The sequence below is a fragment of the Chelonoidis abingdonii genome, chromosome 24 (assembly GCF_003597395.2).
Source record: "Chelonoidis abingdonii isolate Lonesome George chromosome 24, CheloAbing_2.0, whole genome shotgun sequence".
In the NCBI taxonomy this organism is placed as follows: domain Eukaryota; kingdom Metazoa; phylum Chordata; order Testudines; family Testudinidae; genus Chelonoidis; species Chelonoidis abingdonii.
This window is the reverse complement of record NC_133792.1, coordinates 17,380,139-17,439,401: the sequence shown is the minus strand read 5'-3', so window position 1 is coordinate 17,439,401 and position 59,263 is coordinate 17,380,139. Positions and strand designations below refer to the sequence as shown.

General features: G+C 49.1%; 2 protein-coding genes across 7 annotated transcripts; one reads left to right on the top strand and one right to left on the bottom strand.

Annotated features, from left to right (window-relative positions):
• Positions 1-27,866: 27,866 nt before the first annotated feature.
• On the top strand, positions 27,867-40,194 carry SLC2A6 (solute carrier family 2 member 6). The gene is made up of 10 exons (XM_032767479.2): positions 27,867-28,187; positions 30,120-30,282; positions 30,929-31,135; positions 32,023-32,122; positions 32,968-33,179; positions 33,583-33,735; positions 35,400-35,508; positions 35,782-35,964; positions 36,419-36,564; positions 38,028-40,194. Exons 1-10 carry the CDS (start codon positions 28,081-28,083, stop codon positions 38,190-38,192), a joined length of 1,545 nt encoding a protein of 514 aa, XP_032623370.1. The 5' UTR covers positions 27,867-28,080; the 3' UTR covers positions 38,193-40,194.
• CACFD1 (calcium channel flower domain containing 1) lies at positions 33,130-58,412 on the bottom strand. Of its 6 annotated transcripts, none has more exons than XR_004371903.1 (6): positions 58,038-58,399; positions 51,443-51,515; positions 50,295-50,420; positions 47,911-48,018; positions 45,448-46,115; positions 33,130-33,213 (listed from the first exon to the last, which is right to left on the bottom strand). XR_004371903.1 is itself a non-coding variant. In XM_032767481.2 (5 exons), exons 1-5 carry the CDS (start codon positions 58,159-58,161, stop codon positions 46,022-46,024), a joined length of 525 nt encoding a protein of 174 aa, XP_032623372.1. In that variant the 5' UTR covers positions 58,162-58,412; the 3' UTR covers positions 40,283-46,021. The 6 variants fall into 6 exon arrangements, 1 of the variants encoding a protein (XP_032623372.1); XR_004371906.1 differs by having other exon boundaries at positions 45,801-46,115; XR_004371907.1 differs by lacking the exon at positions 33,130-33,213 and adding an exon at positions 38,050-38,129 and having other exon boundaries at positions 45,801-46,115.
• Positions 58,413-59,263: the final 851 nt, after the last annotated feature.

Here is a 59,263-nt window from a genome sequence, read left to right as displayed (position 1 = left end):
CCTTCTGTTGTTCTTTTGTCCTTTTCTTTTTAGGATGGATGCTTTTTACTTTGTTTCACTGTTGTCTAGGTCTTCAGCCGTTGGTAGTTGAACTTCACCTCATCAGGACAGGCTGGGGCTGGAGGTTGATTTTATCATCCATACATTGACGGTACATTGACGGTACTTCTAGTGTGAATTTTCCAACTTCCTGGTCTCTGCCTTGTCTCACCTGATTGTGAGTAAAGGCGAAGGACAATCACACACCCCAGGAGGGAAGCCTAATGAGTATTAGGTCGCTGCAAGAGATAAGCACAGTGGGGACCAGAAATTAGGACAAGCAGCTATGCTGCTGATTAGGGGAGAGTGAAGTGCACAGGCAATTGAATCAAAGTCTATTCAATTACTACATTTTATTCCCCAGCTGGTATGTGCACAGAAGGAGCAACAATCTGAAAGCTACTCAGAGAGGAAAGCCACCGCTGTTCCAGGCTGATCCATTATCATTGCTAATTAGCATAAGACCGGACAGAAGGGAAGCAAATTAAAGCAAGCCAAACAAAATGATTGGGGCATGACATCAGCCCTTGAAGTCAGATGCACTGTCATCGTTCACGGCAGAGCCGGTCTCCTCATTTCATCACACTGGCCAGGGGAGATGGTGAGGAGGAGACAGTTGGGTTGGGTTGTTTTTATGAAGGGGGAAAAAAAATAGATAAACACATTGTGTGAGTGAATTTAGTGCCTGTGAATGTGAGGGGCTGATAGGCCTGGCCAAAGCTAGGCCGACACACAGCTCTGCCACTGTCCAGACCTCCAGCACTGCCTGCTGTCCCAACCCTGCACCTCCACGCAGCACAGCTAATGCACCTGCAGTCCCCCTGCTCGGCCAGTCCTGCATTCCACAGACCAGCCAGGGCATGTTCTAAAGAGAAATGCCCGTCTTGGCTAGTTAGCTGGTGGTTTTCTAGCAGGAAGGAAGAGAACTGGGAACAAGGAACAAACTCAGAAACAGGCTTTGAATGCAGATCTTGCAGGCTCCCCTGTTCTACTCACCCATCAGAAAGGGAGCATTGATGTATGCTCCCTAGCTGGAAATAGTCAAAGAGCTCCAGAAAGCTGAGAGATTATGTATTGCTCAAGGCTTGTCTACTAAGTGGTCTCCAGGAAAGTGAATTCAAATTAATTGGACGTGTGAATCTGAAGTGAATTAATTAAACCACATTCAACCCCTGTGTGAACACCCTCATTTAGAATTAAAGTGGGCTAAATTCAGTTTAGCTTAATTCAATTTCAAAGTGAATTAGGCTATACTGAACTAAGACCACTTTAATTCTGAACAGCAGCATCTACAGTTTAACTACACCACTTCAAATTCACACCTTTAATTAATTTGGATTAGTTTTCCTGGATGTCCCCCTGTGACAAACCTTAAGGGAATGTGCAGTGTAATGAAGAGGCATTTGAGGAGAGTGCTCCTGTTTGGGATAACGAAGGTTGTACTATATAGAGCATTTAAAAACATTTTCAAAGTGCTTTGCAAACCTTGGCTCATATCCCCTGCCTGCATTCAGCAGGCATTCCATAAACTCCATTACACTCCATTGACTTCAGCAAAGATTCACAGTTGCAAATGAGCGATTAATCTGACCCAATAGCTAATTAGTCCCGACTTTACCCTGTGAATTATTATCAGTTCTGCTTTACAGATTGGAAACCAGAGCTTGAGCATTGTAAAGAGGTGTAGGTTAGGGCAGTGGTTCTCAACCAGGGGTACGCATACCCCTGCGGGTACACAGTTGTCTTCCAGGGGGTACATCAACTCATCCAGAGATTGGTCTTATTTTACAACAGGTTACATGAAAAGCACTAATGAAGTCAGTACAAACTAAAATTTCATCCAGACAATGACTTGTTATTACTGCTCTATATGTTGTACACTGAAATATTAGTGAATATTTGTATCCCAATTGATCTATTTTATAAGTTTATGATAAAACTGCAAAAGCAAGCAATTTGTCAGTAACAGTGCACTGTGACATTTTTAAATGTTTATGTCTGATTTTGTAAGCAAGTGGTTTTTAACTGAGGTGAAACTTGGGGATACACAAGACAAATCAGACTCCTGAAAGGGGTACAGTAGTCTGGAAAGGTTGAGAACCACTGGGTTAGGGGACCTGTCTAAAAATCACGAGTCGATCGGAGAGCCGATTAGAATTCAAGAGATGCTGAGTCATATCCCACCCCCATTTAGCTGCCTTTCTTAAGCACACAGGTTTAAAGCAGGCTTCTGCCAGCTGGCTAGGTTCTGCCATTTGAACCCTTAGACCCTGGCTGCACACAAATCTTGCATTGGTTGAACTACAATTGGTTCTTAAATGAATTTCATTACACTGGTGCAATGTTGAGACCTCTGGTTTACACCTGCCTTAGATTAACAGCTTCATTCCAGAACTGGCTTTAAAACCAACTGTAGTTAAGCTAGAGCAATCTGTGTGTGTAGACTGGCTCTTAGAATAAACAGCTGGACCCGGCCCACGCCACAAAGCTCTGGATCTGAATTTTCCCCAGTGCTGCAGGCTGGAGTTTAATTGGATCCCATCTGTAGTGAACAACCACCTAGCCATCCCAAGCATGGGCAACTGAACTGCTGTATGCATCATCCTCTGTGTCTACAGCTCCATGCCCACCTCTCGGTAATGGTCTGGAGCCTAAATAGGCGGATGGCACAGTTAATTCAAACACATCGCCGCTCCTTCCTTCCCCCAGCCTACCTCCCCAGTCTGATTCTCGTTCCATACTCCAGCGCCCTGTCCGCACGATGCTAATCGAGACAGGGGAAGAGCTCTGCGACTCGGACTTAACTCAAGCCTTTTGTTGGGCCATGCTTGCTTTTGCTCTTGACAGCAGTGGCCTGGGTTGGCCTCGCAGCTGGTTAAAGCCATCAGCTTCCAGCAGCAAAAAGGCAGAAGAGAAATAGATTCCGCACTGCTGTTGACTGGCACCACAGGAGTTTAATCACTTCCCCAGCACTCCACGCTGGAGCCTTGTATTTTCTTTCTGGAGGAGAGAGGAATGTCTGCCGAGACCTCTAGCATTCGTTTGCCAGGTGGAGAATGCTCAGACGAGGGACCGGGTGCTTATCCAAGAAGGCAGGTGCTGTTACTGCCAATGGGTGAGCCCCCTGTGGGTGTTGAACCCAGGCTTCCAATTGGGCACTAACTCACTGCCTATTGGTCATTTATATTGCAGTAGCATTTACAGAACTTGGTCAGGACTGACACCAGCTGGGGCCAGGTGCTGGAGAAACACAGAGTAAGACAGAGTCCACATCCTGAAGTGTTTACAAGCTAAAGGTAGGGCTATGTTACGGACCTTCCAGTGGCATGGCAGTACCACTGCAGCTGTGCCACTGGGAGGTCTCTGGAATAGGAAGGGACTGTCAGCTTGGGACACCTCGGTCCGCAACATTGACTTCCCTCACTGCTCCCACGCTGGTAGACGGCCCATGATACTGTTGGCAGGGAAATTGGTGGGAAACAAATGACTATACACCTATCCCCTGCGAACCTGCCCACACGAAGGAAGCAACTTTTACAGCAGAAGAAAATAACCCCCTGTTACAACCAACACACAGAAAGCAGAGATGGGCCAGGACTGCAGGGTGCAGATCCAGATACAAATCAGAACAGGCCCAGAGCTTGCTGAAGAGTTCCGTGTTCCAGTTCAGACCCATCACGTCCGAACTTCCATGGATTCTGTCTCTGAAAGCGTCACTACCTAAGGTACTGATCTGGCCCCCTATTACTGTAATATCCGATCACATCTCGACAACCCTATGAGGCAGGGCAGTGCTCTTAGCCCCACTTTATACTTGGGGAATATGAGAGATGAAGAGATTAAGTGACAGGCCCAAGGTCACAGAGGATGTCTGTGGTGGAGCAAGGAATTGAACTAGGGGCTCCCAAGCCCTAAAATCACGGGCAGATAAGAGACTGCTATGCTTAGGGGTTTGATGCTCCACAGCCCGCAGGCTGGGCTCTGTCTGAAGGAGCTGCAGCCACTCAGCCAGCTCACTCTTCGCTCTGGAGGAAATATTATCCATGTGCTCTTCTTGGACCAGAGCCATCAGACTCCTGTCCAAAGCGATACGTGTTAGACACTATAAATTAGCTGGTACGTGGCCCAGGATCCAGGCATGATCCCCCTAGGTTTGGATGAATCAGATGGGAAAACAGGCTAACATTCTTGTACTGTCAGGGCCTGGTGGCTGGGGTCGGTCAGGAGGAGCATTTTGCAGACACTGACCGTGCTGAGCTCCAAGTTTGCGCTCACTGAATGGCTTCTAGCTATGTTAGAAGGGGGAAGGAAAGAAAGTCTCCCCATCTCCTTAAATAAAAGGATTTGCTTTAAGTAGAAGAGGAGCATGCTTTTAGGATCCAGTGGTCCTAGATTCAGGAACCACAGATGACCCGACTGAGGCCTTGTTAAAAGCAGGCAGCCTGCCTGGTTAGTGAGAGTCACAGCACATTAGCCTGGGTTACGCTTACACTGGGTAATCCACGTTGGGGGGAAACATTCACAGACAGCCAAATTTTGCACATCTTGGGGATCAAACACAGAACCAAACCCAGCCCGACATCTGCTCGCCACAGTAACTGCACACAGAACAGCACCATGTCCCGTGCAGTCCTCCTGGTCACTGCTTTTGCTGGTATAGGCCCAGCGTCTCTCAAGAACAGCTATACTGAGTCAGACCAAAGGTCCATCTAGTCCAGTATCCTGTCTTCCAACAGTGACCAATGCCAGGTCTCTGTCGAAGAAATCACTTCTCACTCCAGGACGGTCAAGAGTGCAGTCATTTGCTCTGCTCCTTTGACACAATATTATTCATTACAAAGACAAAGCTCATTGTTGAAGGCAGCACAGCATTCTCAGGAAGCTGGTCAGAGCCAGTAGAGCTCAGTATTATGGGAACTCTTTCAAAGTATTGTCCAAAGGACAGGTTCATACCTCTGACCTGACCTTCACTAGGAAAAGTACATATAAAATAAAGAGAGAGAGAGAGAGAGACAGAGACAGAGAGAGAGATTCCTCCCACCCACCCGTTGGGAGAGGAATGGAGAAGGAACCACATGAGAAGCCAATGTCATTGCTTTACTTTTTCTCAGAAGACGCTCAGATACCACGGTGATGGTTGCAGTACAAGAACCTGGATAGAAAAGAACAGGATCTTTAATGGTCCCATGGAACCTGCGTTCTAAAGTTCCACTAGGACTGTGCGTCATCCATGGGATGGGATAGCATGGGTAATTCCCTACCAATGCAATTATGGGTCCATTTCCCCCTGAGAAGTGTCCACAGCTCACAGGAAGGAAAACTTGGACACCTCCTTGGCTGCCAGTAGCATTGGATTAAATACACACAAAACTGACTGCAGTGGAGCAGGATGGCAAGCATGCACAGGATCCCAGTGCTGCCAGCCCCATGTCACACAGATCTAGATGACACTGTAGTTAGAATCCCTGTCCAGCCTGGGGCTCCCACCTGGGCAAGCACTAGTGTAGCTGAAATAGTGGTAGTAACAGTGGGAGATTTTAACAAACTCTGAGCACCGACACAGCCAGCAATTTAAGGTGATCATCACTTCCAAAGGAGTTAGGAAAGGATTTTCTCCCAGTTGTTCTGGAACACTGAGCAGGGAACATCTGTTAAAATAAATTGGGTGTATTCAATAGAATCCAGTTTCTGTCATCCCAAAGAATTCCCAAGACAGCTTTCACATAGGATTGCTATACAGAGTTTCATGCACAATGTAACCATCTGTTCTGTCTGTATGATGTGAAGGAAACAAGAACAAATACAAATTAAGCCTCCATGAGAGAGCACAGTGTGCATGTCTCCTATGCACCATTCTGCATCAACTCTGCCCAAGAAAATGATAGGCAGAATTTTTCATTTCAGAATTGTGGAAATTCACACGATACCTTGCAACTATTACCCAACTAGTAAAATCTGGAAAACAGGGAGTGTGTGCATGGGGGGGATGGACCTACTTTTAATTAAACAGTAAAAGCTGTGAAAGTGAGTTTTCATCCATACTTTTTTAAAATATATCTATAAATAGATCTATCTCTCTATCTATTTATCTATATCTATATCTTCTCCCTCTTTTTCCAGGGGATCACAATGACAAAAATGAACTGGGGGTGGGGAACTTCAAAAATTCAACAAACCAACATTTTTCAGTTTAAAACACCAAAATGAAATATTTGAAGTCAAAACAAAACAAAAGTTTTAATTTTGTTTCAAAATTTCCTGCAGGAATTATACTTCTTTGACCAAACCGTTTTTTTTTTTAATATCAGGATGCACCCTCCCTATGCCAAAAAAAATTCCACAGAGAAAAAAATCCCATTTTGCAACTCTCTAGTGTTAGTAGCTCTTAATATTGGCAGCAGAACTGACCTGAGGAAAGAAAGCAAGATAGTAGTCAGAACGATGTGATTTTTAAACTCCACTCACATCCCTGCTACAACGATAAACCTTCTAGCAGAGCAGTGCAAACACCATCTAGACCAATAATCTTTTTCAGGCACTACAGTACTTTGATCGCATATATGGGGCTTGCTTATTCAGAATGGAGGTTTATTTTTTTTAAGCCTAATTATACCATTTTTTCCAATACATTAAACAACCCTAACTCTCCAACTGAGCCCCATGCCAATTCATCATTCACCACTGCTGCTTTCCACCTATTTGTGAGCAGAATGGGTTTTGCCCTGCATATGTTCCTCAGTCTATTAGGCAGAGTGTTATTCTTTTGTTCTGTGTTTTGATACTCATAAGGCTATTACCATCTATTGCACACACATCCATCATCAGAGCTTCAAACTCCAGAAAGTCCCAAAAATTATTTTCCACTCACCATGCAGCCTGCCAGGCTCTGTTCTTTTACTCTGCGTTGCTTCATCCATCGAAATACATTTCAGCAAGTCCTGAGTTCAAAAAGTAAACAGATGGCTGCTCCAAAGTGTTGCTTCTTTAAAACAGTGGGGGGAAGGAGGGGGACAGGGGACGGAAGAGATCTTTTTGCAAAACAAACCCAAGAAGAGTGCACTGATCACGCATTGGGCTGATTATGAAGAAGTTGGGTTGATGTCCAGTTTGGAGAAAGAGGAGCCAAACAGCTTTACGCAGGGCCACCAATGCCCCAAAAGACCAAGGCAAGCAGCAAATGGAATGCAGGTACTTTACCAGGGTGCAATCCAGTTACACCTGGAACTCTTGCTTGGGCCTCACTCACTCCAGACAGTTTGCCATGCTAATGGAAGCCATGTTGGCTCAGTATGGGTCTTTGTCCCTCTCTCCTGGCTGCTCCACATCAGAGGTTAATGAGTCAACTATAGCAACCAATAAGAGTGGGAGTTTCAAAAGGAGCCTAGAGGAGTTAGACACTCATGCTTTCAGTGTTGAAGGTCCCAGGTTCAAATCCTGCTGTTGGTCTAAGTGGGGTCAATTTCCCTGAGAGCACTGCACTTCCCCACAACACGTTTGTAAAACACATCACAGCCACCCAGCGAAGTGCTCTAAATGCCACGTAACATTTGGATCAGATTGCTTTTAGCATGGGTAAAGACTGGCTGTTTCAGTGTCTAACAGCATGGGCCGCACTTGAACAGTTCAGAGTCATCCCATCCTGCACCAGTGGCCTTTCATGGTCTCCCAGAATCCACTGCTTCTGAGTGTCATGGAAGAGATAGCCAGACTGTTCAGCCATGCTTAATTTGTGCCGGGGCTTGGCAAGGCTTCCCTGACAACCGCTAGGCTTGGCTGTTCATAGCCCCAGTACCTCTGGGCTTGGTGCATCAGTTACGAAAGTAAAAAAAAAAAAATTGCTTGAGCCCCAGCACCTCTTTCATCACAAACTAAGCGCTGCTGCCCTGCATCTCCAATGGTTCACAACAGCATCAATGAGAACTTGAGGCAAAATTGAAAAGGTGCCAAAGAGAAGTCAGCAGGCTAGCATGGACGCAGCAAACTAGTTGCCCTTGGAGCAGCTGCATTTCACCAGATTTCTCTCTAGTGCAAGCGCAGCCCTGGAGAGGCAGTTTGAGCTAGTGGATTGAACATGGGAGAAGGAGACCTGGGACCCAATCCCAGCTGTCAGTGACTTGCTAGGCAATCTTGGGGAATTATTGAACCTCTCTGGCTGTGTTTACACGCAGGACTTTCTTGGTGGAAGTGCTCGCATAGATCCCGGCCCCAAGCACTACCAGGGGAGGTTGCTGGACTGGGAGGGAAAAGACCAACTGTATCCTGACCTATTCAGTGACCTTGGGACCACCCTTCACCTCTCTATTCTATGCCTCTGTTTCTCCTGCCATCCTTTGTCTGCCGTTTCCACTTACAGCATAAACTCTTTGGGGTAGGGACCATCACTAACTACATGCACTGAACGTAATGGGGCCCTGTCATCTCAGCTGAGGCCTACAGGTGCTACCACAATAACAGCAACACTGCCTCATTGTTTAGCCCCGCTCAGAGCAGGTCTAGATGACATGGTGCTTAAAAGGCCACCATTGGCCCAACGCTAGAATCCCCACTGGTTCTATAGGAGAATCTGAGAAAACTCTCAGGTCTTGACTCTGTTTCCTCCACCCTATAAAGCAGGGCTAAAAACCACCCCAGGGGTGTGATGAGAATGAGGCAGTTACTGTTCCTGAAGCACTTTGTTTGTGTAACGCTCCATACAGGCACTAAGTATTATTACATCTTGACCTGGTAATCACCAATTCAGACTTCTAGGAGAAGATTTATGAAAGGATGTGGCCAGATGAGAGAGAGAGAGAGAGAGAGAGAGACAAAGACAAATCGCCTTGAGGATTGACCGATCTCTCCCTTCCCTTACAAAAGGAATAGAAATTAAATTTATGAATTTGGTCATACAGTTGCCAAGTGGCTTTGATGCAGTTTATTTTGTTACATATGTTCGTGATCTCCTGCACAGCTGCCAGAAGAGAACGATCCTATGGCGCTAACTGATGCTTCTCTCAAGCCCGCCTGAGCCCTAAGCTCTCTGTGAAAGTGTATTATCCTTTAAGCAGCCATGCATTTGGTTGCTGCCTTTTGGTAACACTTGCGGGCTTGATCCTTTCCATTGTGGGGAGAGAGGGTGATTGGTAAGGGAAAACCCATGCAAATAGGTTTCCTACCTAACACAAAAGTCCGCTTTCATTTTTCTTGCTGTATATTTCTTAACTGCCTGTAGTCTAATTAAAGATTTATTTCTCTCTCCCCAAACACCCCAGGTGCAATTAACACACACGGTCTTCATTCAGTGGCTCAGCGAGACGCTGCCACTTCCAACAAGCCACGCTGCAGAGAATTTATTTTCCCAGCCAAAGGGGGTTTGCTAGTTGTCCTTAGTCTGCCCCCTCGTGTTCCCAACTGCCTGTTACACCCAGCAGGACATTAAAACCTCTCTGTTGCCCCCTTTAGGCCATTAGTAAGGCTCATCTGAGAGGGAAAGGGACATTTCTACATAAGTCACTGGCCTGCCAACACCAGCTCCATTCACACCAAGTACTTGTGTGGTTTAGGTCATTACAGGCATCAGGAGTTTCTTCCAGACCTGAATTCAGTTCCTATCTAGAACAGAGAGATGCTGTAACCACAGCATTTGGCTCTGAATTTCAAGCACCCCAAGTTTCAGGGACGTTCAGATCCAGAGGGTTGGTTTGGGCTCCATCTCGAATATATTGGGGGTAACGAAGCACACGGAGTGGGTTTGTCAGGTGCCAAACTGCCTGACACTGGACCTTGCCATGGCTAGGCTGCTGTAGGTGTAACTAGAGAAAAGGATACCAAGGCCCATCGTGAGACAGAGGCGGGGTATCAATCCTTTGGCAACCCTGACCCAGGTCAGATGGGTAGCCAGGTCCGTCTCCTCCCAGCTCTCCCGCGTGTCCCACCGTTCAGGACACCCAGGTCTAGAGCCACAAAGGGATTTCAGCATTGCCTTGTGTGGCATCACAACGCCTAACTTTCAGGCACCTTGAAAAGCCAGTAGAACAACACTGAGACCCACAAAGCCTGATACGGGCCTGTAGGTTCCCCGTACCAGGCCCGGGGAGAGGCAGGTGCCTAAGAATGCAATCCACACAGCCAGCATGCAAGACAGGGGGCTACCCCAGGGAGATCGCAACGAGAAGGGTATGCGTTAAACTCACACAAAAGGACCAAAGGTGCAGCTACTCACCTTATAACCTGTGGCTCAGTGTTAGAGCACTCGGCTGGGATCCAGGAGACAGAGGTTCAATTCCTGCCTCTGCCGGAGGGGGAGAAAGGGTCTGAACAGGGGTCTTCCACCTCTCAGGAGCGTGCTCTCGTGGCTGACCTCTGGGATATTCTGATGGGAGAGGACTCCTCAGCCTCTCCTGTGGGAGCTGTTCCATCGCGCTCACTGGGCCCAAGAGCAAGAAGGACTCCGTAGCCCAGTCACTGGAAGTGGGAACCCCAGAGTCTAGACCCCCTGCACCAGTGACTCTAGTTACTTATCCACCTCAGAACAGCTTCCACTGGAGAGGCTGAGCAAGCCCCACATCAGAATATCCCATGGCTCAGTGGTTAGAGCACTTGCCTCTCCAAATCTACCCTCTGACAAAGTGGAGAGAGAGAAAAAGAACCTGGGTCTCCCAGCTGACGTCTCTACCCATTGGGCTAAAAAGCCATAAAGCTGGGTCCCACTACCTCCTCTTCCTCCCCCAGCCAGAGGCCAAATAGGACCCGATCCAGGTAGGCAGCCTCTGAGCTCACCTGCCAGTCCAGGCTCAGCATGCCAGTCAGGCGGGCAAGCGTTTATCTTCCCCTGGTTTGTGGATCACACTGGGACATAGGTGCCCTGATGCCAAGAGCGAGGAAGCAGTGCACATGGCCAGAGGCAGAAACTTAAGTGCCGAGGGAACTTTTACCTACATGTTTAGGCAGCCCCCAAGCATGGGTTTGTGGATCTCAGTGACACTTACAACTGGGAATAGGTGCCTTCCCCCCAGATTTAGGTACCTAAATGTCATGGCCGATCTGGGCCCAGGTTTTTTTTTCCCAAGACTCCTCACCTGGACGTAAATAGGACAAATATTTCCTGCTATACACACAGCACAGAGCACTGGAAGAGGTGGTGCATGGGGACACTTGGAATCGCTTCTGTTTGATTGGCAGATGGGGGGGCAGGGGGAGGACAGCATTTACAGCTGGTGCTGGTCAAAAGTTGGATGAAATTATTTTCCAAATCAAGAACTCAATTTTCAACCAAAAAAGCCAACCAACACTTCCGAGGAATATTTTAGTTGAAATTTTTCAGCCAGCTCTACATCAAAAGTTTGTTAAGACAAAATTTTGATATTTTTTAAATTTAAAAACAAGATTCCAGCAAAAAAAATGTACTGGTTTTCCAGCAAGCTCTGCACACAACCATTTCTAGTGCCAGTCAGCTGTTAGATCCCTGGCTTTGGAGCCCAACATATTACTCAAGGTTTTTAACGGAGCTACTGGAACAAGATGCTTCAAATACCCAGCAGTGCAGAGCTCCTTTCCTGGTTTTTATTTTTGGGGCCTTTTTCAAGATATACTCTATCCAAGCTTCCATTCCATGTTGCGCTGTGACAAAGCAGGTGTGTTAAATAGTTCATGTCATGAGGTACCTAGGGTGTGTTGGACTACTGCCCTCTGCTGAGCAGAATCAGAACTGCTGAAAAGAGTCCCAGGCCTATGCTGCTCACAGCAATCCTGTGAAATCTGTGCTGTTGGAAGAGGAGAGGTTTAATTCTCTTCCTACTGCTGTGGTTTATTTCTAAGCAGTCACACCACTTTGAAAGAAGAGCCCTGCATGGTCACAGAATTAATACAGTCCCTTTGCCATGGGTCATCATTTGGGATAGACCCCAGGACCAACGGCTACAGAACACAGGCCTCTACAGTTTGCACAAAAAGTACCAGTGCCACTAATTGATAGTAGTAGCAGTTTCTCATTCTCTCTGTGGATCAGCACTATATGCATTGGCCAATTAGAAATGGTCACAGGACATAGTGGCACATTCTGCTTCTTCAAAGCCACTCTATAGCTTGATTTGGTTATTCCACCACTCAGTTGCCCTCAAAACACACCACCCTTTCCAGGCTTAACAATCACATCCTTTTCAATAGTCTGTCTGCATCCAGGCTGCCCATCTCCTGAACACTTAGAACAATAGGACTAAAAACCTATCTATTTATGGTATTGCAAATGGTGCTTTTCTCATTTAATTACCTAGTCACCTGATGCTGGAGCAAGTTAATGGAATTGCACCAGGGATGAATTTGCTCCATTGTATGGGTAGCTCTAATGCAAGTTAGCACATGGCACCAGGGAGAGTTCTCATGCTATCAGCAAATTATCTCATTCAGGGTAACAGATGCCAGAACGACTTAGCTGAATGATCAGAACTCTGATAATCATCCACGTTCCCTTTCTAGATTCTCCCCCTCCCCCCCATGCCCCCACATCTGCTCCCACAACCCCATGCACAGGACAGCAGTTTGGGGACTCTGTGGTTTTGATCAATTGAGACTAATTCTAGCTATTATCCATCCCCATCACAGCCCCAACATTCACATTGCATGAACTCCATGGCTCAAGGTGTGAGCTAAAAATGGAATCCAGAGTAGGGGCTCCTCTCATAAATCTAATTTCAGATGCCTGTAGAACTAAGCCATACCTTACCTTAATGGCAGCCTTTCAGCTGTTGGATTACTTACAGCTCTTCTAGTTTAATAGCTTACGGTCCCAATTCATTTCCAGTGAAGCACGACAGATCAAAGATTAATCACCCAAGATGGACCACAGCCAGCCCTGTCTAACCAGGAGCCACGCTTTCCTTTTGTAGCAAGAGAAATTTAAAGGTGCTTAGAGAACACAATCAATCATTACCAAACGCCGGCAAGACTGGACAAAGCAAACGGCTCATTGGCAGCTAGTAGACCTTAGCATTAATTGCTTAAGAGTTTGCAGAACTGCTGCAGAGAGATGGACGGCAAGGATAGCATGACAGATTGATTGCTCCGACTTATCACCTTTGCAAAGAAAGCTGCACCCATAGCTTTGGCAGCGCAGCATCCTGAACACTCCCTGTGGAAAGAGGCAGGGTGTGCGTGACAAGGGCTGGATGAAGTAAAAACTCGCCCAAACCTCAAACCAAATCCTTAAGGTTTGGAAGAGTTTTGTTAGCTTCCTATGGCCCCTTTCACCCAATTAAATGGCATCAGCACAACCCTGGGAGATAGGGAAATATCAGCAACCTCCATTTTGCAGATGAGAAACAAAGGCACAGAACTCAGCAGCCCTGCATCCCACCACTCCACCCATTTTCACCAGTCATCAGCATCCACTGGTTCCAGTCCACACACACTTACCATCAAGTCATCAGACATTCTCATGCTTAGCAAGACCTATCATCCTGAGACTGTATAGAGTCCAAGGGAAGAAGAAAAACTTCCCAAGAGAAGGAGCAGAGGCACTGTTTAAAAAAGAATTTTATTGTGTGTCCCCCTGTCACAGCCTTTCTCCCGCCACAAAGCAGCATTATCCACCAAGCAAGATACATTCTGCAGATTTCTGCTTGCCTCCTTCCAGAGGCGGAAAGACCCTAGGAGTTCTGTACAGTCACAGGGCCAGCCCCTCAGCTGAGGTTAATGGATGTAGATCTGTGGACTTGAATGGCGTGTGACAGATTTACAGCAGCTACAAAGTGATGCTGATGAACAATGTGGGCTGACTTGTTCTCCTGGTGCGTTTCAAAGGCAGTGAAGCGGAGTCTTGTCAGACTGAGTAGCCAAAGGTCTGACTCCCACAGACACTTCCCTGTCTTGTTGTGATCCTCTGGAAAACTGGAACAAAAGCAACAGCTTGCTAGCAGAGTCCTGAGCAAAGGCACCAGCTGTGCCAAGTCTGGAGAACGGGGCTTCTGGAGAGTGGGACCAAGAATGATGAAGACCACTGGTTGTCCAGGTTTGAATTCCAAGAGAGGAAGAGGTGACGGTTGTATCCATCTGCTCTGCCAAGTTTTGCCCAGCCTGTTAGGCCGTTTTAACCTGTGATATGCCATACCTTTCACAGGCAGGCCCATGGTAATATCATCATGTGGTAGCACCAAGCATGCTCAAAGAGCTAAACAGGGTCTCCTTTTAAAAAGGTGTCATATCTTGGGCATGAGATGTACAGCCAGACCCAATGACAGTGGCTCCTGAAGGCGTGCCCAGTAGATCGCCCATCTTCAGCAAATAAAACCACCTTCCAAATACGGTTCAGGCCTTATGACAAGCACAGGTAGGCTCCTAGCTGTGGCCCACAACTTGTCCGGTACCCTGCCCATGCGACAGATGCTGTTTAAAATATTGGACACAAGACTGGATGTCAAGTTGTGCAGGGAATTTTCTCCAGCCTGATCTGTGCTGTTCATCAGGAGGGCAAGGGTAGTCTTGGTGGCAAAGGGGCTCCCATCGAATGAGCGCTGTATGGCCACAGTCATGCCATAAGGTGCAAACTTCTCCCTCTCATAAATAATGGAGAGGTATGTCCCAGTCTCTGGGTACCCTCCCCAAGGCAACGGAGTACTCCTGTAGTCTAATGTTTGGACTCTCACTGAATGAGGCAGACCTTGTCCTGTGGCCAGCAAGGAAAGGGTCCATTTTGAGAGACAAAAAAGCGTATTCCTCACATCCCCCAGCCCAACAGCCACCAAAGAGACCCCGAACCCCTCAGGATGGTCAGCCCAACGCAGGTCACTCACACTGTGCTGGAGGGCACGCCATGTCGTTTCCGGCTGGCTTGGGAAGAGAAGACGAAATGGGCTGAGTTTATAGTCCAGTGAACAAACTCTGTTGGAACTGAGGGCCCTGCAGTGGTTAAAGGGCACTCGGCCAGTATTGCCATAAATCAGGAAGAGAGAGACAAGGATAAAAACAAGACACAAGATGCCTGCAAGTCTGACAGACGGCAAGAAGTCAGAGTCTTCTGGCCTCAGAGAAACCGGCTCGGAGGATGCAGAGGGAACTTCCCTTTGTCTGTATTCCATCTCCGCTTGGTTCCTGGGCTCACACAGGGATGCTGGCATGTTCAGATAGTGGCAACAGCTTTTCTCAGATGGCTCCTTCTCATGTGGCAGCTCTTGGTCTTGTACTGCTGGAAGCGAAAAAAAAAAAATAAGAATACCATCAGCCAGATGGGAGCTTGAGGGATGCAGGAGGCAGTGGGCCCAGTCCATCCTCCATTAGCTGGCTTTACATTGAAGTCACTGGAGCTAGATGAGGATAAAACTGATGTAATGGATTGGAAAGCTGAGCCCCGCATGCCTGGTGACAGGACAGGGAATCAAGGGATTTGAGTTCTATTCCAAGATACAAGTTATTCCGTATCTCCCAGGGTGATTCCTTCATGCCTGCAAAACTGTTCAAATTTGAGGAATGCCGTGGTTTGTGAGGGCATCCCTAAATCAAGGGGAATAAGCCTAATCCATTCAAATACTCTACACTGAAGTTATTGGCAGCTAAACATGTCCATGACTGAGGGGGAGTCTGGGGTGGTAAAGGAAGGGACAGGGAGGAGAGGCAGCAGCAAGAATCTAGTGACTTTGGAGGAGCGTTCCAGAGACAAGGCAACTCATGGAGGACAAGGAAATCTACAGCCTTTGTGTGTGTATGCACACACACACACACACACACGTGCACTCACTCTCCGTCCGCACCCAGGTTCACCCCTACACTGAAAATACACCAGCCATACCTGATCTTGAATGAGGGACAGGCAAGATTGTTAAGAAACCCTGTAGAATAGGTGGCTGATACGACAACAGAAAACTCCTCAGGACGGAGACTTGGCCCATTTTCGGCATGGTATAAATAATAGTGGTAGAAAAAACAATGACACGTTGGTTACATCTGTTAGCTTTTTGCTTCCTAAGTAACATGAACTAACCACAGTTTTTCTCCAATATGAGCTACGACTTAAACAAACAAATTTGTTTATGTTACCAACATCAGGCTAAACGTCTCTCCAGGATGGGCAGCTGTTTACAAGCTAGGTCTAAAGGCAAAACCACTTACTTTCACCTTGGCGCACAGACATCCTTGAGGCTGGTCCCAACACAGCTGCAGGTTCTCCACAGAGCTTCTCTGAGCCACTTGCGTTCCTGACTTTCTCACGGCTGCCGCTTATCATTTGTGAAGGGACTGAAGAATCAGTCACATTGAAAGGCCTGGCTGCAGCAGAAGGATGGCACAGTGACCCAGACGTGCCACTGCCAAGTGCCCAGGGTGGATGGTTTATGGCAAGTCATTTGGCAACCTTGCTCAACTTTTCTTGTTCCTAATGCCCAGCTGCCAGATGTGAAGCTGGGTGTAAAGACAGTACAATATTGTGGAAGAGTTGTATGCTGGCTGATCTGGATGTGTTACCAATCCAGACACCCTCTAAGAGGTGTGGCTTCTTCCAGAGTGAGTGAGGGACCTAGCTATCTAGGAACGGAGGGTGGAGGGGGTGTTTCCAGCCAGTGGGGAAGGCAAAGTTGTTTTGAAGTCAGCAGGAGGAGGAGCTGCCTCCAGGCCTTCTTACAGATTTAAAAATTCTGTTAAAGCTAATGTTTAAAGAATTATATAATACATAGGTTGAGAAAAGAGTGTCTGTACATCTGGGTATACTGCTTAGATTATCCACAAAGTCATAAGACACATCTAGTGCATAATCAGCAATAACCCAAATATAGGTGAATGAATTTAAGAATACAGTTTAGATATTTAGCATCCATGCATTTGAGTACATTACTCATGAAAGACGTTATACAGAGAGAGTTGGTGGCAGAAAGCAAACTATATCAATGAGTGAAGATAAATGGTTATTAGCCAGGATGGGTAAAGAATGGTGTCCCTAACCTCTGTTTGTCAGAGGATGGAGATGGATGGCAGGAGAGAGATCACTTGATCATTGCCTGTTAGATTCACTTCCTCTGGGGCACCTGGCATTGGCCACTGTCAGTAGACAGGATATTGGGCTAGATGGACCTTTGGTCTGACCCGGTACGGCCGTTCTTATGTTCTTAAGAAGATTGTCCCTCAGTAATTGAGAATTTAGGATTGATTGTCCATTTAGAGAAAAAACAGCCCATCAGGAAAGTATTCAAGTGACTTTCCCGACTGCGCTTCTCTAAGTACGTGTTCTGTTTACTGCTTTCAAATCAGTGTCACCATTCCAGGGACTTTTCCTGCATGTGCTACCCCACCAAGGAGACCATGAGGTTATGCAGCAGTAGAAGTGCAAGAAGAAGAAACAAGATTAGAGCAGAAACTAAAGATGGGTCCCAAACCCAACCCTGAATCCAAACTCACAGAGCTTCCGGGATGTCAAAAATCCAACTCTACATCCAGCTTCCTTCCCATGGAGCGTGAACAGAAGACATGTGTGCAGTGCACTCATTTTGTTACTCTGCCTCCAGCAGGCTGGAACATATATTCCCAGGATTAGCAGGTGCCTTGAGTCAGCAGCATTCAGAGATTGCTCAACAGCCGTCATTAAATCCAGATTGTCTGGGTGTCTCAGAGATAGTGTTGTGCAATGAACATGGAAGTTACCTGTATTGATTTAATGAATTTTATATAACGTGTGTGTTTGGCAGCTATGGTGTTGCTGGCTAATGAGTAACTAAAAAGTTATATCAGTCTCAGTTTTTGCAGATACCCAGAATCCATGGCTATACACAGCCCCAGTGGCCAGCACTCAGACAATAGAGGGGATAGCTCCTTTTGGGGGGTGAAGAGACAAGTTTGAAACTCCTGGCGTTCTTCAGGTGGGAACTCTGAAACAAAGGGCTTGCAAGCTGTTGAAAGCAGAGCCTTCAAGGAGAGCCCTCAAGGAGATACAGAAGGTCTGCAGAAGAGTCAGGAGAACAGAGGTCACAGAGGTGACATATCAGGAAGAAGTTTTGTTTCAAAGTTTCTCATGAAACCAAAGTTTAGCAGCATTGACATTTTTCTGCCGGGGGGGAGGGGTGGGGGAGAGGGAATTGGTTTAAATGAAACCCTGTTTTTCAGTGGGAAGAACTTCTCAGATGGAGAATTTCAGCCAGCTGTACTGTCCCTTCCAGCATTCCCAGGTGATATTTGGGGACTCACCCTCCCTTCAGCTGGGGATTCTCAGCCTGATACTATGGTAGACCAGAACATTTCCAAAACAGAACATCCCGAATTTCATTGGGGTTCTGGAACACAGACTGCACACCTCTTTTTTACCATCCACTCAGCACATGTGGTGCTCAGCTTGTGTGGTGTTCTGTTACTGTGCTGACAGGAGCTATATAAGTGCGTAGATGGAAGCAAGGGTAGAAGATGGGCATTTGGGCTTGTGGAGACCTTTCACTCCTGCATTTTACTCAGACACCAGGGAAGGTGGTGTTAACTTGGCATCATAGAGTCAGGTGGAACAAGGCTGTCCAGCTAAGACATTTCCCCTTCCACTGAATTTCTGCATGGCCGAGGCCCAACCAGGAAGTGGGGGAGATTCAGAATCCAGAGGGACATTGGTATCCAGGTGAAGCATGCAGGACTGGAATCAAATCAGTACATATGTCCTCCCCCCGCCCTGCCCACCACCACCAGGCAACGCACTGAGATTAGAACACATGACAGAGAGAGGGCCAGCAAGCATGGGTATTGCCTGAGGACCATGCCTCAACCACTGGGCAGCCACTAGTATCACACACACAGAGCAGATGGGATGTTTTTACTCATCTCCCTTCTGAAAAGGCTGACACGAGGTCAAAAGGAGGAAGAGGGGAAAGAAAGATCACGTGGTGGGAGGAGGGGGCAGAGTCACCTGAAGGAACCAGGCTCTGTTTGTACAGGGAAATGGAACAAGATGCTTCCAAGAACTGGGTTCCTTCAAAATTTGTCCCTAGGTCCGGGGACTTCACACTCACCCCTGAAGGTGAATTTCCCTGTAGCACAACAAGTTCAAGGACAAAATTAATCTCTCTTCAGTGAAGAGAGGTTTGTAGCTAGCCCCTAATTTCCAGCGTAAGTCAAACAGCACCTGCGACTGCAAGCCTAGAAGAACATCCCCTGTCTATGAGGGGACGCTACACAGAGTCAGCGTGCCTGTTAAGGAACCACCTGCATTGCCCACTGACACATTCCTGCTCAGGAACACACCCGCCCCCTGGGTCCCATTCCTGTGACACAGGCACCCTGCACACTCCAGTACCTGCTTTTAAGGATGATTTGGGGCCTCTATAAAGTCACAGCCTGGCAGGAAGTTTGTTTACCCAGAGGAGCATGTGGAAACTACTTCTTTTTCCATGCTGTGCCCAGGAAACCATCACAGTTTCCCTGGGGGACACATGTGCAGCCCAGGGTTTTTCCTGTGGTGGTGGGGGGGACGATAGTTTCACACTGCAACATCATTTACAAAAAAAAAGTGAGTTGGGGCAAGTGTTGATGCCAGAATTATTCTTCACCCAACGAAGCCAAAATTCAGAATTGCAGAAGCTAGAGTGGGAGTAAAAATGGCTCCATTTTCCACTGACAAATGGGCCTAATCTGGAGCCAAATGCCATTTCATGGGGGTTTGTTTGTTTGTGTGTGCTCACACTACGTCTCTGACTCTCAGAGAATGTGTGTGCTGTGAACTCTGCCACACAGCCTCCAGTCAGTCAGCTTCTGGTAAACTGCAACAGCCTCCTGGGACACCGGCAGGAAAGTTGTCAGACCAGCTCTGCCTGCAACTTTGCAGGAGCTGGGTATGTTTGCAGTGACTGAATTAGACTCACTCCAGGCTGAGTGGAGCAATCCATCCAGAGATACAGGGGCCAGGAGACACGGTTTAAAGTAAGTTCTTGGTTCCCAATGGAAACACTAGCCAGCCAGCTCCCTTACAGTGAAGCAGTTCCAGCTACATTCAGAACCACATCCACAGCTCAGACCCGTCTTTTTATAACCAGCAAGAGAGCCCATGGAGATGGCTCACCTGAGCCTGTAAATCCATAGAACATCTCTCCCACATCATATCCACTCTCCAGCTGGGACCCACACTTATTTTGTAAAAATCTCAGTTTTTTTAAAAGGAGTGGGGAATAAAGAAAGAATTGGCGCAATACAGCCTTGTATGAGGACATTAACCTAGTTTTCTCAAACCATTCTTCTAGTTAAATCACTAGACAGGGACTCAGGTTACCTGGGATCAGTTCCCAGCTCTGACACCGATTGCCTGCACGACTTTTGGCAAATCGCTTAGCCTATCTGTGCATCAAACATTCATAGAATGTTAGGGTTGGAAGGGACCTCAGGAGGTCATCTAGTCCCACTCCCTACTCAAAGCAGGACCAATCCCCTGACAGATTTTTGTCCTAGATCCCTAAATAGCCCCCTCAAGGATTGAACTCACAATCCTGGGTTTAGTAGGCCAATGCTCTAACGACTCAGCTATCCCTCCCCGCCCCCATCAGTTTCCCCCACCTGTAAAACAGGGGCCAATATTCAGCTAGCAGAGGTGCTACGAGGATACATTCACTAGTGGCTGTATGGTGCTCAGGTACCATAGCAACAAGCCCATAAATAAGGCAAACAAAACCTCCTGTCAGACCCATCCTACACTGCAAACTCCTTGGCAGGCCTGCTGAGCCAAGATCCCTCTTCCTCACACCAGCTTTACACCTTTGATTTCAGAGTTACTCCTGAATGAGAGAAGCAGCTTGTGTTTCCTTAAGCTCCCTGTGAAGCATCATGCACTGTGTTCAGGCACCAGTAAGTCAGAACTCATGTTCCCCAGCATTTAGAGCAGGCATTAAACCTAATGCCCTGGTTTTAAAGAGACTTTGAGGAGAGGTGGAGCCAGGGGCAACCAGGAGGAAAACATCAGACCCTTCAGCTATTCATTGGAGGCAGTGAGGGAAACACAGTCAATCCAGAACCAGAGGGTCCATCAGAGAAATAAGAGATGTAGATATTTACCTCATTCTCCTCCACCACGGGCTGACTCTCAGGACAACAACCCACACAGCTCCTCATCCTACAGACTTCCTCAACCACTCAATTAAGCTCAGACAGGTGAAGATTTCGTCAGGTGTGTCGCCAGCTGAAACCCTTCTCCTCCTGGAGGCAAGATCTCCTCTTGGTCCTAACACCCACCTCATCCGTCTCTTTGTTGTTTGGAGGCCAACCCCTCTCTGGGGGACTGGTGGGTTCAAAGAGTGCCAGTCAAAGATATCTTCCTGCCAAAGTATTTTCTCGACATTGAGGGTCCTGTCTGACATTGACCCATGGATTTGCATAAAGAACCCCCAGCTATGGGCATTCTATCCTCAGAATATTTAAGGGTCTCATTCAATGGGAAAAATATATGAATATTTGCCTTTCATCTGAGGCTAACAAAGTGCTTTACAAGCAGTAGTAAATGACACCTCCCAGTCCAAGTGGATGGACAAAGCAATTTAATTAGCCACATTTTACAGATAGGGAAACTGAGGCATGGACCAGAGAGGCAATTTGCCCGAGGTCACCCACGGCACAGCTGGGAATACAACCCAGTCTTCAGTCCCCTGTTCCAATGCTTCAATGAACTATTTCTGCAGTGTTGATAGAAGAGTGTAATTTATTGACCTCGCCTATAACTGACAGTCAGTATGTGTACTCGGCCTCACATGTGCCAACAGGAACCCTGGCACCAGAACGGGTAACAACATACAAAGTACTCAGAGGGTTCTCACTGAGACATACAGAGCTCCATTTTTTTAAAACACAGGCCTGCACCTCCTGCATTTGTGAGCTTACAGGGGCATGCGAAATGGGTGATTGTGCATACAGCCATCGGCATGCGTGGGTGCCAGATTCCAGCACACAGTTCAGTTATTCTGCGTGCACGCCCTGAGCCTCCAGGTACAAACATTTGGCCTGTCACATCAAGGTTATGGATTCCTGCAACATCCCCAGGATCTTTATAGGAGATGGCATGTCAGAGCACAGCGCTGGTCTCTGATCACAAGCAGGAAGCTGATGCTATCCAGCTTCTGTGGCTCCCCAACACAGCCACAGAACAGCAATGTTCTCAGAGCATCTTTGTATAGCAGACAGTGTCCATTTGGTTAGAGAAGCCTGTCACAAGCGATATAATATCTGACAGCCCCCTCTATCGATAGCTCAAAGCACGGTACAGGCTGCACGCTGGTATATAAAGGATCGTATGATTTCCCAAGTTATTGAGAGCACCTTAAATCAAGGCACAGAGTCAAAAGTGAGGTTCAAAACTATGAGTTTGATTGATCCTCTCTGCTCTGCATCATGGGTATCCACACACCGACCTGTCTCAGTGTAATAAGCGCCATTTTGGTCAGCACTGGGAAGTCAACCCAGGCCTTCCAGAGCTAAAACATGAGCTGCCACAGCATCAGCTAAAGGACACAGTCCCCAGGCTAGCAGCTGCAGGACACTCATATCCACTGTGGCTCAGACACAGTGGGGGACGTGTAACCAGGAGTGGTCCTTGCCATTTTGCTGGCCAAGGTGGAGAATGTTTTTGGGTCCCTGCCCTTTAGTGGTGGAGCAAATAACAAAGAAAATGTCATTCAGCTGGCCAATCAGCCAGGGGGTGGGAGGTGCAGAAGCCAGCTAATTAACAGAGCAAAAACGTCTGCCCAATCAACGAGGAGAAAAAAACAAAAAATCCCAAATGGCACAATACTACATCACCCCCTGGAAATTGACTCCCAAGGCAACCGCCCAGCTCGCCCACCCCAGTCTGTAACACACACCGGAGAGTGGGCTACGCCAGCATGGAGTAGACTCAGCGCACAGCATGGGATAGCTTCTTCCCCTTGGTTGTTCCATAGTCCTGGTCAAGAACATGGAGAGATGTTGCCTAAACAGTACAGATCACTCACATCTGGCATAAAATGCAGCCACCTCTGGGGCAGAACACAGGAATTCCATGACAGAGCGTCAAGACAACAATCTTCAGAAAGAGGCTGGGGAGAATAACTTCTCCAACCGAAGCTGTGAAGGGAGTTTGAGGAGCCAGGACGCACTGTAGAACTGGACAAATTTACAAGCACTTTATTTCCGCTACAGTCACAGTTTTCCAAAACCTGTAAAAATCAACTGCTGGTGATCATTTCCTGGGTCCCCAGCCCACCCACGCCCGGCAGCACTCGTGCGAAGCGGCTGCTGCCTTCTTTGCCCTGGCTCAGCACAGAAATAAACAAGCACAAATATGTGGCTGGCCTAGACACGCAGAATGAAATGGGTGGGACACTAACCTGTTACACAGTAATCATCCCCCTTGGAACTTGGACACTGCTTAGAGCCCACAGCCAGCTGCACACAGCCAGCTCACCCCGAGTGGGAGTTGGTTCCACCGTTCAAAGGTTTAAGTGACAAGATAAAGTAATGCTTCCCGTGCACATGCAACAAATACAATCTGATCTGGGAACGTACAACCACAGAAGAAGCCCCTGGCTAGGGGATTTTAGATGATCCAGCGCACCAAGGAGATTATTATCTGAAGTACAAGAGGGCCTAGAGACCCCAGTTGAGATCAGGGCCCCATCGTGCCAGGCAGACACGCAGCGAGAGACAGTCCCTGTCCCAAAGGGTGTAGAGGCTAAATAGACAAGAAGTGGGAGGAGAGGTGAAGTGATTCCCCCAAGACCATCAGTGACACAGTTGAGAATGCAGCTCCAGTCTGCTAGCATCTAGTTCCACGGGTTTAGTTGTAACACTGACAGACTCCAGTCGTCAGCAAGCAGGATCGAAACTGGGACCTCTGAAGTGAAATGCATGAGTCTCTACTGCATGAGCTAAAAGCCACATGGCCTGTAGCTAAAGCCATAGCAGACTCATTCATCTCTAAGGGGTCTCAGTGAACTCCATGGAACAGAACACCACACCCAGGAGGTGTGTGGGTTACATAGTCACCTCCCAACTCAACCCCATCAGCTATAGCAGCTTACTCAGCCCATCACAGCACTTGTACAATGCCCTGGGAATGGATAGCTCTGTGGCCTGGAATAAAGATTTGGAGGTTTTGTTGCCAGAGCTTTGGTGGGGGGGTATCAGGAGCATAGCAGGACTAGCGCTTGCTGAGTGCTAATGGGCCAGTGGACGGAGGAAACCCCTGATCTCCCAAGGATGATAAGCAGTGCTTTTGCTTGCTTCAGTGGAAGTCGTTTTCCACCCAGGAACATCCCGGCTTCCCTCTGCTTGTCACACCCTGCTTCTGTCTCTGCATATACAGGCCCTCACAGAGCTTTGTTTTGCAGCCAGCATGACATCTGCTCAGGCCCATACCTGAATGGCATAAACCAGATACATTCAGAGTTCAGAGTCAGTTATCCCATGTGCAGCTCACGGGCTACTGGGATGTTTGAAACAGAGGCTTTGCTTTCACCTCCTCTTGGCAACCTAAAAGCTCAAATCGCTGCTGATAGCTGCTAACCCCACTGCTACACTTGGACTTTGCATCATCACATGCCCTTTGGCCAGTGCCAGTTCCCTTCTCCTGGGAGGGATCCAGATCCAATTCTAATGCAGTGCCAGCCCGTGCCAGCCTGGCAGACAGTCCTAGGTACCAAGTGCAGTTATTGCCTGTCGCCACCAGATGGCAGTATAACTACACCTTTTGAAATGCTGCCTTTTCTCCCTGGGGTGGTCCAGAATTCAGGCAGGCGGTTTCCCAAGTTCTGGTGAGTTCAGATGCAGCAGACAAAAAAGTGATTCATCATCAAAGCAGGTTTTTAAATTTCACGTGGTGAATCTGGCTGCTGCTTGCCTCCTCTAGGAGCTTATTGCCTTTGCATCTAGTTAAATGCCCTGAGGAAAAGGCCCTTCAGTTTTATAGCAGAGCCGGATAAACGACCAGTGGTCCTGTTCTCAGAGATTTGTTAACTGGCATCTACTCATCCGTGTCTGTCAAGGACCAGCTTCTACTTTCAGTGTCAATCCAGGGTAATGCAGAGCAGAACCCAGCCTAAGAAGGTTACATCAGAGCAGAAAGTCCCTAGTGGGGTTTCGTAGACTCATAGACTTTAAGGTCAGAAGGGACTGTTGGTGTCACCAGGTATAACCCTAGGTAACTCGGGAGGGTGGTAGACCACGAGTGTCAATGAAGCCCTCCTGTTGTAGGCCTCAGTGAACCATTGTTCCTCCATGTTCAACACTTTGTGTAACCTAGTGTAACCTAATATGTTAATAGCTGTAAAATGTAATGTCAGCAGTTAGTTTTCTGATTGTAACAGCCAGTTCCCTGCTGTAACACACTGGAGCTAAATTGAAGCAAGTTTCAAGGCCGCTTTTAGATACAGCATACATGTCCCTGCAGCAGAAAAAGGAGTAGGAAGAGGGAAGACAAAAGAGTGCGTGAGAAGAAAATGCTGTAGCGGACAGGAGAGGGAGGGGCAGCGGGGGGTAAGCTAGTCAGCAAGAAAAGTTCTCATGGGATATAAAAGAGAAAACCTGCTTGTATCTGTGTGCTTGATTTGAGGCGTCAGTCTCCCTGCACCGCTTTGAGATCTCAAATAAACTTGGTTTGCTTCTCCACCGTGGTGTGTTTATTGGCATGGCACACTGGGCGACGGACCCCCCCGCTGTTGCTTGGCCTCGGGCACTTTGTGCCGGCAACAGGACCATTATGATCATCTAGTCTGACCTCCTGCACAACGCAGGCCACAGAATCTCACCCACTCACTCCTGTAACAAACCCCTAACCTATGGCTGAGCTACTGAAGTCCTCAAATTGTGGTTTAAAGACTTCAAAGCCTTGTGGTCAGAACTGCTGAGAATGTGGCTTTGCTAGACTCTTCCTCCTAGCTGGACAAGTGCTGCTGCTGCTGGGGGGGGGTCCATGGTGACAGTTAGGCCCTGGGCAATTTTCAGATGAGCTGAACTGTGGCTTCAGGTTCCAAGCTCCCCTGGCACTCTGAGCTCTCTTCCTTCAGGGAAATTTGACACCTGAGCACCTGAGTCAAAGGTAATGTCCCAGCAGGATTCTGACTCCAAATAAAATCTGCTTAGACAGCCCTGATGCAGTCAAGGCTCTGTGTGTGCACAAGAGAAACTGGCTCAGACAGTCTCCTGGGGCAGAGAGCCACTCCCTCAGTGACTCCGCTGTGGGAATGGCATTGAGAGGGGTCCAAAGGGGGCCCTCCATCCCAGGCCTCACTGTACTATCCTTGGGCTTGGCAGGATTCGGGCAATGTCAATTTTACCCTACACACTCGAACCGACAGAAAGAAATATTTCCATGGAGAACTCTCGACATTTGCAGCTAAACAAAAGGAGACAGATCTGCCTGAGAACCCAGCATTTGATTTAAGGACTTTTACTGTGTCTATTCGGACATGTGACGGTGACTATTGGTGATCTACCAGCTCTCAAACTTTCACTTTTGAATCTCAACCCCTACTGTCATTAAATAATTATTGTGTGACACCCCCCAAGTGCCTGATGCTCCCCCCATAATTGCCCACAGCTGTGAACATTTAAATAGATAAATATTAAAAATATAGTTACAAGGAACCCCAGATTTTAGCTGTCGAAATTATTCCAAAATAAACATGTAAATCTGCGAAGCCCAACTCTGCTCCCAGGGTTGCACCTGCCCAGGTAGCCTCTTGTTACAGGCTGAGTCCCTCAATGCCAAAGAGTATCATTGGCCCTGGTATAAGCCAGAGCCTCCCTCCATGATTTTAGATCTGGTTTCCCCACTCCTGCACGTTTCTGCAAGTTCACCCCACCATCACAGACCCATAATCCCAATCTCCAAAGCCTGGGGAGGCTGGAGCCAAGGTGGAAACCAGCTGCAACATCTGGATCCGGAGCCAGACTTCCCCAAGGTCTGAGATGTCTGGTTGCGAGGTTGTGGTTAGGGACCTTCGCTACCGATCCTGGCTGGGGAGCTGGAGGGTGACACCTGAGCAGCCAGGGCTAGTCGTGCCTGGGTCCCTGCCTCACTGCCATTCATAGGAACAAGTCTTCCAGAAGGCATTTGCTGGAGGGACTGGTTCCTGGGGAAGAAGTTTGCCCTCAATCCTGCAGGTTCCTGACAATGCAGGATTGCTGTTCTCCAGTGCGTGTGAGCAGAGGGCATAGTCAGGGAGACATTAGAGACCCTCAGTGCTGTGTGCTAGCCACTCTCAGCCCTGTGCTCCCTGCCTGGCCAGGACACAGAATAATGAGGCAGCGGGATGGGAAAGGGCTTGTCTGTGGAGACAAGGGCTCCAGTGAAATCCTGATCACACTGAGCACACACTTAGCTACCCGCTCCCCTCTCAACCCTGACACCAGCCCCCAGGAGCACCCCCATTACCGTAGGAACAGGTCCCGCCTGGCTCATCGCTCTGGATCTCGGCCTTTCAGTTTGTGCTTGTGACCAGAGCTCCCTCTGAGCCAGCCATGCCCCGACAGAGGCACCATGTGTCCTGGTGGAGATGCTTTGCCCAAGCAGGGGGCATGCCAGGCTCTACTTGCCACATCCAATATGGAACATGCCACCCTCCCCTTGCTATGCCCCATGGGGCATTCCAGCTGTCCCTGGCCATGTCCCGCCCAGGGAGGTTTCCCTCCCCTTCTCACTGACTCACACACATGCAGGAAGGGTGCAGGGATGAGACAGGGCCAGGTGATGAGGCATATGAGCTCAGAAGTGAGCGAGGAGGAAGAGTGGGTGACTGAAGGGGGAAAGGGTGGAGGACAGGGTGGGATGGGGTGACAGTGGGAGGGGGTGATTATTTCCCTATTACTCTTTCACATTTCCTGGCCCCAGCCAGCTTCCTCTTCTGGGGCACTCGGTCGCTCACCCACCAGCACAGATTGCACCGGTTAAGCAAGGCTTTCAGCTGCCTCCTCACATCTCTCTCTCTCTCTCGCTCGCTCGCTCTCTCTTTCACTTTTGTTCCTGCTTGTCCCTTGGAGACAATCTCAAGCTAGCAGCAGCCCAGAAAGCTGCAGAGGCGTCAGACCAGCTGGGGACGGTGGCTCCTGCAGCCTGCGCTGCCCAGCCTACCTTGCCACTGGAAAGAACAGGACAAAATCATGCCCATGGATGCCAGCATACAGAAACCGCTCCTGGGAGCACCCGACTCAGCCTATCAGACCTTCCCGCAGAGGAATGCCCACCAGCTGGACCGGGAATACATCAGGTAGGAGCTGGGCTCGCCAGGGGCAGGGGTCTGACTGATGGGAGCCCACGTGGGGCCATTGCTCTCAGAGAGGAGCATGTATGAGTGACACATCTGTCCTGGGGCTGCTCCCCTCCCTGCCTGTGCCCATTTCAGTGGGGATTGGGAGAAAGGCCTCATCTGGTCCTCACTGTCCAGGATCATTACTGAGTCATCAGTATTCGGGTTGCACCTGGAGCTCCAGGCAGGCCCTGAAGCCCCACTGTGCCAGGTGCTGTACACACACACTGAGATCCAGGTCCTGCCACACACAGCTCACCATTTAGTTTAAGACCAGAAGCAATGAGTGAGTGTAACAGGTGCAGCTGGTGCAAACTGGCACCACTCTCCTGGCAACGACAAGGCTATGCTGGGAATGCTGGGGGTAGGGGGTAAGATGAACCGCAAGGAGCTCACGCGCTGGCCCGGGCTACCAACATGCACTGCTAGATAGCCCTGAATCGCCGGGACAGCCATCTGTCTGGCCCCACTGCAATAGGCTCTGTGCCCATGGGGAGGTCCAGTCAGCGCCCAGAGCTCAGTTCTGTGGCCGGCTCCTGCTCGGCTGAGCCAGACGCCAGGACTGCTGGCTTTGCCAAGCTGGTGGGGCTGGAGGGGGTAGGCGCTATAGAGGGAGAGGAAGGATTGTCCAGTGGTTAGGGCTGTAGCCTAGGACCTGGGTTCAAGTCCCTGCTATGCCACAGACATCCTGTGTGACTTCGGGCAGGTCACTTTGCCATTCTCTGCCTCAGCTGCCCGTCAGCATAGCAGGGATGAAAGCCCTGCCCCACTTCCCGGGGCGGGGCGGGGGGAAGATGCAAACACTAAGGACTGTGAGGTGCTCACACACAACAGTAATGGGGGCCAGATAAGCATCTCTGGGCACGTCTACACAGCACCAACAGACCCACGGCCGCGAGGTTCAGCATCCAGGTCCATTGAGTCCAGCTCACTGGGCTCATGCCACAGGGCTAAAAATAGCTGCACAGATATTCAGGCTCGAGCTGGAGCCTGGGCTCTGAGACCCCGCGGGGAGGGGAGAGTCTCAGAGCCTGAATGATTACACTGCTACTTGTAGCTCCACAGCACCGGCCCTGAGTGCCGAGACTCGCTACCCTGGGGAGGGTTTGCTGGGTCGACGTCCCCTAAGCTGGACAGATGCGTGCTTTGTCCTGGGGTGGGACACTGGTCTGGTTCCCACTCTGGGAGAGTGACAGCTTTGTGTTCTGTGACTGCCCGACCCCTATCCGGTGCGCACCGGGGCATGAGAACAAAAATTTACCACATTCAAAAGGAAAAATGCCCCCAGACAGCCCTCTCACCAGCTGACAAAGGCTAAAGGGAGCAGAGGAAATCCAGTGCACCACACAGACGCAGTCCCACGGCCACTTCTGCATTCTTCAATCTCTGGTACATGAGGGTTCCTGGAAGCTGTAAAGCAGGTTTAAAGACCTCACTGGCTTTGGAAAGGCTCATATTTCACAGCCCAACCTGCCTGACATCTCCAGACATTTTCACTGCCTGACATCTCCAGCCCCACCCGCTTCCCACCCCCTTATAACCCACAAGGTCCTGGTCTCCCACTCACAGTGGGACAGCTTACAAAAAGGCCCACTATTTACCAGGGACCATAGTTATGCATTAATTATAATGTCATGTATAAAGCGCCACTGTCCCCAGGCCCCGCTCAGGGCTCCACACGGCAGAAAGGCCGTTGACAAGCCCATTCCACCAGCACGCTCCAGAATCTGTAACCAACAAAATCAAGGTGGGCTGGAAAAGAGGGGCCGAAGGTAAAGCAGGGTTTGGTGGTGGTACAGCAGAAGTGCCTGGGAGCCTAGTGAGGAAAATCCTTTGGGATAAATAGAGCTTGATCTTTCCTGCTCCCTCTCTTGTCCTGTCTTTCTCCTACAGAACCCTTCAAAACAAGCGGCTCTTTCTAGCAGTTTTCGCTGCCGTCCTGGGGAACTTCAATTTTGGGTACGCGCTGGTTTACACGTCCCCTGTGATCCCTGCCTTGGAAACATCCAACATTCCCGCCTTGAAAATTACCCGGGTGGAGCAATCCTGGTTTGGGGTAAGAAGAAGCGTTTTCATCTGCCTCCGTGGCACGTCACCCTGCTGAGGGGAGCAGCACACACGGCAGCTGAGCTGCGAGAAGCAATTCATGCTGATCCAGTGCTGGGAAATCCTGGGTTAAAGAGCCCTGTGGTTCCACAAGGAAGTGACTAGTTAGTCTCAACCCGAGACCCTTTGAAGGGCCTGTTTTTCAGAGGGTGAGTGCTCAGCACTTTCTGGAAATCAGGCTCCCTTTTTAGGAATCTCAAGGTGGGCCCCCCAAAAAGTGAGACCCCTTGTCACCAGGCACTGTTGAAACTGTAGACCCCTGTGATGGTGAAAGGGTAAAATATGCTTATGTTGCTCCAGGGCACCACCATGTGGCTGGTGATGGTGGGGCCCTGAAGGGGGAAGGAATGGAATGGCAGTCGGGGAGCGGGGAAAGGAAATTTCCATGGCTCTGGCAAGGTTACACAGGAAGGCCTGAAAGGATTGGTAGGAAACAGCAGCTCCACCCGATAGAGGTTTACAAATCTGACAGTGACTCAGAGCCACGCTGCCGTGGAAGTTTGGCAATTCCAGGAGCTCAGGCCAGGCTGTCCCCCTGAATTGCCATGGGAGGGCACAGAGCCGCCACGTACCTCCCATGCACCCTCCTTTTGCAGTCCGTGTTCACGCTGGGCGCCGCCGCCGGGGGTCTCAGCGCCATGCTCCTGAATGACCGCCTGGGTCGGAAGCTGAGCATCATGTTCTCAGCCGTCCCTTCTGCTGTCGGATACGCCTTCATGGGCAGTGCCCAGGGAGTCTGGATGCTGCTGCTGGGGCGACTGCTGACGGGCTACGCAGGTGGCGTGACAGCGGCATCCATACCGGTAACGAAGTTCAATGAGTTAATGGTGCAACGGCTCCTAGCCCCTCCCCCTCTGCTCCTCCCTCCTTGGGGGGTTAGCCGAAGTAGCGCGTTAGATCACAGCTGGAGACAGGGTTCCCACATTTAATCAGGGGTCACGGTTACCCCAGCCAGGCCTTGGGAGTTGGGCTGCAATAACCAGGCCCTGCTGCTGCTATAGTAACTCACAGCCTGGAACGTCACAGGGGGTCAGGTGCCTGCTAGGGGCTTGGTAATGGCAGACAGGTGACCTTCCTTGCCAGGCATCAAACCCACAGTGCCCTGTTACTCAGTGGCAATTGGGCAGCCTGTGTGCAATGAGTTGGGGGCTTCTCCCAAGGGTGCCCTCCCTCCCCCCGGCAATCGCTGCACCGAGGTCAAGCATTCAATGGGCCTGACCACTGACCTCCCGTCTTACTTGCCCAGTTGGTTCCTCTGGGTCTAGGGGAGGTGCAGGGAGGGAGGGGGACAGTGCTCTGGATAAGGAGAGAACTAGGGCCCTGAGAGCTGTCAGTCGGCACCTTTCCGTGCCGCTAGACGCGCACGCCCACAGAGGAAATTAAGAGCTGGTCTTTGCCCTGTGTTGCCGTCCTCACCACCGTTACTTCCTCCTACATACAGGATGCATTGACGGTAAGATCAGCTCGGGGTGGCTTAAAATAGGGAAGGCAGGAATTGGGCAAGACTGAAAATAACCGGGCTGTGGTCTTGCCCCGTTTCTTGCCACGATGGCAAAGACGACTCATTTAAAACGGTGCTCCTGCTTTCATGTTGGCTTTTCCCAGGACACCCCTGGCAGGCACGCTGCAGAGTCTGGGGAGCGACACACACCCCTTCCTGCCCCGTAACCCTGGTGTTACTCTCTTCTAGGTCTATATCTCCGAGATCTCCCACCCTGGGGTCAGAGGAGTTTTGGGCGCCTGCCCTCAGATCATGGCTGTCCTTGGCTCCCTCATCCTCTATGCCCTGGGCAAGTACACACCACAGAGGCTGGTTTCCATCGGTATGCTAGGGGGTGGGTCAAGCACTGGGCAATTCATGACCATGTGAATGAAAAGAGGCAGAACCTGGTGAAAACTCCAGGAGAAGCCTGGGTGACCACCCAGCTAAGGTCACCATCAGGGATGAGCGTGCATTGCAGGAGCATCTTGGCAGGAGACTGTTGAATCTTGACCCTTCATTCTACAGAGGAGACATGGGAAAAACCCGCAGTCAGATGGGTATAGATAAATGACCACATGACCAACATGGGTGGATTTGTAGCAATTATGTTGTTATTACAATGACTCAGCACCTCAGTCCAGGCATCATTAAAAGTGAAGAAAGATTATTCCCATCACTGTGTGCAGCCCAGAACAGCTGGCCATGGAGGGACTTTTCTCCATTTCTATTGGGTGCTGCCAGCTGCTGGAGGCAGGACACCACATTCGATGGGCCCCTGGTCTGTTGGGAGGGCTGGGATGGGGTTCTGCAGAGAAAGGAAGGTCTAGCCAGCTGCCGTCTAGCTAGAGTGGGTTGAAACTTTTCCATTGAAACACTTTTTTCTGATGGAAAATGGCTTTTCCAAACAGAATTTTTTGTGAAAAATGGCCATTGTGTCCCAAATTTTGATGTTTTTGTTGAAAAACAAAAAAATTTCCAATAACTGAAAATGTTGTGGGGTTTTGGGGTTTTTTTGACAAAAATACGCAAAAAATGATTTTTTTTAATTAAACCCATTTTTTTATTTGAATCAAAACTTTTTTGGGGGGGGAAGAGGGGAGAATCATTTCCCAGGCAGCCCTGCCTTTAACATCCTGCTGCTGCTTCCTGCAGGCCTGAAGCTCTCCTGGCGCTGGCTGGCCGTGGCTGGGGAAGTGCCAGTTCTCACTATGATCATCCTGCTCTGCTTCATGCCCAACTCGCCCCGTTTTCTCATCTCGAAGGGGAAGGACGATGAGGCAGTCAGGGTGCTGCGCTGGCTCCGGGGCCAGAACACGGATTTCCACCGGGAATTTGAGCAAATCAAAGAAAGCGTGAGGCAACAGGTGCGGTGGGATGAGGCCGCTGAGCTGGGGCATGCTGGGAATTCATACAAGAGAATATTAGAACCACCGCCTCCTTTTCCCCCCTCCAGCTCCCATAGACTGTAAGCAACACCCTGTACCTGTGCCTGACTGGGAGGAGCAGCGTGGCCCAAAGTATGGGGCCTCAGGACACCTGGGTTCTGCTTCCAGCCCTGCCACACCATTGCTGTGTGACCTTGGTCACATCACTTGCCTCTCTCTATAACGGAGTAATGAGACTTTCCCACCATTGAGCAGAGCTTGGAGACCAAGGGATGAAAACGACCCAGGACTTCTCATCATTCATTTCCTCTGTTCTTTAGGTGCCAGCTCTGGCCCCATGAGTGCAAACGCGTTTACCTTTCCGCTCTGTCTTTGTGTCTAGAGCAGACGGATTTCCTGCGCGGAGATCAAGGACCCATTCATTTACAAACCAATCCTGATCGCGGTGCTAATGAGGTTCCTGCAGCAGCTCTCGGGTGTCACCCCCATCCTGGTGTATTTGCAGTCGATATTTCAGAGCACAGCTGTGATCTTGGTAAGTCCCATGGGGGACCTGACTTTCCATTTCCAGTCAATCATGTAAGAACAGGGAGAGTGTTTTAACTTTCAGCTAAAGCCTCAGGTACTGGCCCCACTGCAGGAGACTGAAGCCAACAGCCCACCTCTTCAGAGATCATAGAATCATAGAATATCAGGGTTGGAAGGGACCTCAGAAGGTCATCCAGTCCAACCCCCTGCTCAAAGCAGGACCAATCCCCAACTAAATCCTATGGCTCTTTACTCCGTGGCCTAAATATTCAAGTGACTAGTGATTTTGGGGGCCCAACCTGAGACAGCTTAAAGGGGGCTGGTTGTACAGAAGGTGCTGAGCACCTGGCCCCGGAAAACCAGGCCCCTCTAAGGAGTCTCAGGTAGCCACCAATAAATTGAGATGCTCAAAATCACTAGTCACCTTGCAAAATGTAGGCCCAGACCTACTCCCCTAGTCATTCTGAGCCCGTAGAGGCTACACAGGTCATCCCCAATGGCACAGGCATAGAGTGGGGTGTGAGAGGCACATGGATTCTAGTAAACACAAAGTATTTGTATTGGGGTATTGGCCAGTGTTCCCCCATGCTATGCCCTACCCTGGGGGCAGGAGGGCTTCCCCGTTCAGCCGCCTCAGTCTGCTGTGGAACAGTTTAATGGCATTAGTGCTGAGGTCCCAGTTCCAGTCAGGTGCATTTCACCCAGGAAAACATCCGTGGCAATTGCTGGGTGCCTGCATCAAACCCAACTCATGGGCAGGGTGAAGCTGAGATTCCCCCTTGCTGCTCTGTCCAATGCTGGGTTTGACAGGACGTGGCTTTCTGACCCACACGGCCCTGCCCAGCACAGAAGCCGTCTTCATCCCTCCTGCCAAGCCTGCTGCCTCTCTCCGCTTTGCAGGGCTGCCCAGAGGATTGAGGGGGCCTGGGGCAAAGCAATTTCGGGGGGCCCTTCCATAAAAAAAGTTGCAATTCTATAGAATACTATATTCTTGCAGGGACCCCTGTGGGGCCCAGGGCTGGGGCAAATTGCCCCACTTCCCCCCCCCCCGCCCCAGGCAGCCCTGCCTCTTTGCTCCCAGCATGCACTGGGATGAGGAAGAACAAACTTTTCTTGAGTTAAAGGCAAAGAACCTATTATCTCTGTAGAGCAAATCATATACCACACGGAGCCTCCTCTCTGTGCACTGCAGCCAGGGAGACGCCAGGCTTCCCAGGGGGCGTTGTCTCTGGCCATGTCTGGCCCCTGCTGTCCCAAAGCCATGGCCATGGACAGTGGACTCCATGATCGCCAGTGGAAATTCACTCACAGAACACGGGGGACAAAACTTGGGACCTTCGGTGTCCCAGGCTTTTAGCATTGGAGCTAATGGCAAAATTCCTAGGAGGATGAGGGTGATAGCCCCATATTCCAGCAGATCTGATGTTCCAGCCATTGGGGGGCAACAGTGGGATGCAAACACACACACACACACCACTCGAACATTACTCCATGCAGCTGGCAGCCTGGTTTATTAGGTCTAACTAAGGAACCATTCTTCTGCGGCTTTCACAGAAATAACAGGAGCCACGTTTCACGGCTACGACTGAAGGTGATGCAAGCAGGAACCTGTACTGCCTCAGATCTTGCTTCTCACTCTCCTAGTTTTTTGTTTGTTTGTTTTTACTGTAGAAGCCGGAGTACGATGCAGCTATCGTAGGGGGAGTTCGCTTGGCGTCTGTGCTCATTGCCGCTTTCTCTATGGACAAAGCTGGGAGGAAAATTCTTCTCTTCGTATCGGGTATGTCTAGCCCCAAATGCCATAGTGTTCTCTCCCATGCGATGGTGCGGCCATGTGGTGCTCCAGTGGCTTGTTTCCCTTGCGTGCTAGAGCGAAGTGAGGGGGACAACACAGCTCGCCAACGGGTCTGACTCCCGGTCTCAGGCCTGTGTAAACCAGGAGGAGTAACTCCATGGAACACACTGGAGCTTCACTGGGGGTGCTGAGAGGAAAATTGGGCCTACGCTCTTCATTTCACCTTTTTGTTTCTATATTCTTGTTCTCTGTTAACAGCTGGGATCATGCTTGCCTCAAACCTGATCCTAGGGCTCTACATCCACTACACGTCGCTGCCTTCTCACAACTCTACCACGACCATCGTTAACGGGACCCTACTGAGCCCAGAAAGCCTTACTGCAAAGCCCTCCGGCTACATCACCCTCATCCCCCTGGTGGCTACCATGCTCTTTATAATGGGTATGAATTGAAGCTACTATCCATATTCCAGCTGCAGAGATGTCCCCCATCTGGGACTCACCATCCTGAGCCGGTGTGATATGAGCTGGGGAGATTCCACGCTGGGGCAGGGACTGGGGCAGGAAGGAAATATTTCTCTGGAAAAACAGTGTTCATGCGGAGACCCTCAGAGGTCTGGGGTGTTGGAACCAGTGGTAGAGGCAGAGGAGAGGACCAGAGGCACAGGCTGAATGTTTTTGTCACATGAATATCACCACCGCTTAGGGGCTGTGATCAGCAAGGGCTGGGTGTGAAGCTGGATCCCTCACTTTGAAGACCCGCTAGTCTTGGTAGAGTGGCCGGTTGAAACGGAACTAGGAGCAGTCACGGGTCAGGGATTGGCAAGGAACTTTTCAACTCCCTACCCCCTATGGTCCTCTGCTTTTCCCCTGATCTCTCCCTTTTCTCCCACCAGGTTATGCCATGGGCTGGGGTCCCATCACCTGGTTGCTGATGTCAGAGATCCTCCCTCTGAAGGCCCGTGGGGTGGCATCAGGCCTCTGTGTCCTCGTGAGCTGGCTCACGGCCTTTGCGCTGACCAGATTCTTCCTGCTGGTAGTGGTAGGTACAGCTAGTGGCAGCGAGCAGAGGTTGGCCTGAGGGAGGCCTTCGGGGCTTGGCCCTTAATTTATTTTATTATCATTTTTCTAACTGGTGCTAGGCCCTCCAAGGCTGCCACCCCTTGGGAGAAATATGGCAGAGACAGCCAATCCTGTCAGGGACGCAAATAAGGGACTCTGCTCTTGGGAGGCAGCACAGTTGGGAGAGCTGAGAGCTGCAGCACAAAGATGAGATCTATTTTATCCAGGCGTTGGCAGCTTTGCCAACTCAGACTATTTTATCGCAACTCTTGCGATGTTTGGTGTTTTGCTTAAAGCCTCAGCTCCTGGAGTCAGGTGATGACCTGAGAATCTCAGCTTTCTCTCTTTTTTTTTTTAAGTATATTTCTAGCCCTCATGATTGCAGTGCAAAGCTTGAAACCATGACCTGAGTGCAACTTTAAGGCCCAGAAACCAGACGGAAAATAGAAATTATTATTTTTTAAAATCTCAGGATTTTTATGCCAATCTCTTGATTCAGGCCTCAAAATATCATACTTGGGGTTGGCATTACGAGCCTCCTCCAGAACTTCATGCAGACACACAAACACTTAGTTGGCCCACGTATGGCTTTCCACCAGGAGGTCTCCAAATGTCTTGCAAAGGAATGTCAGTGTCACTGTCTCCATTTTACAGATGGAGAAGCAATGAAGGGGAGCTGAGGGTCACACTTCAGAGCTGGGACTACAACCCAGCTGTCTTGACTCCCTGACTGGTGATTTATCCACTGGACCACACTGCCCCCTATTAGCCCCTTTCATCCAAGACACGTTAATCACATTAATGAAATAAGCCTCGCTTTCTCCATGTTAGAGGGGGAAACTCAGATGCAGAGAGATTAGGTAACCTGTGCAGGCCCATACACCAATTTAGTGGCCAAGTTCTGAACGACTTCCTATCTCCTGCCCTCACATCCCCATGCTCATGCCTTAACCCCAAGGCCATCCTTAGGTCTATAAGAATGGCCACACTGGGACAGACAAAATAGTCCATCTTGCCCTGTATCCTGTCTTCCGACAGTGACCGGGGCCAGATGCTTCAGGGGAGTCAACAGAACAGGGCAATTTTGAGTGATCCATCCCCTGTCATCCAGTCCCAGTTTGTGGCAGGCAGACGTTTAGAGACACCTGGAGCATGGGGTGCATTCCAGACCATCTTGGCTAATAGCCACTGATGGACCTATTCTCCATGAATTCTCTCATTCTTTTTTTAACCCAGTTATACTTTTGCCCTACACAACATCCCCCAGCAATGAGTTCCACAGGTTCATTGTGCATCGTGTTCCTCTCTGTGTATGAAGTCTGAGGACACAGAGGGAAGGCGTCGGCTTACCACTTCCCTTCATTTTCCCCAGTATTTTGCTAATCCCCTCTTTCAATGGCTCTTGGCTCCCAAGTCACACGGGCAATTTGTCCTATTTTCCAGCAAGACTTCGGCCTTGAAGTCCCGTTCCTGTTCTTTGCTGTCATCTGCGCAGGGAACCTCCTCTTCACGGGTTGCTGCGTCCCAGAGACCAAAGGCCGATCCCTGGAGCAAATCGAATCCTACTTCAGGACTGGGCGGAGATCCTTTATGAGGAACCATATATGAGAATCCTTAGGAGCACCACCCTTCAGCTGAGCTTTCAAAACAAAATCTGACATGCAAGGGGACAAGAAAAATTTTGTGCTGCTAGAGGCAGAACCTGGCATTTTCTCTGTACTGATAAGGCCTACATACACCGTGCATGCAGGCTCGTTGGTGACTGTCTAATTTTGGATGGAACCATTGTCTTTGAGAATCACACACTAGAATTTCACCTTCTTTTCATGAGTCACGCAACACTATTCTAAGGAACCACTGGTCTCTGGACAGAATTTTAACAACCTGGAATTTCTATCTGTGCTACTAATTTTAACCTAGATAGCAATACCAGCTCCAACATTGTACTGGAGGTAAAGAGGGCTCCTTAAAGTCAAACAAACGTAGTCTGTGGACCAGAGAAAACCAGCCGTTTCTTAACACAGCCTGTAAGAGCAAAGCAGCCCAGGGGAAGCAGGGGTTGAATCAAGACCTTACATTGCTGGCCACTGCCCAGGGTGGGTTGGCAAAGGCCCTTTGTGCAATTGCAACAATAAAGTGGTTTTAACTCCCATGATCATGGGGCAAGAGACATCACGTTGATTTTTAAGGAAAGGATCTGACGCTCCAGGGCAGTGCCCTGCACTGAGGGAGACTGTGCCTGTCCTAATGACCCCTCCCAATGCACAGTTCCCAGATACGCACCTGGGAAATGTCTGTTCTTTTGTGCGGCGTCACTTGGAATCTTACATGAACAGTGATTTCAAAAAAGGCAACAAGAGGGAGAGAGTTTTTCATATAAAAAGCTGCCACATTTTATTGCTAAAACTGCACATTACACCAGATGCCTAACAAACAGGAGTGAGACCAAATTCAGTCCACACAGAAAGGATCCTTAGAACAGAACAAAGAAAAGGAATAGAAACAAACGCTCAGCGGTAGTGCAGCTGCCCCACTGTAGGGAGACACATTAGGTGCAGACAATACTTTTGCTGTAGCTACAGACAGGTCCTTCTCCCGTCAGGGACTGTTCTAACAAAGAGGGTGTGAGAGCTGGTTTTCTTCCCATGTTCAGCCACTGAAGGAGGCACGGGAAGCCTCTCTTGGGGATGTGCTGACCCTCCCATCTTTGAGATTTCCACTACACATGGTTAGCAGCACCTTGTCACCACCATCCTCAGCAACATCACCACAGGGCTACCCTAGTCTCTTGCAGGCTGACGGTCTCACGGTAGCACCAGCCAATGCCCACACTATCCCTGGGTCAAACACAACCATGCAAGTAGCTTGTACAGGTTTTGAACAGCAGCCCGTACCAAAGGAGCCTGGAGTTACTAGAACAGCAAAGACCCTGGTTTTGGACTGACTGTCCAACCATTCATCCAGCCACACGAACACTGTACCAGCAGATGATTCACTGACTTGCCTGCTCCCTTCCATTACTAGTACACCTCAGTGCACTGGAACTGGGAGCGGTGGGATGAAATTAAGACAGGGTACATTTGGGCTGGATATCAGGAAAGGTTTCCTAATACTGAGACCTCCTGGATTGGACTGGAGAATAGTCCCTAAAGGCAATGATGGAATTCCCTTCAGATGAGACATTTCTAACTGCATGGGACAGATGAGTAGAAGGTAGAGATGGGTCAGAACCAGAACTCCAGATCCAAACTCCTCTGGACTTCAGGAAATTTCAGATCCAGACCCAAACTTTGCAGCTCAGGCCCATATCTACCATGCACTGGCTAGGGTTTGACTAAGTGTGACCCAGCACTGTAAGGGTTCCCTGCAGCTCTTACTTAAGTCATGGATGCTCAGCACCTTTGGAAATCCTGCCCAAAACTTCTTCCATCTCAAATGCATTAGGACCAAATCCTGAAGTCTTTGAAACTCTCACGGAAGCCAGTGGGCATTTTGCCTGAGTAAAGAGTGAGTGAGGCCAAAGCAAGAGCCTCAGGGTTTGGCCTAAAGGAGTTTTGCATGAGTATAAAACTGGGAAGGATGTTGGGTTGTTCTCTATGATGAGAACTTTATTCTTTGAGTGTAGCTTCTTTTCCTTCACACCCACGCCAGTCCATATTCTGCTATTAAGTCCAAAGTCTCAGAAATCACAGTGGCTCTTTCCGGAGGTAGAATGGTCTTTTATTCACTGCATACACAAAGAATCAATTCATGAGTCTTACAAAACCAGCACTCGCCACCTTCTAAAGCAGCAAGGCCTAGGTACATAGTATAAATGAAGCTTCAAGTCTTCCCTTTAATGCCCAGTTTAAAATTATACCAGATGGAAATGGAGTTTGCAAATACAGCGCTGTCACCTTTTATGAATAAAATAGACAAGGAGAGATTAGTAACTTTGCTTATGTTGTGCAAATGCGCTTTGGGAACGAGAACTGCCCAGACGGCACTGTGTCTGGTGGTGGTGTGCACCTTTGCACCCAGTAACTGCGTATGTTCGTTTGCAATGCCACGCTCTTTGCAGCCAATGAATTCCCACTTTCTGTAATTTGCACATTATACAACCTCCTTCCCTCTGGTCAGTTCTCTCCTGAGAGGCCTTTCCAGCATGACCCAACTCACATAGAAAACAGAGGTTCCTTGTCTGTAAAGACCCCTTGAAGTGTGGCCCTGCAGCCTACACATCACCAGTGTCTGAAGGGTTAGTGTCGGGGTTGGACTGAGACTGTAAACTCCCTGGGGCAGGTACTGGAACTTCATCTGTGCTTGTACTGCTCCTGACGGTGCTCAGCAAGCACTATTAATAACCGCCCAGCACTGTGAATGGATCTACTCACTATTGTATTCATCATAGGATCATAAGGGTCTTATCTACACCCCCAAAAGTAATTGCTTATCCATGCTAGGATCAGAGCCAGGCTAACTACAACTGTATTTACTGCTGCTGCTCCTAAAAGCCCTTTATGTGGCATGTCTAATACAGAGGGTTGTCAGCCTGCTGAAGTCTACAGTCATGATAACAACTATCACAGAGTCATCTGCAGCATGAAGAAGGTCTTGGGCTTTAAAGCCCAAGTTTCCAAAAGGGCCCACTAATTTTGGGTGCCCCATGCTGGTCCTGAAGTCAGTGGGATCTGTGAGTGCTTGGCACCTCTGGAAATCAGGTCCTGGAGGTCTCAAGGCACCCAAATTTAGTGGCCACTTGGAAATTCTGGCCAAAGGCTTGTACTCCATCCTTACAGAAACTTCCTTATGTCCCCAGTTCATGCTGGATGCTTAACTCGGAGCATGTTCTTAAGTCTCATTGAAGTCAGTGGGGCCTAAGCACATGGCTAAGTTCTTTGCTGAATTGGGGCCTGACCCCAGACACTGGGGCTCAGGGCACAGGATGATCTCATGAGACCTCCTATTGAGATCTGGGGGAGTTTTGCCATTGACACCAATGGAAGCAAGATCAGACCATGCAAGCTGGCCAATCTTGGTAAATACTTGAAAGGTCAAAAAGTGCTCAGATGTTATTGTAGCAGGGGCCTTGTGAGAACCCCGTACTGACAGGAATCTAGGCACAGCATGGTGAATGAAGGACCTCGCCACTTCACTGGCTTACTTCTGTGGGTGTAGGTTAGACTCCGTGTTAGTCTACCACATCTGCTTTGCTTTTAATTTCCTTTTATTCAGGCTAGTGTATAACTACTCACAGAACAAAGCAATCACCACTAATTCATGCCAGCAACTATATGCTTTACTCTGCGATATCCTTCTACTGAATACTAGTCTAACTTCACTAAACCCCATTGAAATCAATGGTGCAATTGTCCCATTCACTCAGTGGGACATTACACTTTTCTGTTTTTATCTAGTAAAGGTATTGCATAGGGACACTGTCCAGACAGGACTGCTGTCACATGACACTCTCCACCACCAGTCTTATTCTGAGGTATCCTTTAAACACAGAATCACTGTATGTTATCCATGCCATGAAGGGCCCATTAGCATTAGTGGTGCAAGTTATCCAGGTGCCGTGCTAGCTAGTAACTCAAATACCCTGGAAAGTCAATGCTCCATGTGCAGGAAGGTCCGTGTACAGTAATGCGGCTCTAACACAGAGTTAGGGGCTCAAAAATGGGATCAGACCATTTATTAAACACAGTGGCATCTGGGTTGACAATTCACGTAAAGCGATGGAGGTGCTAAGATCCCAGGGAAAGGGGACTTCGAACAAAACAGCTGCTAAAGACTGAGCTGCAGGGACGTATGCATGTTTGTGAGTCTGTCTGTCTGTCCAGTAAACCCCCTGGGCTAGATCAGGGGTTCTCAAACTGGGCGTCGTGACCCCTCAGGGGGCTGGGAGGTTATTACATGGAGGGTCACAAGTTATCAGCCTCTGCCCCAAACCCAGCTTTGCCTCCAGCATTTATAATGGTATTAAATATATTTAAAAGTGTTTTTCATTTCTAAGGGAGGGTCACACTCAGAGGCTTGTTATGTGAAAGGGGTCACCAGGACAAAAGTTTGAGAACCACTGGGCTAGAATCTCGGCTGGTGTAAATCTGCAGAGCTCCTTTGACTTTAATGGAGTGACAGCAATTTGCACCAGCTGAGGCTTTGGCTCCAATAACATTAGGAGGCACCATCAGCTCGCTCTACAATACACACACTAATGCCTTCCAGCAAAATAAAACCAGCAGCCTGATTTTTCCACAAGACAGGGCTCAACCCTGCTCCCACTGAGGTCAGTGAAGTTCTGCCATTGACGTCAGTGACTACAGGATCTGTGCTGCCACAACCGTATCTGAACTGGATTGTTGTTAACATGGTGTCAGCCAAACTGTGAACACAACTTAAAAAGATCATTTCACACACTGACTCTGTGGCTGGAAAGCGACAGGTCAGCTGGTTGGTAATCCCTCTCCTGGGTGTGTAATAAACAGCACCTTACTCTAAAGGCTGAAACAGTTCAGAGCATTTTCTTACAGTAGCTAGGGCTCCTCTCTTTGCCCAGAGAGACACCTGAAATTAAAGGAAACATTCCCTTGAACTATGCAAAACTCTGTCCTCTGTTAAATAGTGTTTCCTTCTATGTCTAGTGAGAACAGTCCCAGCAGAAATACTTAAATACCCCAAAATAAATTATTCTTCCACTTCTCAACCAGAAAAAAAAGCAACAGTGTAAAACAAAACCATAAATTCAGTGTAAACCTATGATCAGAAGACAGTGTAGGGGTCAGAGTGGAGAAAAGAGGGAACTGGACTTCGAGAATGATCCATACCCGGCAGAAAAGAATCAAAAAGAGAATGCGATTAGGGCACTGTTTATGTAGAATGTTATATAGAAGAAGCGAGTTCTGTAGTCCATCCAGTACAAAACTGGTGAGTGTGGATTTGATCCTACACCACAGTGTCAATGGGAGTTTCACTACTGAGCTGAACAGGAGCAGGAGCAGAGCATGTGTGCCCAAGTAGAAAGCGGGTATGATGCATATTAATTACTAAAGAGCCTTTTTTTTTCCCTGCCAGGAAGATCCCAAAACTGCACCACCGAGAATCCTCAAGCCCTGCTTTAAAATGTAGCCACCTCTGGGGTAGCACATGGCAGCAGTTTAACAGTGCACAGCAGCAGCGTAAAACAGGAAGTGATGACGAACAGTTGAATTCATTTGGTTACACCCGTAGGATGTGAAAGACTTCTCAAGTGTAGTGTACAGTTATAGCTTGTTAAAACCCACAAAGCTATTATGTAGCCTTTTTCTTCTGCGAGCTAAGAGCCACATTTTGCTCTCAGCTAAACCAGTGTAACTCCAGACTCATCTGCTGAGCTCAGTGGAATTAATCTGGATTACTCAGAGCGCAGAATCTGGGCTCAAGTTCCAAGGCACCAGGTTAGAGTTAATGTTATTTTTATCTGCACATTGTCTAGTGGCTCCAGGACAGGATGAGGCCTTTACTTTCACAGTTTAAAAGGAAACCAAACCATCACAAAGCATGCTATGGGAGGCAACAGCTGCAAACAGTATGTAGTGTCTAGTTGGATGAGTCAGAGGGTCCATTCGTGAGCACGGCCTCTTTAAAGTAACAGCAACTTGGGACAGAAAAGTTAACTAGGGGAGAACAATATGAGCTGGAATGGGCTGGCAGTGTCCTTGCTGCTGGATGCAAAGAATGCACCTGACTGTGCAAGAGCACTACAACCTGCCAGACTATCCTCTCAGCGACACATGATGATAGGGCGGCAGCAGGGACACAAGAGCATTATTAGAGCAGGACACAAATTCCATGGTATAAAGTGAGTTGGTTCATCTTAGAGATTCCTACAAAGTTTACCGGGCGGGTGCAGCGTAGAACACTTCCCAGATCTGAGGCATCCCAACGCTCCAGGGAAAAGCGTGCCACCTGCCCACGCAGCAGCAATACGGGGGGCTGCAAGCCACCTGCTTTTTGGCATGCGCTGAAATGCTAATGTCAGCGCGGGGCAGAAAAAAGGATATGTCCCACGTCCGTAGGTACTGACTCTGCATGGAGAGGCAGTAGGAGAAAGAGCACCTAAGGAGGTTTAAGATTCCAAATCAGAATCTGGGCACCTGAGCAAGGGACCTTCCTTCATACCAGTTACTGTATGTCACAGTTTAAATGGACAGGACTAGCAAAATCCTACTCAGCTCAAGGAATGTTACCCTCATTTCTGCTGAGGGAAAGAAATTCTTACTCCCCTTTTCCTCCGTGAAAGGGTGAGTGGTAACAGGAAAAGAAAAAAAAATCCCTACAGAGACAAACTGAGGAGCTGATCTGGTTCAAGGCCTCTGTGCAACGCAGGCGCTGTCTGCAGCTATACGCAGAGGGATGTGGAGGTTGTGCTCTACACGTGTTAGGACCTGATCCAAAATCCATTCAAGATCGTGGGAGTCTCTCCATTAACTTCTGTGGGCTTCCGATCAGGTCTCTGGAGGGTTTGTTATTGTCTTAAGTTACTTCTGTGCTGTCAAAAGTGTTTCACTACGTGGCAGTAATTCCTGACCTAACTGCCCCTAATCTAAAACCCTAAAATAAAGCAACACCAAGGATCAATTAGTTCCTAACACAATCCATCCAGCCATCAGCACTACTGTATATCATTAAACCTTAGATTAGCATAGTACACCCTTAAAAATCTGTACCACAGAGCACCACTGAAGACTTGTAATGCACAAAAAGCTAGACTTTTTGCAAGGGCCAATGGGCAACCTCCCAATCACTTCAGTGGGACCAGCAATGGGCCCCATAGTGCACTCTGGAAATGGAGGAGAGCATCTCAGCTGGGATGGTAAAAGCTTGCCCGGTGTTCCTAATTCACCTTCCAGAAGCCAGGTATCCAGAATGCAGGGCTCCTGGTACATCTTCCATCTCTTCTCAGGCAATGCCCAGATTAGCCCGCAAGTGAAATTATGGCCAGCAAAAACTCCACTGTACATCTCAATCCCCCGTGGTGAACTAGGGACCTTGCTGAGGAATGCATACATACTATCGGCTTTGCTAAGCAGCACTTGGAGAGTCAGCTGAGATTTAAGTCACACACATCAGGTGGCAAAAAGGGATTTTCAGATATTTGGTGCTGGGTATAACCTGGGCTGGGAAGGGCAGCTAATTACACAAGAAGCTTCTTCCTAGTGAAACCTGTGTCTTCCAGTTGCAATGTGCAATACTCACAGACTGAGACGCCTCCATGTGAGGCTCTTTTGAGGTTATTTTGGAGAGCAAAGTGTCACCTCTTGCCCCTAGGAATTCTAGTTGCTGCAGTGTTTGGAAAGTTCACCAAGGAATTGATAGAAGAGTGATCAGATTTGTGTCAGAATGGATTGCCACTGCGTTTTTAAAGTCTCAGTGTCAGCAGGATGTGGCTCTGCAGGAGCGCCACCCAGGAGGGAATTCTACAGCGCCTGCTCCTCCAGAGTCCCCGTTAGCTTCTCCTCATCCGCTTGCTTCTGCTGTTGCTGGATTCTTGCATAGGAAATGGCATCTCCCCTGCAGAGAGAAGGGACAGCATTAGAATATAAGCTATCCAGGGGCAAGGCTGTCCGCTGTGTGTGTCTGCACCACCTAGCAGAAGGCAGCGCTGATCCAGAGTGGGGCCTCTTGGTGCTACTAGAATCCAAAGAGTAAATAATAACTATGGTGAAAAACTCAACAGTCAACAAGGTACGACAGGCAGGTGAGGAGGATTGGGAATGAAAGGAATCACCCGCTACTGACTTCTCAGGCACCTGAGCCTGCTCCCACTGGAATCAGTGGGTGTTTTACTATTGACCTGAGCAGTTGCAGAATCTAACTCCATCTGAATAGATCTGGCTTTGGGGCTGGGATTTGCAGTCGTCTCAGCTAGGGCGATTTACCTCCACAACTGAAGTTTTGTAAACAACAAAAGGCAAAGGTTTACAGAGCCTGGGCCCCTGAGAACTGCTCTCGGCCATGATTTTTATTTAATGCCAGTGAAAAATGTGTTTTCTCGTTCTCCAGCAGCGTTTGCAGCCCAAATGCCAGCTTAGCACACGAACACTAGAAAATGAAACTAACCAGAAATGTTAAAGTGAAGCTGACGGGAATTTCCTTTGGGTTGCAGAAAGCAACGGACAGCATAAAAGAAAATCAGAGTAGCAAAATTCTGCTTCAATCATATAAAGCTGGTGAGTATTACAGGCAAGGAGATTTCTAAACACACCCTCAAGATTCCAAACCCGAAAGGACCCCTTTAAAAACTTGCTGATGTGCTGGGAAAATTATTTATTTGTGTGCTGCAAGCTTCCACAGTGTGAGTTTATGGCTGTAATGGGGGTGTCCACCCCACACGAGGCCTGAGCAGGTTAAAAAGGGCCCATTAACTTTGTAGGCTGCACCTGGAGGAGAGCCAGGGTGGGATAAAGCCTAGCTGAAGATGAAGCCCAGCTGGGCTTGTACAAAGCCAGGACGTTGAGCACAAGAGGAGGCCGCAGGGAGCAGCTGTGCAGTCACTTCCTACGGAGAAAGGGAGTTGTTCAGGGACAAGGCGTCATCATAGGGGGAAAGTAAGTCTTGGGATCCCTCCCAAGACTACAGAGACTGGCCAGGAGCCACAGGGAGCATAGGAAGCTCAAGCTGGCAAATCCAGAGGTGGGCCCGGAGACAGAGAGGTGAAGGAGGAAGGAGCTCAGGGAAACAGAAACAGTCTGAAGTTTGAGTAGAACATGGTTGCAAGACATAGCATCCCTGGCCTGGAACTCAGAGTAGCAGGTGGTTCCCCTACCAGCCACTGGGCCTGGGCTTGGACCGGAAGACTACCTGACATGGCACACAGACACCTTGTCCAGTGGGAAGGGGAGGACTAAATCATGATCCGGCCAGAGGGCTGAGTCACGAAGAGGGAGCACCCCAAGTCCCAGAGAGAGAGAGGCAACAGTGTGAGCAACCTATGGAAAATGGCACCAGACGCAGCGAGAGCTGATCCCCAGCCCCAAGGAGGCACCCCAGCAGTGAACGCACCTCATTACAAGGATGCTCTGACCCTGGCTCTCCTAGTGTGCTCAAAAAGATGTTAGCTTTCTTAAGATATGCTCTCCATGAAGCACTCCTAGCCCCCAAGTCCTGCCACACAAAGTGTTTGCATGAACCTCGACTGCTGCGGCTATAATTAAATACCACCCACGTAGGGCCCAGTCTTGCCACACTGACTGCCCAGCATCCCAGCAGCCCCGCTGAAGCCAAATGGCTCTGCTGTAGAGAGTCAGGGTTGCAGGGCCAGCCTCACCACGGTACTGTATGTGAAATAAAGCGCTTTCTCCCTTACTTTTTGCCAAGCGCCGACAGGCCGTACAGCACTCCTGTTGCAAAAGCGATAGCATTTCCCAGTAACGTGGTCAGAGTCAGACTGAGTATGACTGGAAACACGGCCATCCTGGGGGAAAGAGACAGTGTCAGCCATGAAACAATCCCCACGGGGCTCCCCTCTCCACCTGTGTTGGAAATTACTTCCCTAGTAGGTTTACTAAGACTTCCCATGACTCAGTTTGCACACAAGCGTTTCTTTATTAGTTCAAAGGCCGCTTGGTGTTAATTTCACCCACAACATCAGTTCACGCTTGTCTTCTATATTCCGACACCAATACAGCACTGCCCAAAATACTTACAGCAGCCCCAGACCCGGGAGGCTCCTGCCTATCCTGGTGTAACTCCAAAGGGGGAAGGAGAAAGCTCTGACAAACAAACTTCAGAAAGCCTGTCTTTCTCTACGCTATAGCAAACAAGTGAAATTCTGCCGGTTACTGGATCTTCGCCAAAGACAGAAAAGGCAGGCTGAGGACTACACCCTGCAAATGATTTCCAATGAATCATGCTTTCTCTAGTTCCCAAACCCTACATAAGATAGAGCTGGTATTTTCAGGGTCACGACACCTTTAACCCAAACAAGTCTTCCTTCTAATTTATTCTCTTATTCATGCTTTAAGCCTATGGCTCACACGAACATTCAAACTCAGACCCTTAATTAGGGGTCTACCAAATCCGCAGCCATGAAAATCATGTCATGGACTGTGAAATCTGGTCTTCCCCAGGAAATCTGGTCTCCAGCTACTCAGCTGTGAAGGCAGAGCGGCAAGCCACGGCTGCTGCCCGGCAGCCAGCTCTGAAGGTAGTGCCACCCACAAGGAGCAGTGGAAAAATGAGGGTGGCATTACCACAACCCCCTCATAGGCTTGTGACCCCTGTCAGGACCCGGGCCCTAGTTTGAGAAATGCTGTGAAGAAATAACATTCTATTTTGAGTAACATCTCCACAAAATTTGCTATTTATGCCATGAACAAACCATGAAAACTGTGTGATTTCTCTGCAATTTCAGTAGACCACTACCCAATACAGGCTCCTGTTCCGACCAGCTGGGAGTGGCTGCACTCTTCCATTCCCCTGGAAGCAATGCATGTGCTCTCTGTGACACCCTGGGCTGACCCCCCCACTAAGGGCCAGATTCTGCCTTGAATCCTGCTCTCACAGGTGTTGTGGAAAATTGACCACATGGTTGATTTTGGATCAGACAGCCTGAGGCTCCTTTATTGATCAATCAAACATGCATGGATGGGGGAGTCAGCCAAGGTAGCTGAACCCCCCGCCCCCCCAACACATAAAATGTGAGAGCTTATATAGGCTAAACCCACAAAAATGATATATACTTCCTTACAGTTTTACATCCATATAAGGAATAAAGCAAAGCAAGCCCTTTCTGTTTTTCCTTACGCTTGCCCTTTGCAGTTTCTTGCTCTGTCACCTGGCAGCTATTAATCATAAGCTGTTACAAAAGGTTAATTCTACTTTTATAATTTCTACAGTTAGTTCTGCTTTTATAATTTCTATCTACCCTTCTCCTTTAACCCCACCCCACCCCCGCACACACACACACACCTTTCCTCCTTCCTCCAGGCCACACATACAGTTCACCTGACCATATATACAGTTCACCTGACCAAAGTTTAGCCAAAGTTTAGGCCTTAGGCCATTTTCCTCCTCACAGGATTGGGCAGAACCTTGGCTTCTCCACCCTGTGCCAGCCAGTGCAGCTGGGCTGGCACAGGGTGGGCAGTGATCAGCTGCTGCTTAGACTATTTGCCCCTGGAAGCAAGGCAGAAATTGAGAGCACAGTCCCTTCCCTGGGCTGGCGCGGCTATGCAGTGCCCCTTCCTCAGGCACAGACCGAAAAGGTTCACAGACTGAAAAGCTTAAGGGCCTGATTATGATCTCCCAGAGACTGGTGTAATTTCAAATCCTCCGGGGCAGGGATACTCTATTTCCTGGTTCTGTCCAGCCCCCAGCACAATAGGGATAATGGCTCTGCCTAGCCACCCAAGTCCAAGACTGCCTGACCACCTGGGTCCCATCTCAGGTGGCTAATCTGAGCTGCTGGCAGGGCGGCAACCTCTACACTGCTCTTCTTAGCGCACTAGTTCGAGTGAAGCTAGCATGAGTCTATCTGACTGGGCTGGGAGGGTGCTTTCAGGTGCAGTGTGGACATAACCCCTGGCGTTCAAGGCCGAAAGGGACCACCAGATCCTCTCGTCCGTATATCACAGGCCACCAAACCCACCAATCAGGGTCAAAGCCCACTAAACCACCCATCCAATCCCTCTGCCAGCCTCCCCTTGCCCCCTCTCTGGCCCACAGCTGGAGCCGGCCATCAGTCCTTACCCACAGTACAAGGCAGCTTTTTGCCAGGGCCGCAGCTTATCTGCCCGCGCAGACACGGCGTTTGCAAATTCAATAAACTGGCAGCAGAATGGAGCTTCGCACAGGAACAGGATAAAGGCATTTAACCTTCAAAACAAAGGAAAACAGAGTTAACTGATCAGCAGGCTCCAGAGAGGGAACTCAATTCTCATGGTCGGGGTCGCAGTCACACCTCTGCCAATGATCCAAACAGCTCCGATTCTTAACAGTCAGAGAGATTTTATTACATGGGGCCAGATTCTGCCTCCTCCCCCCCTCCAGTGGCCAACAGTCCACTTGAACTGGACATGTGGGACTCCCTCTTTCAGAAAGGGACCCCCAGGGTGGCATGGAGCCAGTGTAGTGTGCTCCAGCAATCCTGAGACAGGGGAATGACCCTGGTGAACCAAGCTAGGCAGGGCAAGTGAGAGATGCTACCTCCTCTCAGTTACATGGAGCCTGAGCCTAGCACAAACGAGGATCCTGCCCTGAAAGTCTACCTCAGCAGCGACATAAATGGGGGCGTAAGTTACACGTAGAGCGTAGGTTGGTCCAAACTGGGTGAAAATGCCCAGTCCACGCACATTTGACCTTACACTCTCCTGTTAATCTCCTGCTGCACATCCCCTACACTGCTTTACTGCCTACTCCCCACGTATCACTTGGGCAGTTTAGGTCACCACGGCAGCTACTTCAAGCCATATCTGGCCCGAAGCTTTGCTGGGTAAATCCTTAGTGATCCCCAGGATTTGTGCACGAGCTTTGTGGCAGCAGACATAAAAGCCTATATGACATCTGTAGCCAGTGGCGCTTCATGAAGGGACCCCGCTCATTTGCATGCAGAATGCCTCGTTTTACTCTGGATCAGAGCCTCCTGATAGTTGCAGACAGCAAGATTGGGGAAGATCAGTACACTAGGCTAACCCAGCTGCCTCGCACAGTGGGGGCGAGACCCTCATGACCCAGGAGACAGACAGTGATCTCTTGCAGTGGCAGGCGGCCATTACAAAATGCAAGCACCGAGTTATTTGCCCACAAAGCGCAGCTCTATTGCCTGCAACTGCTAAATGGTGATTCCAAAGTCAAGACCAGCAGCGCTGGGGCAAAGAGGGAAGAACGCACATACTTACATCATCCACACCCCAGCAGCTATGTTCAGGGGGTTGATAGTCACGCAGTTCCAAAGGCCGGCAAGTGCACAGGCTTAAAAGCAAAGAGATTGATTTTAATTCATGTGAAAAATAAACCACAACACACACAGAGGTGGCAGCGTGATCTAGTGGACAGGGCACTGGCTTGGCAGGTAGGAGATCTGGGTTTGAATCCTGGCTCTGTCACTGATGAGCTGTGTGACCTTTAGCAAGTCTCTGCACCTGTGCTTTCCCTCTTCAGCCTGTGTTAAACTCTCCAGGTCAGGGATTAGCTCTCATTACTTGTATATACAGCACCTAGCACAATAGAGCCCTGATTTCAGTTGTCACCTGCAGCCGCTACTACGATATGAATAACAACTACATAGCCCAATCTACACTCAAGGGGAGAGATAATGGACAGAATGATTAGGAGATAGGTTCTACTCCCAATTTGGCTAAAAGAAGAGCACGGGGTGCCTTGTCTCAGGACACTTGTCTTAGGACACTTGTCTTTCAGGCTTGTGTTTCTACAGGCATTCAGGGTTATACAGAACCCCAGTGTGTTTGCTTTCAAATTAAATCATTTTAAGGGAGCCTCTGTTTTTATTTGCTGAAGAATTTCAAGTCACGTGTAACTGGCCCCGAGGTAAACAACGAGCTACCTCCCAGCAGCACAGCCTTCCAACGGCAGCATCTTTTGCACAAGTAAACAGTGAAACTAAAAAATAGCTGCAATCTGCAGCGAACTGAAGGCAGAAACAAGAACTAACAAATGGGCCAAATTCTTCTCTCATCTACAGCACTGTAAATTCAGAGTGACTCCTCTGGAGTCGTAGGGACTTATCCAAAGATACTCTGGGCAGACATAGGTGGAACCCAGAGCAGAACCTGGCCTTCTTTCTGCAGATATGAAAGCAGTGGTTTGACAAAGCAAGCCCTAAAATAATCCACGAGGCCTTGAGTATGTAATGTAAGAAAAGGAGCCAGCCAGCAGTTTGTGAGCCTGGAGTGCATGCATTTACCTACCAGCTCATTAAACTTGCAAAATGTCACCTGCATTCGATACAGCCAGTCTCCTCAATTAACAATGAGAGGCTACCTTTATGCCCAGGGTCACCAGAGCTCAGGTGTGGAGGAGGGGCTGCATGGTCTGCGTGTAGGACAGAGCCAGCAGCTGGGTCAATAAGAAATAACAACACTAAACAAAACTCCAGCTAAAATAGGGTCTCTAAAGGTTAGCATAGAGGCTGCTGGTTTTTTTTAATCCATGCAATGTAAATGACTGGTGTCTCTGTGACCTACTCAGGGTTAAGGATTTCCACAGATGAGAGTCTACATGGGTCATTGCCCTGACTATAGTGTGTCTTGTGTGGTTGTACCTCATCTTAGAAAACAGACAGCAACGTGGGGGAGTTTTTAAAGCAATTATTAATGAACCCTCAAAACCCAGTATAATTAGCACCTTCCACATATGGGGAAACTGAGGCACGGGGTGGCAAAGTGACTTGCCCAAACTCACCCAGTGAGTCAGTATCACAGTGAGAACTCAGAACTTCCTGTGCTTGGCCACTGGAGCCCACCTTTTGGGAAACACTAAGCAGTACAATTTTCTAAAAAGGTCCGCCAGGGGTATTTCAAGAAGACTAACGCATTCCAAAGATAATGAAGACTCAGTGCGAGAGGTCAGCCAGAGAAAAGACAAGACAAAGGAGAAATAATAATAACTCTTATCTAGTGCTGCTTTGCAACAGAGGTATCATTATCCCCATTTCACAGATGGGGAAACTGAGGCACAAAGTGGCAGAGTGACTTCCCCAAGGTCACCCAACAAACCAGTGGCAGAGCCAGGTCCAGTACCCAGGTCTTCTGAGGCTCAGTCCAGTGCCCTACCCCCTAAGGATACATGCACTAACAGGAAATGGAAACAGCCTGCAGGGTTCAGGAGATTCCTTATTCAATCCTTCCTACACTATCCGCTGGTGAGGCCTGCGTGCACTCCCACTGGAACCAGAGCTCCAGGCAGGGCTAGTGGGACCAGCTGCTGGCACAAAGACAAGGCATAGAAAGCTCTACTGCTTGTCCTTGATACATCTTAGCAGATAAAAGCATCAGCTTGTGAGCAGAGGAGGTGAGCAAACAGTTAAACCCAGGGCTTCAGGCACTCACGCTGCCCATAAGAAAGCGCATGATTATTATGAGTAGGAACCACTTAAGAGTCACACAGCAGCCATCATCCAAAAGCACTTTCAGACCAATAGACCAGTTATATACAGGGATCACTTCACCCACCACAGAAACACAACCTCCTCTGGGGTGGAACACAGCAGCTGGTATTTACCACTCACAACAACACTACACAACAGTGCAGAAAATTTAGAAAGATCACACATTCAGCTGAAACCACAGCGAGAACTTCGAGGGCAGAATGCTATAATCCAAGAACAAATCTGGCCTACACACTAGGGCTAATAACTTCTTGGAATATATTTAAAAAAACAATTACGATTTGGGAGTTCTTGTTATGAGGACCCACCCCCAAAACAAACCTGAGTGCAGAACGCCTCTGTATGACTCTCAGCTAAGCAAGAGATTGTTTTGACCCTCAGTGTAACAACACTAGTGACCAAACCGTTCTCTCACTCTTATCGACGCCTTCCTTAGTAGCCAAAAGGGAACAAACAGCTGTCAGTCAAGATTTCTTTTCCAGTTCAAGGCCAGGGGAGCTTTTCAGTTATGAAAACATCTGCTGGGATTTGTGGTGTGGAAGACGGACAGGTCTGGTGCTTAGTCAATTAACTAATTTGCTGAATCACAAAGGAGCACACAGCAAACATGGAGCTAAAATGAACTCTCAGCAAAAGAATTCACTCCTCTAGAATTCATAGAATCATAGGACTGGAAGGGACTTGCACTCATGGCAGGACTAAGCATTATCTAGACCATCCCTGGCCGGTGTTTGTCTAACCTGCTCTTAAAAATCTCCAGTGATGGAGACTCTACAACCTCCCTAGGCAATTTATTCTAGTGTGTAACCACACTGACAGTTAGGAAGTTTTTTCTAATGTCCAACCTAAACCTCCCTTGCTGCAATTTAATCCCATTGCTTCTTGTCCTATCTTCAGAGGTTAAGGAGAACAGATTTCTCACTCTTCCTTGTAACAACCTTTTATGGTCTTGAAAACTGTTATGTTCTCTGTCAGTCTTCTCTTCTCCAGACTAAACAAACCCATTTTTTTCAATCTTCCCTCCTAGGTCATGTTTTCTAGACCTTTAATCATTTTTGTTGCTCTTCTCTGGACTTTCTCCAATTTGTCCACATCTTTCCTGAGCCCCAGTCACCTGCTCCAACCACTATATAGTTCTGTCTCTAATACATTTTGGGCTAAGTTCAGGTATCAGCAGTCACAGCTCCACTCCCCAGTGGCATTTGAAACCATTACAATACAAAGCTAGCATTTGAAACCATTACAATACAAACTCCTTTTGTATTTGAATGAATCTGGCATTTTATGAACAAACTCTCTCTCTCTTTAGCAGTCTGGATACAATCAGCTAAAATATGAATAAATTGGTTCCATTTCTTTGTGACCCACAAAGGCTAGAGATACATTCCAGAGTCCTGTAGCAAATTGTGTTCTCTCCCTGCAGTCTGGGAATCTGCCTCCTGTTATTTTGCTTCCCTGATATGAAGCTTTTTGAAAAGGCATCGTTGTTAGTATGTGGGATTCAGAGAATTGTCCCTTCTGTTACCTGCCATTAACTTTTGCCTCTACTTGCCCAAGAGTCGCTCAGCATCTTTTTTCCCTGCTTGGCTGTAGCGGGGCAGTTACCCGGCTCCTGGAAACCAAGGGTTAATCTAGGCTAAATGGGGAAGTGGCCATAGCTGGGGCCACACCTAATCAGGCCATAGGCCCTGATAAGAAGGGCTAAGGGAAGCGCTGGGTCAGAATCTCGCTCCAGCCCTGCAGTGAGAAGCATAGGCACCAAAGCCGTGGGAGCTCAACTGGTGGGTGCCCTGCCCTCCAGCTCACCTCCGCCTCCTCCTCTGAGTGCGCTGCTGAGTCCTGCTTCTCCCCACTCCCTCCCAGCGCTTGTGCCGCGAAACAACTGTTTCACATGGCAAGCAGTGGAAGGGAGGAGGAAGGCGGCGTGCTCGGGGAAGAGGAGGGGCAGGGATTTGGGGAGAGGTCCAATGGGGGCAGGGCTGGGGGGTGAGCACCCACCGGCGCCAAGGAAAGGCCTAGCTGCCTCAAGCAGAGCAGTGCTGGGGAAGGACATGGGGAGCACCAGCCTGGCAACTCCCCAGGCTGAGGCCTTGTCTAGGGTCTCAAGAGGTACCGGGGCTGAAGAGGTGCAGCATGGGGATAGGCAGAGGCAGCTGGTCCTACCCCCTTGCCAGTGATGAGTGGCCATTACAGACTGCAGTTTGCCCCAGAGAAAGGGGGCTAGATGATCACTGGCAGTAGCCACTGAGGCAAGGTGGGTATAGAGGGTTGGGGATTCCCCTAGGAGGGGAGACCTGGGGGGGGGTACTGCTGTGAGCAGAATCCCAAGGTAAAGAGCACTGGGGTCCAGGAGCATGGGGGCCTGAGGCAGGTGAGATACTGGCCAGCAGAGGGCGCTCTGAGAGCTAAAGTGAGCTAATTCCCAGACTGACCAGCAGGAGGTGCTACACTGGTGAGTCAGTGCTCTGTTACACCGGCAAAATCACAAGGAGAAGAAACTATCAGGTGTATACATTGATTTTCCGGCCTTCCTGGTTTGTTTGCAATACTGTTACTGATCACAAGAGGCTGACAGCAACTCTTGCCAAATCTGATGTTTGTCAGACAGCCCCAGCACCTGGAATCATGTGAATAGGTGAGACTCTTGGCTTTCATGTTTTCAAACCGAGTACATTTTGAGCGCTCCTGGTTGCAGAGAAAAGTTGGAAACGTGACCTGAGTGTGCCCTAAATGCTCAGAAGCCAAAGAAAAAGAACTTCAAATGTCTTATTTTCCCCAATCTCATGACTGGTGATTTTTTAAGGCTTGAAGTTGGCAATGCTGTCCGTGGCATATAACAGCTGTCCCCTTCAGCTCTGCACCCTCAACCCAGAGCATTTCTGTGGCCCCCGACCATCCTTTGCTAAAAACCCCAGCTCGCCAAGGACTGTATGCTGCACTGAAACTACTGAGGCTGGAGTAGAAGCCTCCAGGTAGCTCTGGTAGCACTTGCCACCTATGAGGTAGATTCCTCCCTCCCAGCCCTGGGGAGACTCTTCAGCAAATTTCCTGACTGTATGCAAGGTACATAGGGCCTTGCAAGAAGCGCTGTGCACTGAGGTGAATTTCACCCAGGAGGAGCAACTCTGTTACATCCTTTCACCACACCAGAAATGCAGCTGCCAACATGTGCCTCAGCTGTGCAGCGTGTTCTGAATCCCCAGCCTGGCACATCCTCAGGTTAACAAACACGTTCTACCCGGGCAAACAAAAGGAACTGTAGCAAACGTGTCGCCCACTCCAACTCCAGAACAAGAGCCAACCGAGGAGGTGGAGACGGAGAAAGGGAATGGGTGCAACGTTACAGCACACACTGAACAAATCAAAAGTGAACGTCTTTCTAAGAGACATGCCCTCACGTCCCCACAGGTGATGGGCTTGATGCAGGAACAGGCACCCGGTGGCATTCTCTGGCCTGTGCTATGCAGGAGGTCAGATGCGGTGATCTTAACAGTCCCTTCTGGCTTTAAGATCTATTTATCTTGTCAAACCATGGAGCAGCACAACCCAATATGACCCAATAGTGCCTGGTGGAACTGCCTTGACTCTTTCCATGGGAGATTGTTAATTTCAGGGGCAAGTAATTAACAAGCCAGCACAGCTCTCTTGCTTTGTGCCATCTCCCTTTTGTTTGTTTCAAAGATAAAATTCCTTATTTATCTTTTTTTAAAAAAAGGCTCAATATTATCCTTTTGGGATTTCTATTCAGGGGTTAGTAATAACAGAAGCAAACACACACACACAAAATCACTGTGAAACCAGGAGATCAGCAAGGAAAAGAAAAAGTGGAAACACAGAAGCATCAAATGGTCAGTAACAACAATGAACCAATCCCCATGCCTGCAAACAGCGCACGGATTGCTTTGCCCATGCAGAGCCCCATTAAAGTCCAAGTGCCATTCCTCTGCCTGCTACAAGTTGCAGGATCGGGGCCTCACACCCGGCCTGCTTCTATTGCCTCCCAGGAGCATTCCACCTGCAGAGGAAACGTCACAATTTGGCACAAGAGTAATAATTTATATGTAGAATGATGTTCCTCCCCCAAGAATCAAAGTGCTTCCCAATGAGGCCCAGCCGGGTTAAACAATCAAAGCACACACAATGCAGGCTCCAGTTAAAATCACTCCAATTCCCGGACCTAGACAATGTGCTTCTGGATCTTTGTCTGGCTGCGATTAGATAGACAGATAATTGCTGCTAGGACCTAAGCACTCTTTCATCACCAGTCACTGGCAGGCGGGCACAGATCAGCATCGCTGACCCAGGACGGCCCATCCCTGGAGGTTATTCCAGGGGCATCCAGGAAGCAGGACCTTAGGGCTACTTACACACGCCCCCGATGACACCGGCGATCCTGCACAGCCACTTGTACCACCAGGTCATGCCATCGTCCGCCGAAGAGGCAGCTGGGGCAGGGGCTGCTTGTTGGAACTGATCCTCTTGGGAGCTCATTGTGTGCCCCTTCCGCAGGGGCTGGGGCAGCCCTCCCTTTGCACCTGAGCCACAACAGAAGAGGATATCCCCTCCACACACACACACACACCCAGAAGAGTCAGTGACAGCTCCTCACACCCGTCCTGCGGTGGGGCCCCTCACCACCGCCCCAGGGACCTGGCCTGGCCCCTGACAGCTGCTCTGCTCTTGTGACAATGGAGAGCCTCTGTCCCCAGCAGCAGCACAGCTTCCACGTCTCCCTGTGTGCTGCATGACGGGTCCCCTCCCTTCCGAGAGGGAGGGCTCTGATGTCACCCTCTCATTAAATAGCGAAGTGGGCAGGGCCCTGCCTGGCCACAGTGAGGAGCAGCAGCTGGTTGAGGCATGATGGAGCCTGTGGCCATAGGTTATGTGTGAGTGTGACCTCTGCAAGTGCATGGGCCTAGGCATGCTTGTGAGGCTGCCTGAGTGTGCAAATGCAAGTGCCTGGGTGTAGCCGGGCTGCTATCTTGCCTTTATAAAGCATCTTTCGACTTGCCCTGAAGCACAGAGGAAGTGTTTGTAAGAGCCAGTCTGGGAACACAGGCGTTCCTTGATGTCCTGCGTTCAGACCCTCAACCCCATACCTCTCCCACGAGCTCCTACATCCATGTGGGTTCAACAGCGCTGGTGAACTCTGTCTTCTCCGCTCGTGTTCTTCATTCTTGTGCGTGTCTCTGCACTTTGGCTTCAGCAGAGAGGTGAACGGACTTGCCAAGGTTACACGGATTACATCAGTGGTAAAACCAGGAGCAGAACCAGGAATCCTGACTCCTAGTGCCCTGCGCTAACTACTAGGACATGCTGCCAAGGTGGCCGGTGAGCGAGGGCAGGATCCAGTTCTGTCAGACCGAGTGGCTAGGTAGGAGACATGACGGAGGTGCGACTCTATATACAAACCAAAAAATGTACTGAGCTAAGTCTGATCAGAAGGAATTGGTTTGGGAGGGACTCAGGGAAACTCCCACTCCACCCCACCTCTCTTCTCTCTGGCAATTAGCGTTCAGTGATTCCAGAGCTGCCAAATCTCAGTCGTTTGGAAAGAGAGTCCCTCGGTGAGGATTTAATTTTATGGAGCAAT

What these genes read in the sequence shown, in the direction of transcription:
- SLC2A6 (XM_032767479.2), top strand. Translation starts at nt 28,081, where the DNA reads ATGCCCATGGATGCCAGCATACAGAAACCGCTCCTGGGAGCACCCGAC. An exon ending in CTGGACCGGGAATACATCAG is followed by an intron (nt 28,188 to 30,119) that starts GTAGGAGCTGGG and finishes TTTCTCCTACAG; the next exon opens with AACCCTTCAAAACAAGCGGC. An exon ending in GATTCTTCCTGCTGGTAGTG is followed by an intron (nt 36,565 to 38,027) that starts GTAGGTACAGCT and finishes CCTATTTTCCAG; the next exon opens with CAAGACTTCGGCCTTGAAGT.
- CACFD1 (XM_032767481.2), bottom strand. Translation starts at nt 58,161, where the DNA reads ATGAGCTCCCAAGAGGATCAGTTCCAACAAGCAGCCCCTGCCCCAGCT. An exon ending in CGGTGTCATCGGGGGCGTGT is followed by an intron (nt 51,516 to 58,037) that starts GTAAGTAGCCCT and finishes TTTGCTTTTAAG; the next exon opens with CCTGTGCACTTGCCGGCCTT. An exon ending in GCTGCTGGGGTGTGGATGAT is followed by an intron (nt 50,421 to 51,442) that starts GTAAGTATGTGC and finishes TTTGTTTTGAAG; the next exon opens with GTTAAATGCCTTTATCCTGT.